Below are 71,543 nucleotides of genomic sequence, written 5' to 3' on the forward strand. Positions count from 1 at the left end.
AGCAATATCTTACATTTTGAAGTATTTGGTCATACACATAAGTATATATTAAATGCAGACCTGATGGTAGCGCTACATGAAAAGTCAGCGATCACCAAAGCAAAAGCAACACGAGGAAAAGTCAGGACATCATTAAAGTCAGTGAGAGTCATCCTCTGAGGACCATGAATGTCTGTACAAAAATCCATGACAATGCATCCAATAGTTAGATAGAGATAGATATTCCAGCCTGGACCAAACTGGTGGCCCAGCAACATGACTCACCAACATTGCTATCCCTTGAGCCATGACGCTAGCCTAGCTTAATAAAAGAAGATGGCAAAAAGCATACATTCCTACTTTATAAGCACAAGACTGCAGCCTGTTAGAAATTATTCATATTCATCTGCGCTCAACATTCCTCTGTGAAAATAATATCCTAACACTGTCACATTTTGCGAGGAATGCTCAACATTTGAAAAATGAACCCCCCTTTTGAATAAATTCAGTAACACCTTACTTGACACCAAGATCATCAGCACGATAAACTGAGCAGGAGGAATGTGAGAGGTTCAGTTAAAGTGCTTGAATCCTAATTGCTTTTGGCAACTCACTGTCATGAACCGAAGCGAAACAGTGGAAAAGTTTTGGAGGAGGTATGGAGGGAGTTTAGACTATATGACTGAGGAGGCAGAGAGCAATGATGAGTTGCCAAAGTAATGAGATGTTTATGTTATTTCACCCCTTCACTTCTCAACTTTTGCTATCTTTTCTGTTCCTCCTCCACTTCTTCCATCTCTGTCAACCCCTCTGCATACAGCGACAGATTGAGGGTGAACACGAGGGGCCTTATCCTGACCCTCGTGGTTTTCGGACCACTGCCTGCTCCATGGTTGAACCGCCTCTGTGAAACCCTGGACCATTGCCTGTTCTTCCCGCCTAATACCAAACAGACTTTCCCCCAATCTTCTTTCTGTCCAGGACGCTACAAAGATGTGCCGGCAGTGACATCACACACTTCTTTCCTGACGTGTGTCCCAAAGCTTCGATATTAGACAATACGCTGTAGTGTCACACTTTAAGTCATTCTAGCTTTTAAACTGTTATGTATTAGCCACCTTTATTTAACCTTGTGGGCTATTTAAACTGCTCCACAGAAGAGCAGTAGCTCGCAGACAGCTTGAAGAGTCAAGTACAAATTGGGGTGAATAAACTGAGTAAACTTATTGACCTGTTGGCAACCAAACTTGAGCAGTTCGCAAACTTTAGCTCATAAAGTTTTTCCCCTCTTCTATAAAACTCTTTATTTAAATAAATGATGTGCAAGCCATGAACTAAATGTTAGGGGGGAATCAATTGCACAGTACAGATGATTAGAAGAAGCTTGAGGTGGTGTTGACTTTCTAGAGCTAGCTTGTTACAGCTAATAGCACTTTAGCGCTTAGCTAGTAGTTCACTAATCTTTTTTTACAGATTCTACATAGAAATGTGAAATCTGTAGGCAGGGACGTGAATTTTAGGGACAGCAAGTGTTCTGGTGTCTGTTTGTAGTATGCTTGTAGTCCGAGTAATAATGACCAATGACGTATTGGCAGGCTGCGACGTGTGCAGGAAAAACAGTCCATGTGGAGAGCAAAAGCAGGCGGAACGTAATGCGCCGTAATGACATCCCGGCTCCCATCAGCGGGTATCTGACAGTTTACCTTCTTATTAATCTCTGTAAACGGACATCTGCAGCAAGTTCACTTATCAATCTGTTCTAGATCTAAAATTTTACTTAAGATAAATTCCCTGACATGGTGTCAAAAAAGCTGTTCAGCGTTCAGATTTCCCGACTTTCTCAAATGCATCAGATTGATCCGACCTCGATCCGACGAGTATTTTAAAAGTTGTTTTCTTCTCCTCTTGAGGACGGACCTGACAAAGATTCATTTTTACTTTTAACTAATCTGTGTCATGATGTTGAAATTTCTGCAAAGGGTAAGACCCGTTACTTAAAGTAAATCACAAGAAAAACGGTTTCTTCTTCTGTAACAATGCATTACATGGAAAAGGAAGTCTTGATCAAAAGCCATTTATCGCCAACCACCGCCCGGCATGATTACCGTTGTCCCCAGAGGCTATGTCGTGGTCAGACCAATGAGATCCCAGATGAGCCTGTGAGTGGTCCTTTTGTCATCAAAATTCAAATATTTGGCAAGGATGCATGAATTAATTTTTCTTTGCCATTCCATTATGGGCAAGGTTAGGTGTCAGTGCCTTAAACACCACGATCGCAATTTGATTTACCTACAGAGCACACAGGTGGTTGCAGATTGCTCAGAGAGCACTATCTTCAAGAATGAGCAAATAAAACAAATCTATCTGCATGGGAACTCGAGGTACGTAAGAAAATATGTTTGTTGTAATTTTTGTGATTTGATCCTTTATGCATGTTTTTTCAGAAGGATATAGCTAAATCATATACTATACTGCAAGGATCACAGTCAGTCAGTATGTGTGTTTTATGTGCCTACATATGTACATGTGATTTAATATTTATGCACGCAGAGGGAGTGGAAAATCACAGCAGGAAGGGGATCAGACTTATGATCACAAAACAAGCTCCGTGCACAGGAGCTCCCTGCTCTGGGATCCCATCTGTCCCATAAAGAAGCTTCTGCTGGCAGATGCCTTCTGTGCACTTTATGGGGGGCACCGGGGGCCACAGACACAGACATGTGTTTTCATGCACTGGAAAGAGGGTGTGGAGAGTACCTGAAGTTAAAGACATAGACTAGACTCATCTACAGGCTTGCCAAGGAAGCTTTGATGAGCAGTTTGGGAATTCCAAAGTGTCTGTACCTTGACAACCCTGATGATAATCTTCATTAAAAAAATGACAAGTAAATGTGATCCTGTCTCTCTCCTTTGTTTTCACATCAATATTGTCACTTGACGTAAGCGAAACTTCTTAGCAACATGTGTTTTCTGTTTGATATCACAGCATGTTTTTGATTTAGGAAAGAACAATGCTAATTGTCTCAGGGCGTCCTCCTAGGATATTTATTTCACAGTGTAGTGTTCAGATGAGTCATGTAAGGGTGGAGTTTTCTTGCTCTGTGGTTGTATAAAGGAAGATAAATCTTTGATTATTATACTTTCATGTCCTTTATTAGATTATCGGCTTTAATTGGAGTGCTATGGTTGCACTTGATAATGTTGAGGTTGTCTGAAGTGCAAACAACTAAAGTATTACCTTTCGTCCTTTTTCTTTGCTTTGTGATCTGCCCTCGCCAGCCTTACATTAGAGGTTTCCATGCACCTTTCATTCACACAGCCTCCCCACGGAGCAGCTCACCAACAAAGGCTCTGTGTGGCAACCTTTGGAAAATGAGTGGGTGAGGCGACTCTCTCATGAAACGCTTTTGCAAATATTAATCTAGGTTAAAGACCATAGTTAGCTTTTGTTCCTATGAAACTTGTTTATAGTGCGTCGCCTCGCTTCACCCTGGCATTGAACTTCAAGAACGAGTGCTATCTTGTTTAAATCTCCCCATCCCTCCTTCATCTCCCCCCTCACCCACACACACACACACACACACACACACCTTCCCTTCTTGTTTTATCCTTACCACCTGCAGACAGACCCTCTCCGGTTATCATCCACCTATCACTCGCTGTTTCCGCCTCCACAACAGCTTATCATGATATACTGTGTATTTACATTGAACGCCACACTAGCATGAAAAGTCTGCCTTAAAAGCCATCAGCCATATTTACACAGCGGCCATTTTCCTCTGAAGTCAAGCTATTGGTGTGAAACTAATGCTTTTAAATGTTGGGTATCTGACAGTCGTTATCATTTCACGAATTCTCAATCAATGGGCAAATGAATAGACACATGCTTACTGCAGCATTCTGAGGATCTTTTCAGGATGTGAGTATGGCCTGAACTATCAGAACGTGACTTAAAAAACATTCCTGAAATGAGAGTTGAACATTCTCACTGCAACTTTCTGAGAATGTTTTCAGAGAACGTTCTCCTACTATTAAAAGGAACATTCTGGGAACCAAATAAAAACTTTAAAACATAAAAACATTACCAGAACATCGCACGTAACGTTCTCAGAACGTTCTTAGAGCAAAAAATGTCTAGCTGGGTAGCTAACATTACATTTGTTAGGAAGGATGTCCGCTAGTAAATTTATCTGAGCCAACATTATGTTATTATGTCATTATGTTAGCTAACGTCTTACTCTAGCAAATAATATTACAGTTTAGCCCCCACCTAGCTAACAATAAAAGGTTTTTTCTCCTAGCTAACATAACGTAGGCAAGCAATTTATGCCTCTTCTTTTGTATCGTGTAACACTACCAAACTATTACCTTTCAGCCACTTCCTAGCTAGCGGTAATATTTATCCTTGCTAAAATTACTTTAGCTACTTTTATGTTAGCTGGAAATGTAGCTATGCCTCTCCCTTTGTAAAGTGTAACACTACCAAATGGAACTATTCAGCCACTTTCTAGCTAATAATATTTATCCTAGCTAACATTACAGAGGCAAGCAATTTATTATAATATAATTATTATAATTTAATCTTCTTTTGTACTGTGTAACACTACTACTATTACCTTTTGGCCTCTTTGTAATATTTATCCTAGCTAAAAGTACTTGACCTAACTTTAGCTGGAAATGAATGCCTCTGCTTTTGTAAAGTGTAACACTACCAGCTGCTTAACTAACAGTAACAATATCTAAAAAAATTAGCTGGATGCTAACGTTAGCTGTTGTCTAATGTGTTATATTTTGTTCTGGCTTTGACACTTATGGCCTGATATCCCTCTGGATTTTCGCTGTTCATCAATCTGGCAGCAGTGAAATGATAGAGATTGTATGTTACCCTGAATTTTATACAACTTGTAACCTGGAACACAGCAGTAAGACAAACATTTAACCTTCCCACCCTGAGCATGATGGCAGTGGAAAATGGCCACTGGATTATGGTCAGTAGATAAGACTGCTCTCATTTCTCTGAGCCTCATTTTCACCTCCTGTCTTCAGCTTGCATCTTATTTTTCTCTGTTACTCTCCATTTACTTACTCTTAACTTATCCACCCTCTTCAGACCTGCCCAATGCCAGAGTATAAATCAGCCCCAGGGACAGGTGGACATCTGCCAGCCATGAGGAGATCCAGGCAGGAATGTGATCACTGATGCAGCTCAGAGCAACATTAAAATCCTGGCACTCAGGGGACATAACTTTTCCCAAAACTCCTGTAACTCCTCTTCATTGATTTAGTGGACATATTGGAGAGATGCCCCCTGCTATCCTTTTTGTTTTGTTTGAATCCAGAACCTACTCTTGTAATGAGGAGTAAGGGAAAAGCAGATATCTGAGAAAGAGGCAGTGGGAGGAAGTTTGAGTTGAATTGATGAGCTTTAAAAGCCCAATGTGCGCAATATAAAAGGAATTTCCAACTGAGGTAAGTCCATCATAAGATTTTGTTGTTGCTCATATAAAGGCTGCTCAGGTTAGCGAGCTGGTTAATGAGTGAAATATGTGGGACAGAGACCAAGATGTTCTTTCAAGGCCCAGCAGGGTGTAGCACAATAACAGCTCTGCTCTCACGTTGACCCTTTGGCAGAATAAAATGAACTCTTGATTTCCCCACTCTCAGCTTTTCTTCCCCATTTTCCCATGAAAAGAAAGGGGTAACGCTGATGTAAAATGCCACTGTGCCCTCCAGAACGTATGGCTTTGATAAAATCTGGTCAACGCGGAGCCTGGTGGCCACGAAGATTTACAGCTAAGCCCATTGAGTGGGTATACATTTCTCACAGTTGAAGACATGTTGGCAGTAAAGCTGGTTGCAGAATATGACGGGCACAAGGTCAGAGTGTGTGCTGTGATCTCAAGTGACATATAAAACAGTATTATTGTCGAATTTGCCTGAGTTGTGTTGTGTCTAACAGAACAGTGTCTTTACTCCCAGATGTTAGCAATTAGCATGTCAACTCCTCCAGCATGGGAGTTGACATATTATTGTGATTACATGTTTACCATGTTCTGTGTGAGGCATCTTTCAGCAAGACTATACAGCCTTCTTATTATAGCTGCACACTGCAGTTCTGGGATGAATGTGCCTCCAGTATTAAGCAGCAAATGCTCATAAAATTTATGAATACACATGGAGATTCTTCATCATATTGTAAGCATCATGGCTGCATTAGACGGTACATTTGTGACTTCAGACACTGTGAGGAGGGATGTTCTGTCAGCAAATCTGAACTTTTATTGAACACACTGGAGACTGGATGTTGCATACACGCAAGGCTATATGAATATATCACCAAAAGTCAAATGTGTCTCTTTACTTTAAAGGACTGCGATTGTGTTCTTCAAATTAATAAAGCGTACATCTTACAGTAATGATCACAAAGATTTTCATGTAAATAAATGTCTGTTAAGTCACTGCAGTATATAGTAGAGTTACAGACTGGGAGTTTGTGGCAACATTCACGGAAAAACTCACAAGCGACGCCCAGTTAGTGACGCGTTTTCCATCACCCAGCAGTGGTTGGTCTGCCAGAGAGGGTAGGCGGAGCTAAGCGGCTGCTTTTCCGGTAAACCGTAATCTACTATGGCTGAACAAACAAAGAAAAGATCGATGACTACAGATACAACTTCAAAAATAAGTGAAAATCCAAAGAAAAAGAAACAAATTCTACGCTCAGATGAAGGCAAACAGTCTAAAAAGGGAAGCGACCGTCAGCGAGGAACAACCATGACAAAAGGAGCCAATCGTAGATGTCAGTTTAAATTGGGACGTGTCCTCCTGCAGTTACTATATATTGCCATTAGGGCGCACCCAAGAGAACAAAGCTGAAATTTTCAAGATTGTCAGTTTGAAGGACTTGTTTGACATTTTAGTTAATAAACTCATTCTCTTTTTTGCCAAGAGATAAACCAAAGGATTGACTCATGTCTTTCCAGAAAACATAGGGCTACAGCAGCCCGTTAGCCTAGCTCAGCATAAAGACTTTGCTATTTTAGCAAACTAACCAGCTACTGGCTCTAGATTCATATTCAGCATACTGACATGAGGGTGGTATCGATTTTATCATCCAACTTTAGGCAAAATAAGCTTATTTCCACAAATGGTGAGCTATCCCTTTAAGACGTACAGAGCAACATACATGGCTACACATCAGCTATACGTACCATACAGGATATAGTATATCTTTGTTGTTTTCCTATCATATTGGACTGTGCATGGAAAAAACTTTGCTAATTTTCCTGGAGTTTCTGCCTGTTGCCTGTTTCCTTAACAACAGAGGGCAACCCCCCTCCACCTAAACTATACCACACACACACACACTAGACCCACACGCACAACCACTCCTCTCCTCCCTCCCCTTATTCCCTGTGCTTGCCCTTTTTAGGCTGTTCCTCTTTTTTTCCGTCTGAAAAGGGGGATAGTATGACAGCTTTTCCTGCTCCTTGTGGACTGGAGCCGGGAGAGAGAAAACTCTGTTACTCTCTCCGTCTCCAACTTTGAGAGGAAGTTACCACCTCTTCCCCAGACTCTGTACACACACACACACACGCACACAAACGCTCAGGCAGACACACACGCTCTTCAGGACTTGACCGCAGCAGCAACAGGGAATCAACTGAAACAGTCAGGATTTCTTGTTGCTCTGTTTGTTTCAAAATTTGGAGGGAAAGAATTCGGAGATTTGCAGTTTGCTTGAAGCTTTCTGTGTGGACTCAACTGTTTCAGAGGGACGTTTGTTGTCATCACACACCGGTGAGTTTGACAGTTTATTTCAGTGTATGAACTGTATCATAGAAACCCTATTGAACCAGAACTTTTCTTGCTCAAAGTAGATAAAGGTTTTCTGTAAAAGACTACAGCTTAAATTCTCTGAGCTGAAATGTTACTCTGCCAGGCTTGTTTGGAGGTAAGTGTGTTTGGGAAAACTTCCATGTGCTACAAAGTTTGAGATCTGGTTTCCATTACAGCAGCTCTTGTCGGTTTTTACGTCACATGAAATTAGTTCCTTGTGTGATTGTTTGTACTTTATTGAGGTGCGGTTGAAAAGGACAGAAAAGTGAATGAGTATTCGTAACAACATACACATCAAACACCTTGATAAGGCTGTTGTTCACCTTCAATCGCAGTGATAGCCATATCTCATGGAATATAGGAGCGTTTTTCCATCCTGATCGAGGCTATTCATGCACATCCATCCAAGCAGAGTCGGTGCACATCCCTAAATGTGTTTGTTTTCAGCAAGTATTCTATGAAGCGCAGCCAAAGAGGAGCTGATGCAGCACTTATAGCCCGGGCTTTCCTGTGCAGCTGCGTGTTACTCTCTAACCTTGAGGTGATTAATTAGTTGTCACTTTGCTAAACAATCAAAGCAAACATCCTGTCGCTCTTTATATTTTGTGTGCGATGAGGTAGAGCAGACATCATACTAGAAAATTATCGAAGGTGAGAGAAGTCGCAGGGTCTCAAACTGAGGCATGAAAAGTGTACACATGGTGCATATGGCTCTATTTCTATTTCAGCTGTTCCCCTTTTTATGCATGAGCTCATAGAAACGGAGAACAGCAGTTAACCATATGCCTCAGCTCCAAATCGCTCCCTCTCATATGGACGTGAGAGGTCAGCACCTCTTATCAGGGGAGAAAGCGAGTGGATGCAGGAGGGAGGTGATGGGTGGAGGCTGGAAAAGGCTGGGCTGCTCTCAGGGGTCTCCTTTAATTTACACTATCAGAGTGGGCCGGCTAGCACTTTAGCCGTGCCTCCTCCGGTCAATCAGATAACCCTCTATAGGATGAGTGTGAATGCTTAGTTAAGTAACCCATTCAAGGCTGGATCAGAAGAGTTGACTTCTGTGTGACCTCTCCGAGCTATTCATGCAAGCAGACTTTCCTTTTCCCCAAACCCCACCGACTCACTTATCACTCAGGGCCTGTCTTATCAGTCCTGAGGAGGGTTGTTAACTCACTCTATTTACCCAGAGGTCAGAGGTCAGACTCTGATTTGAGCTGCCTGTCTCAACTCCCAGGGTACCAATCTGTTTTCAGGGGAGATACAGAAAGTTTCAGAGTGCACAGAGATAAGTCGATAGAAAAGAACCGCACGGTGACATCTTTACACAGTGACAAGAAGTAAACACGACCGCTTGCAAGGGAAGGGGTCAAATGTGCTGTTATTTGAGTGTTGTAATCACAGTGATAAAGACCAAACAATATCACCTTAAGCCTAGAAACCAGAGCTTTGTGATGATGCCATTCTCAAGAAAGCCTGGTGCAACATTATAGGCAACGGATAAGGCTGATTTAGCAGGCTGACAATGATTTGTATCTTATAGCAGTGTTGTCTCCCGACGGATGGTTTGCAAAGCTATCTGTGCTTCTGCAGAAAATAATAGCTCCAGTTTTACTTAAATGAAACTAATCTTTACAGACCTACGATTTTGATTGGTCTCTACTACTGACCAAGGACGGTCATATCGTCACAATAGAGACGATTTATCAAGCTGGAAGAAAGAACAAATAGCCGTCATTAAAGATTTCATGGTGCTTATTTAGTCAGTGACATTGAGCCATTACTGTCACTCACATCAGCTGATCTCCTTGAGCCCCCCTCCCCATAACAGAAAGGTCCATTGAAGCACTCTATGCTAAGCTCTAAGCTATTTTTAAACCCTCATAAATATAAAGTATTATTCCCAACTGTCCATGAGATGGAGTGTTTTGAAAAAGTATCATTAGTGCACTTTAACAGTGGTTCTCTTTGATAATAATCCTCTTCAGTATGAATGGTGGCATTAGAGATTTAAATGAAGCTATAACTGAGAAAAAAATGTTCTGCCAACCTCAAACTGTAATCTCACTTACACTAAGTAACCAAGAGGGTGTTTGAGAGTGATATACAACAGGGAGTTTGATGCATGATGTGTCTCAGATGCTCTCTTTAGCAACGCTCCCATCGACCGCTGATGGCTTACAGGGCTCAGGGATTATTCCTCTCTCTGGTGGGAGCTTCACTGGTCAAGACACTCCCTGGCTCAGGCAGATGTTTGACATGCTAAATCCAGTGGGCCTGACATACACACATAAATGCTGCTAAACACACACACGGAAACACACAAAAATGCACACAAGGGATGGCCTTCGATTTTGTTAAAACTGCACCTCAATATGTGTTCAAACAGAGCGAAACAGACCAGACATCCCATGTGTTTGGCCCAATTGTTGTTATATTAGCAAAAGAGCGTTGAGCCAACATGAATTAGTCACAGTTTGGAGACATTTAGGAACATTTAGAGGAGGGAGATCTCCTGTTTCAAAATTTCTGCCCAAATCTCTTTGGCCGTATTTATCCTCTGCTGTATATGATGCTCCTCTAATGATGGACAAAAACACTGTTGATGTTTTTGTAATTACTGCTAGTTGCTAACAGAGGTCAGCTGAAGACTTCTAGGCTTCCGAAGGGCCTTTTCAGGGGCTGAAAATGGGCCCAAGCCTTCACTTTTTCTACACAAACAACTTTTCTGAACCTCCTTGTTCATGAGCAGTACAGATGAAATTCTAGGGACGCAATCACATAAAGGGCAAACACGTGTTTTGTGTCACGGCGTAATCCGTTGGGTCCATGTAATTGATACAGTGTGTGGGGTTGGCGTGCTGCTGGATGGTGGCCCAGATCGATGAAAAAGGGTGAGATCATGGCTCTATTTTTAGAGTTTCGGACGATCTTAAGCCCGCTCCCCTTTAAACAATCATGGAAGAATGTTCATACGAATCAATCTCAACCTACGGAAACATACACAGACAACCAGTTTCTGTCAACACACAGACACATACTGTACACACAGAAATAAACACACACACAGCTGTGGTTCCAACATGGCTTCCTACTGCCATGAGCACTGCTCAGTTCGCCTGATTGGTGACTGTGATAACGTCTGAGGAAGATGGCTCATGGGATATCTCCTCTGGATTTACATAGCAAAGCATTCTGACTTTGCCGCACATCAGGGACACATCTGGGTGCTATTAACCACTTGCCCTAACCCCCAGCTCAGGGCCATATCTCCATTACCCTCCTATTACCTGCCATCGCCCACAAAATATGCTCTTCACAGGACGAGAAGTGCACAGCGGTTCCCTTTTTATGACATGAGGATGTACAGGGATTCACTGGTTCAAGGGTGGCAGTTACTCTGAGCCAAGCTGGCGTCGTATTGGCGGACTGAGTCATGCTAAAGTTACAATCCTACCCCTCATGAAAAGCACAGTGTTGTCAGTCAAATAATAACTTCTTGACGATGCCTGACTGGTTTGAATCTGTGTTTACTGTTTTTTGTCTTTGAAAGGAAAGCTGTTGTTCATTGAGTCTATGTCAAATAAAGTTCTCGCCCAAAGCCGAATACATCAACGCATAAAGAGACAAAGCTTTCCTTCAGCTCTATATAAAAAACATTAAACCATATTCAAAAACTGGGGATAACATCAAATAGTCTAATGGAAGAAAAAGTCTGAATGCTGCGCAGACAAAACAGGTTTCTGAATTTATTTCCAGTTACGACCAAGTCAAGAGGAAACTTAATAAAAGTTGGGCAAGTTCTAACATTGCATTCATGGAGCTGTTTGTCTGCTGGTAACTCTATGTAGTTCAGACTAGGGTCAGATATGATTAACATCAAATTCTTCTAGATTGGTGGGGTTTCCCCATCAGGATAACTTATTGCCATTGTTGCCTCAACTAAAGGCTGATTAATGTTGTCCAATCGCTTTTTGGGCCATCCAAAAGTGATGAAAAGCTTCTTTTAGGCACTGACGAAACAATCCTAGTAGGTCTAGTTGATTGATCCAGAGCTTTTGACTGCACCACAGAGTTTGCTCAGTTCTCACAAAACTGTAAGTTATCAAACTTTCCAGGTCTCCTTATAACAGCAACAGATGAGGATGTAAGTTCAGTGCTGGCCTTGGACAAAACGAAACCATCTTCACTCAAGAACTTCTGTCTTGCTTTTCCATGGCTTCTCTTCATTAAAAGAAGTACCTTGATCAGTGAGCAAACTCAATATATTGATGCAGACAGTGTGATGTGGTTTGAGATTGGTTTATCAGCTGCTGTTTCCGAGGTCAAGATGATTGATCCTCAACTTCTTCTGGCAAGGTTCGCGCCCACCAATTTTTGCTAGTTTTGGTGCAGACGACTCTACTACGTTGAATAAGCAGACCAGAAGTAAACATGGATGGTATGTGCAACGAAGCCATCGCCATGCCTTAAAAATATGCTGTTATTACCAATACATCAGGAACTACTTTAGTGTAGTCACTGTTTAACATGGAGGGACCATCAGACCTTAAAGTATTCAAAATACTCTGTGACCCAGGTCAACCTCACCTGGTGCTCCACGTCTCTGTCCTGATGGTAACCACATGCTTGTCCTCCTTCCAAATGCAACAGTTTCCCTCTCAGTCAGACGCTCTGAAAGGCTTTGACAAGGGGGAAGCAGCACTAGCAGTTCGCACAGCTTGAAACCAAAGTTCTTCGCGTTGAGAGGAACTGGAAGAAGAAATGCACTCTTGTTTTCTCCAGAAATGTCCTTTGCAACCTTCTTGGATACGAAGAAAGCTTTCTGTGGCTTCCATTAGAAATTACCTTCACCCCGAGGACCCCACTGAATGCTTTAGCAGACACTTTGAACGCAGATCTCAGTTTGGATGATGTTTCTGTTTACCGGTTGGAAAATAATCGCCTGCACCTCTGCTGCTTTGGGGAGAGCTATCTTTTACTTGGCAACCGTTTTCTGGCTTGATTACAGGTGTGTGATAAAAAACTTACAGAGACATCCAGCGGACACTTTTGTGATACAGTTTCAGATACTTTGGCAGTTTGAAAGTTTCTGCAGCTACTGAAAGAATGTCTCCATGAGTTAGTGTTTAACTGAGCCAAAGCGGAGCTTTGATACAGTATATTTGTTTAAGGAGAACACAGAGTTTTGAATGTGCTCTGCAGGCTGAAAATAGTGAATACATTACCCAGCTTGGTTTATTGGATGTTGTGCATCATTAAGTCCAGTGACAGCCACAGAATCAAAGCAGGGACGCTTTAATGAACATAATCAAGAGCAAAGATATTTTGTAAGATGCTGTAAATTCTAATGGCAGCTCCTCAGATGTTCGTCACTAGAAAGGCCCTCATGTGTGCCGACTTGTGTTAAAAAAACAATGAAATCTAATTTAAATCAAATCTGTCTATTTACATTCTCTGAAGCTTCGTCCCAGCAAACCTCAGAAAGACCCTCTGTTGTGCCAGGAACTGTTGCGGCTGCACAAAAATTTTAGGTATTAAAAATATTGCTTTCCCTCTGCGGTACGGCGTGTGTCACGACAATGGGGAAATAACACCAACTCGCTCCCTTGTGTAATCTGACCTTTTCATCCTCCGTGGATAAATCAAATGGGGCTTGACTCGCTGCATAAAGTCAACTGAAGTTTATGACTTAGATTTCTTCATTGTGGAAGAGGAGCACTGTGGTTGGATGGTTTATGAAAAAAGCATTACTGTTTTAGAGGCTGGGGAAAGTGCTTCTATTCTGGGACAAACGTCACCACCGAGGTCTAATAAATCACCCAGCTGACGTGTGTACACTAGGCAGCTCAGTCATTCTGTTTTCGACAAACTTCTTAGACAATGGATGCTGAAGGAAGCAACCTGGATGTTGTCCCCGCGGAAATGGACAACCCTTTTGGAAAGCGCGGGCCATTGTGGTTATCTCCAAGTGGATGTCAACAAAAATAACACTCTTCATGATAGCTGAAGTTTTTCTCCAACTCAGCCCCTGCAACAAAACCAAAGCAAACAAATTCGCAGTCAGAAATAGTGTTTGACCTCTCCTCAGGCCACTACACCACACCAAACTGTGTTTACGCTGGCTTCAGTCGGAGCACATTTTCTGCAGTGACCTTACATAAACAGCTCATTGCTGACTGACAGATTTTGGGAAGAATTAGCTGACTTTATACTTTGCTCCTCGGATTAACGTTTGTTATGATTTTATATGAGATAAAGACATGTAGAGAGAAGATTCACACACATTTGAGGCCACATCAAGATGGATTATTGATTATTATGAAGTCAGCAGCGTGCAGAGGACTCAGGAAGGGGACGTCTGAGTGTTCGACATCAGGATGTGAGGCCAGGAAAGAGCAAATGATAAGCTAGCAGGGACAAAAAATAGCACTAAACATTAACGTCACAGGAGCTCAGACGTGACACAAAGACACGTGCTACCACAGGTTTGGAGTCTTTGGAAAATTACTATTTAGATGCCCTTTTTTTGTTTCATCCTGCATTCAACTCTAAATATATGATTGCTTTTTGTAGAAGGTCAGCAGATTCCACTGGAAAGGATGTTATTTAAGCAAGTAGTTGCACCTTTAACTTGTCAAGTGGTGGGTCTGTATTATTTACACTATCACCCCTTTCTCACCAAAATTAGTGTTTGATGCAGGTTTTTCAGACCCGGGAAGAACCGCTTATAAATGCCGATTTTCTCTTTTCCCATTGCCAGTGAAGCATACTCCTTTTGGTCTCTTTTCGGCTGCATCACTGACTGACATCACAAACCAGCCAGAGACGGGGTTAGTAAACAAAAGTGCGCACAAATAACTTACATTATGGTGGTGAGGTCTTTATTGTATCTTTTAGACAGCCTGTGTATCAAACTCAGCGGCGACAAATTTGGAACGATGTTAGAGGGCTTCTTGGATGGAGACGGGTGGAATTCGTAGCTGTGCGCATCGTAGCATCGCGCCAGAAAGGGGGCGGACATTAGCGTGTCTACCCGGATTTTCTGTTCCCATCAATGCCGATCGGAGCCGAGGCGATAATTACCCAGGTCTACTGCAGAGTCATTTGACCTGAGTCTGAATGCCGATTGTAACCTTTCCCACTGAGCAAAAAAGCCGAGTGTTAGCTGGTGTTTTGCTCAGTGGGAAAGAAACAATTAAAGGTCAGTTCCATGTCTTTAGTTATCTTAACAAAAATAACTATTCTCAATTTACATGTAAAATGATCATTAACTCAACAAAGTAAGGTGAGTAATCTTTAGAGACAGAAAAATAACGCACTTTAGATGCACTTGACAAACACAGATCGGGTTGGTGGCAGAGCAAACTAAACAATGGGTTCTTCTCCTCTTTATAAGAGTCCTGATTGAGGGGAGATTGAATTCCCTCGTGTCTAATTGACTACAGCCAGCAAAGGTGTGCATCTTTCTCCTCCCAGAGCTCAGAGGGATCATGGCTGACATGAAAGATTTCAACGCATTTTGAAAAACTGAAATTTAAGAAGGTTTTCCAAACAGTGACACCATATTGTGAACCGAATCTTGAAATGTTCTTACTTACTCCAAAAGTTGCAGTTGAGAGTGTGAGAATTGCAAAGCTGTGTTTGAGTTGATTTGATTTTTGCCTAAGTGGATGGCTGTCTACACTCTATCCACATTGACAAAATACCTAAATGTAATTTGGACTTCAAATCGTTCCACTGTAATTGCTGTTTTTGAATAACGCTGTCATGGCGAGTGTAAATATTGGATTATGCCAGGAGCCACAATGTGAGGACTGTTGATAATATTTACCGGGCTGTTATAATGGAACTGTGAGTATGATTCAAACATGATGGGACAAAATGATACATCAAATAACTAAAACATGACTCCGTTGTTGTAATAAAAGTCTCCTTTACAAGGCTGTAGAGAAGGGCAACATCTGCACTAGAAAAGCAAATTGGGTCACTTGGAGAAAATGACTGAAAGTTGAGTCATGGGGTATTACCTAGCTGGGGAGGGGAAGGCCTGTTAATAATTTCCTTCTTGAGGTAAAACAAAAACACAACAAAACAACAGGGCAGGATAATTAGCGTTTACATAAGCTTTAAACAGGTCTCCAGTCGTCATTAAGCACCAGTAACAGATGCCTGAGTCCTGACGGAGCTCAGGTTTGCTGCATTCCAGTGTGAGAAGAGGCCTTTTACTGTTACTGTAGGTGTCCAATCATTAGCTTTGACCTTGGCCTGAAGAACGACAGGAGTCATTCGAGCTGTTCTCTTTATTACCCTTGAGACAAAAACAAAATATCCCAAGAAAGGCCATGTTCCTCAGCTCTGCTTGGATAATGATGGATAGATTCCATTAGCAGGGACGGATTAAGCTCAGCGGGAGGGAGGAGATGAACTTGCTCATAATTGAAAAGAAAGGAAGGAAGCGCGGCAGGAAGACAGCGCGTAGGTCCATCCCTGCGGCGCGCTGCAGGAACAAAAGGCCCATCGTCTCGCTCCCATGGGGACCGAGGGGGTGGGGCCTGGAGAGCGTGTTGCCATAGTGGCCGCTCTGTCACTTGGCCCCCCGAGCGCTGTCTCAGTCAGGCGCTCTGTAGTGTACATAGGATCTGCCAAGAGTCAGCAAGATCAGAATCTGCCCTGGAAAGCATGGAAGCTCTGCTAAACCAACTACAGCTGGCAGGGGAGCTTTTTCCTAAACACGGCCACAAGTTGGAGAACTTCACAGCATTTTTTACAGCCTCAGTTTCCCACCTGGTATGTAAAGCACTAACCCCCCGCAAGTTAAAGGCCTTTAACTGAGTCAGGGAAAGTGAGAATGGGGGAATGTTGTAGGATTGGTTTGAGCTGCTGGACACTTTTGTGTAACAGACACTTATGTAATAAAAACAGCATTTTGGATATTTTTCTGTTTTCCAAAAGAGGACAAAAGTGTTATATGACATGACAAAACAGTTAACACAATCTACGTGCTACGTAGCAATAGTCCTGTCTAATTTGAGATGTTTTGTCCCCCTCTTTCTCAAACCAATATGGGTTTGCAATTTAAGTGCTACTATATCAGCCCCTTTAAAACATTCAACACGTTGGAGAACCCATTGTGCTGTTTAATTTATATTCCACTCTGAAAATGGAAGCTTGCAAGCTAGTTAGCCTAGCTCGGACAGAAGAGAGAAGAACCTTAAGCAAAAGAGGGGCGTCAAGCTAGCGTTAGCGGTCTCTCTGTATTGGCCCAGTTGTGGTGAAAGCAAAAGACCAGGCTGTCAAAAGTAGCAATAATTTAAACTCATCGCTTTGTACATCACTCTTTGATTCGAATTACAACACTGAGTAACTCAAGTACAAAGTAAGAGAGCTAAAATCACAGATAAGGCTAAGTAAAGGCTAACAGCGTTGGTCCCACTGCTAGCTAACAGCCTTTCTGGCCATTTCAGGAGCAGACTTTAGGAGTCAGTCATAACCAAACATTAACACCGTGTGTTAATGTATAATGTAATATATAGACCTAATGTATTAAACTTTTGGTGCATAAAGCCGGGACAGTCCTGTGTTTCTGCAGTCTGTGTATTTTACCCCGTGTGGGCTTAGGACACAGTTGAACCACTGAAAAGTGAACCGCCTGCCTCTAGTCTCTAGCTAGACTGTGTATCCTGCAATAGGCCTGTCGTTGTTTGCATTGCTGACGCCTCACTGAGTTTGGATCTAATGTAGCTTGACATCTGTGTGTGTGTGTGTGTGTGTGTGTCTCTGTGTGTGTTTGCTCTTGTCTGTTTAGACTGTGGACCAAAGATCACAGCAGCGGAGAGACAGAGAGAGACGTCTGATCATTCCGGATCCAATCTGTAACTCCTGATTACACTATGAGCTGGGACTGAGGACGAGCTTCAAGTTTCATTTTGTGGTAAGTGTTCAACTTTATATGTACTTTCTGTTTACTTCTGCTTTTGCGTGGGAATGCCAATTTACATATGGTTCACATACGTGTGGCTATATGCTTGATTTCACTGAAAGCTGCATCAACAGATAAGCAAATGCTGCATTAATCATTGAGGTATTCACATCGTGATAAAAGTAAGGCACTGGGGTTATCAGTGGCTGCAATTCAGAGGTAAATTCAAACATAAACATGTGGTTTGTGCACATTGAAGGCATCCATATGATCCATGTGTAGGCACAGTAACATGTGGTTTGACTTAGGGAGCGGTGCGCACAGGTTAGAGTGGGACAGATTCAGAGTTCGTCATCATTTCACATGAATAGAGTATTTTTTTCCACAGCCGGCCTCAACACAAAGAGCATGTTAACAGGGAATGGCGCTAACATAGGTTGGAAGGGTAATTTTGACGGGTCTCACCTCTGTTTCCATTAACACTCGTTTGCATAACATGGTGCAACAAGATGATGTCATCAAGCCAGGGAGGTGGAAATTGTTCACAATGTGGCAAAGCTGAGGAGAAAAGCCAGAGTCAGCAGGAAAGGGCAGCAGGGTGGAGGGGAGCTGGGGAAGGTAACAGAGGAAATACAGAAAAAAACAACGGCACTATACAACCCTGGTTCTGTATTCCATGCAGGCAAATACAATAGATGTTTTTTTTAAGATGAGAAACAGGCTTGTTTCTCCTGAAGACAGTGAGGAGGTAGCATGAAGGTAAAACCGAGGACTGGATATGGATAATTGCTGAAAACCAAAAACAGGCAGCATGGGAGACTGAACATGAACTTTTGACAGGCTTTACTTGAGGAAAGACTTCCTTTAGGAGTCACGACTGTACGCAGGAGCGGATAAAAACACAATAGAGTTCCTGAGACTACACGGAAACCAAGAGGACAGACGGCTTAAATGTCAAGGGTAATATCTTAACAAAAAATAAGTCAACAACACGTTGAACTTTTCCCTCTGAGCTTCCCAAATTGATCTGCGGGTCCCACCAGGCAGGAAGGAGCCCTCTGTGGCTACTTGCGAAATTGACTCTTGACCTCTTTTATAGAGGGGCTGTCATGGTTCAGACAGAATAGCAGAGGCAGAGCGCCATGTGCCAAATGCGTTATGATGATCCCAGATGAAGCCAGTACTTAAGGAGGACACAGAGGAGGCTTTGTTTGACACTTGGAGGCCTCATCCCACCCACCCGAAGGCATATGAAGAAGTACTGTGGTCAGTGGGTTTGACATCCAAGCGCTGCACAGAAAGTTTCTCTGGAGGAAGGCTGCTTTGGAAATGTATAAAAGACTTTTAGCACCGGGCATGAAAAGCTCTAATCCCCAGCCATCTTTAGGCCTTTTACTGAATAGAGGAAAGTGATAATGGGGCTGTTGTTCGAGGATTTTAGAATGATCGTTGTGGTTTCAGTTGCTACTGACTTTTGTGTGTGACAAAAACATTAATAAATTGTCACATTAAAAAGTCTAGTTACATTAAATCTGATTTAATATGGTGTATTTATTATATTTTCTCAGGTGTGAAGAAAAAGTGAAGCTCATCATGGATGTGAAGAAAAAGGAAATGGACCTCCTGAGCAACAGCATAGCTGCATATGCACACATCAAAGGTAAGTTGCACCCACACATTATACCCAAATCAATCTGTGTCAGTGATTGAGTCCAAATAAATCAAGAAACATAATTGTACTCTCTCTGAAGTTGGTCTTTTTTTCTCCTTTCCATAGCAAACCCAGAGAGCTTCGGCCTTTACTTCGTGCTGGGAGTGTGTTTCGGCCTGGTGCTCACGCTCTGCCTCCTCGTCATCCGCATCTCCTGCAAGCCGCGGACCAACATCGCCCCCTCCACGCCTGAGAAAAAACAATTAAAGGACATCAGCGAGGAGGACGAGGAGAGCGAGGATGATGAGGATGACGATGGGGACGATGTAGAGGCACCTTTACCTTTGCCCAGCACAGAAATCCCTGTTGGTAATCACACCAACCACATAGATGGGTCTCTGAGTGTGAATGTGTTTACTTCAGCCGAGGAGCTGGAGCGGGCGCAACGACTGGAGGAGAGGGAACGAATCATACGTGAGATCTGGAGGAACGGCCAGCCCGATATCCTGGGGACGGGGACAGGGACTATTGGAAGAGTGCATTACTACTAAGATACACAAGGCCTCATGGGAAACTCTGTAAAGGACAGACATAGACCTTTGGGTGGGCCAGGTGGCCCTGAAGCCTTTGAGACTTATGAGCATGTGTCATAAAAACAGGACTGCAGAGATGTGACACAATGATATTCCAATATTTGGCTCTGACTGAGCTGTATGATATTGCACTTCCTATGTAGCAAATATTCAACTGACTACATGCAATTAAACCAAATGATGTCGTATAGACTGATTTTCCCCATATGGAAAAGATGCAGTATGAATGTGGGAGCTGATGGACCCTTAAATGTGTGGCGCTTAATGACAAAAATGCACAAAACAACTACGTTTATGTTGGTAAGAATTTGAAAAATAGAAGCATCTAAGGACAGTGTATTCATGTACTGTATGTTGCAATGAAGATTATTTGTCTGTATTGTGGAAAATTCTCCTTTAGACTGGTGAGTTTGTAGGAAAACTTTGAACTCTTGAAACGTATCCAAGAAAACACCCTCAGGAGCGGGAGCGCTGTTAAAGGAAATTACATTGTTTAAGCAAAAACATATCAACCAATCTGCAGAGTCAGATTACATGTAGCCTACAGTATATTGTAAAGACCATTAAAATTAGAGTCTTTAATTCATGAGTTCATTAAATCTGTGTTTGTGTTTTCAGGGATAATTCTCCCAAAGGAAATGACAGAATTAAAGTATTAAGTTGAAATAATTTACTGATGTGTCTCTTCATAACGCTCATATGTCAGACTAATAGGCCCACGACAGAGCTCATTCTCTGCGTACCTTTGGGCCATGGATTTATAACCAAGATAAAGAGAGCCAAGATAATAAGATTAACGGAAAGGTCATTCTTTGTCATTTGTTATTACAATGTCTATCCTTTAACTCTGTAAAGGTTAGAAATACAGTTTCCCGAAATAAAATGCCTGGGAACTTTCAAAAAGTCTGACACTAATTGTTTATTAGGCTCTGGTGGGGGCACAGTTGTAAAAAGACTTCTGATAAAAAAGCAGAATGGAATAACCTCTAGAAAGAAATTAAGTAACCGACCTCTTTAAAGAAGGACATACACCTTTAAACTGGAGTAAAGCTTAACAGCTACTTTAGGTAGACATTTCGGGACACGCTGTAACGTATATCAAACGCACCCTTTGCCCACAGGCGGTCCAATCAACCTGTCATCACCTGCACACTCGATTGCTGCCCCAACTGCAGCTTTTGTAGTCATTTCTAAAAAAAGTTAACTGTTCAAAGTCCAACCATGTTACTTTTTGGACGGTTTAATGTGTTACATATTCGTATATGTGTCGCTCGTTGCCACATAAACTGTCCAACACACCACAGGAAGCTGAACTCTTTCCTTCACCTACCGTTGACAGCTCGGCACCGCAGCAGCGCCTCCCCTCACGAGCTAAGTACCAGCCGTTAATGCTAGCAGGTGTTATGCTAATGATGTGTATCTGTTAAATTGATGCTGATGTTCATGGCAATGTGTTAGCCACGCTAGCTGCGAAGACAAGAAGCTAAACGTTGGCAAGGTGGATTGGTATGTGGAGTCTGAAATATGTAAACAATCAATAATTAATTGACTTATAATTTGTACAAAAATGATTCCTAAATCAGTTGTGATTGAGGTTTACTTATCTGATTCATGACATTTGGTACAGATATTCAGAGATCACGAAGCATATATTTTGATTAATTTCTTGACTTCTTCACTTTTTCATATTAGCACCAAACGCAGGTTATATTCTTCCCTTCTCCAGTAAAACTACTAGATGGACAAAGATTGGCAAAGATATTCGTACATTTCCAGAGAATGTATCCTAACTTTCGGGATCCCCTGACTTGTTATTAAGAGCAATCAACAGGTTAAAGATATGGCAGTTTGAATGAATGTTTAGCAGACATTTATGTTCCCCACAGAATGACATACAGTAACTTTAGTGATTGCCTGACTTTTCATCTGATGCTGCCATCAGGTCAACTTTTTCTGCTCGTATGCTTTCTGCTAATTTGAACACACTTTTGCTGTTTACATTGGAGTTTTCTGGAGTGGCTGAGTAATCTTTCCACTTGGTTGTTCGGCATGTGGATTACAATGCTTTGATGCTTTTTATAGGGCCTAAATAGTTCCTGCTGAATTTTTCCTTTTATGTTCAGTTTTTCGTGAGGGCTTCTGGCTTGTACAACAGCATCTGGCATGTAAACATGACTGTTTTCCTGCCCACAGCCTATTTACATAGTTATTTAACTGTAATATTGGCTTCATGGGGAACACGGCATGGCTTTTGTCTCACTAGAAACAGGGCTATTTTCACATTTTCTTCTCATTTGGCTTGGTATTTAGAAATGTTTCTGCTTTATTTATGTGACAGCTTGCTTTGCTATTCTTCTGTACTTCTGCTAGAGTCATGTCAGAATACTAGATTATATATTTGCCGATTGGAGGTGCTTTGTTCAGGATTGTCCATACAAGAACCAGCCCACACAAAGACGCTACTAACCGGATAATCCTTCTATCACATCGCATCATATTGTAGTGTTGTATTCCTTTAATTGTCTGTGGTGCCTTGCATGAGAATGATCTAAACATAGTACATTGGTTTCACATAATAGCTGCTGCCTGACACTATCTTATGTGGTTTTTGGAGGAGTGTATTAATTTCACTCCCAAACTCTGCAGCTCTAACTTTAGTGCATGCTCACAGGGAGTTTAGATGTCAGAAATTTGATGGCCAATATCAACTCTAATAAATCTGTTCCACGTGATTAACTGACATGTTTGGCTGCTAACAAAACATTGATAAATTGCACACACAGGGTCATTGTTTTTCCTGGACACTGACACGTGTCGAGCTTTTGTGGTTTAGTTTGAAAAGTGTGAATTCTTGGCATGTCAATAAAGCCATACAAAAGGGAAAATTGAGTAAATACTAATTTCTGTATGGCATATTTCAAAGTTTGCGAGCCATAAACTTTCGTCTTACATCCCTTTGCTGTGATATTGTTGTATACTTTATTGTTTTGGGATTGAGACAGGCCATGAACTTCCGCCAGAGTTCAAACTGTTGGTGGAGCAGACAGGCTTCAGGTTTGCCTTGGTTCCTGCTCTGTTTTTAGATGGAGCCCACACTGAAGTCTCCTCTGTTGAGGTCCTAGAAAAGCCTCTCATGTGGTCAGGGGCTTTCAGAAATCAGTGGCGTTGATGGTGTGGACTCTTTGAAGTAGCTGTGCAATTATGTTTGTGAATGGCGTCTACTTCAACCTTTACTAGACCAACGATTAAATATTATATATGAGTAGTTTCTTTTTCATTTTACAGGATGTAATTAAGATGCTTATGTAATTAGAAGCAACATATTTTGGCCTGTTATGATTACACAGCTATGGGACAATGCGGCGATAAAATTAAGTGAACATCAACATGAGGGAAATCCAGTTAGGAAAAGCCATAAATCTGAACCACAACACATTGTGGGAAAGATCTGTACAAAGAGGAATACACTGATCATACTGTCTATGTGGTTATGGCTGATTCCAGTACCAGCCTTTAGAGATTAGAACATCTATAGCTTCATTCATGCTGTGTTACAACTGTATTAGATTGATCATTATTGTTGTAAAGGTCAAAATAGTTGCTTTTCAGAGTCCAAAATCCACCATACGAGTCCTCTCTATCTGTATCTAAATAGAATTTTAAATATGCGGCAGATTAATAACCATACCCGATGAGGTCATGCATACTTTTTCTGCAACTACCCGCTCTCCCTTTTGACAGAGCCGAACTGTTCAGCTCCTTTTTTCTCGATTTCTAATTTTAACTCTGAGGGGATTTTTTTGTGTTTGACCTCTGAGCTCCAAACTGCTTCAGTTTTCAACACTCAGTTCTCCGCCCTGCACTGACTGCACTGCGCTGTGCCCTTTTTTTCTGAAACCTACAGTACTCCATTTCTTCCTAGAGTCAAACATTCATACATGGTGTTTGTTATCATTTGTAGGAGTGCCTTCAAGTGTAAACAGCATCCATCATCACTAACATTATCGAGTATTTTTTTTATTGAATATTTTAGGAGTGGAACAAAAGAAAGGGCTTTAATTTTTCATATCTGTCAAAAATCCAGCTAAGTCTGCAATATCATCTACTGCTTTGTTTGTTTAGTTTCATTCGTTTCACCCCTTGTCCCCTCTCCAAGAAGGAGTGTTCCCTTAATGACCATTATTCAACACGCGTTTTAAAAATAGTACGTTCCCATGGCACTTTGAGAAGCGCCCGGTCCCTGATGAGCTCCAGATGTCTTCCAGATGTTCTCCACAGCGGGCAACACTAGAAGGCTTGGACAGGAGCACACCACCCCTACTACCTCCAGCGCTGCCAAAACCAAATCTATACTTTTTGACAATGGCGTGGGCCAAAATATGGTGAAGCTCTGCCTCTGGTGGGTGCAAAGAATTTCTCATTCATTCTCTTCCCACGCTCTCTACATCCATCGCAATGACTCACTGTGTTCAGAGTTTTCAGAGTGAGTCAGTTTTTCTCTAAGTGACACAGGAGCCTTTTCCACTTAACTTCTAAAAAGCCACAACCTCTGTATAACTCCTAAAGCCTTCCAACAGCACTATTCATTAACATCCTGCATTTGCATAAATCTTAACATATGTACCTTTCTGAATGAAGTCTGTTTTTGTTCCACAATGTGAGATCACTAGTACCAGTTCCCTTCCAATGATCCAGCATCCTCTGAGGAGCTAAGCACTTCTGTGTGTAGAGTTGTGTCACAGTGCCCCCCAGTGGATCGTTGCTGCATTACGTCCTGGTGCAGAAAACCATGTGTTGCATGTTTTTGTTAGTACATTTCATTGCATAAGTATTTGCCCCTTGAACTTTTCACATGTTGTCAAGTTACTACAACAATTTTAATGGATTTAGGTTTTTAGGTTGTATGTAATGGACCAAATTGTGCTTAATTTGAAAGTGGGAGAGGGGAACATGGAACTGAAAATTATTTACAGCTTAATATATGAAAAGATTTGAATGCTTTGTTGTGAAACCCATAACAGCCTCATGTGCAACCAATTTTTCAACAGATGTCTGCTTTTTGGACTGCTCTTGTGTGTTATCTAAATGCTTATAGCTCCTGTGAGGAACTTTCGGTTTGTGCCGATTTTAGCGCCCCCCTGTGGACAAGGCCGTACCTTTATCTCTTTGCTGCGTGCAGTTAATCGCTTCGTCTGAGGCCTACCCCCCACCAGCGGTTTCAGGCATTGAAATAACTCTGTAGAAATAATCAATCTTGTTGCTGATTGGCTGGTTTGCATTTGTAGGTCTTAAAGAATCATCAGAATTAATTTCAGTCTGTTTCTAAACCAGCGAAAAAACTCCTCACAGGAGCTTCAAAAGCTAAAATTAGTCTCTTGGAAACCAGTTGTAACACTATAAAACGTAGAAAAGTCCAAGGGAGGTGTAAACTTATACAAGGCACTGCATGTCATGTATTAACATTCAGGTAACAAAGCCCCTTGGATGACTTAAAATTATATTTAAGGTCTTTGCAAAAGACATCACAATATTTCCTCCTATGCACAAGTGCATATATTACATGTTTTCTGCTGATGCATTCATTATTTTAATGTTAATGGTACAGTAACACCCATAATAAAAGTTATAAAGGTGACAGTTCAAAGAGAACAACATAAAAAAAATAAAAGTATAACCCCCTTAAGACCAGTATTTTGGATTTCCAGCATTCAAATATGTAAAAATTCAACAGTAGAAGTCTTTTGAAGGATCAGGGTTCTCCGGTTCAGTGCAGGGTTAGCTTGATCCTAAGTCGAACTTTCAAATTAAGCTCTCGCTTGTGTGTCTGCAGTGGGGAGAGCTGGCTTGTGTTTTTGCGTCCCCATTCCACGTCAGAAAAATGTTCATCTTGTTTAAGTCTGCAGTGCGAGAGCCTGCACGGCACAGTGTCAGACAGACAGGCAGCCAGGTCACAGTCTGTGTTGGATGTTAATGCCTCATCCTCAAAGCTTTCACTTCCTCCTGTAAGAAAGAGATTATTTTATTGTTATACCACAGTCATGACTTCAGCTTCTGTATGCTTTCTTGTGGCAATATAGAGCAGCCAGTATTCGCGGACTCAAGCAAAACTCAAGGCATGCCTACTGACCTGCAGTGCCACTCGTTTGTTTGTCTCCTCCTTCAGTTCTTCTTTCACTTCTTGTATGTCTCGCCTGATCAAGAGAGACGGAAACAAAACCGGGAGGTTGCAGACATGGGTTTGTCTAAGTAGGTCAAGATACACACAACTTCAAACTAAACAATAAAGTCTGTTAGTTTAGAATATTACTTTTGTAGTTGGGATTAATTAGATCAATACAAATGAGCTTAATCTTAATCACTTAAATTTAGTAGTGAAAACTACTTTTTTGACATTATCCCTTTAAGACCGGGAGGGTCTGCTACTTAACATGTCTTTGAATTGGCTATAATTGATATATTTATACTGTCATATATTGCATCACATGACAATGTGGCAATGTAGCAATATGATGCAATGAAGCAACAGACAATATCTCTCAATCTTGCACCTCCCTTTAGTTTTATGCAGCTTTACAGCAGCTCATTGTTTAGCATTTTAGCTCTAGCAACGTAGCTGCAGCAGAACTAACAGAGGATTGAGAGAGATGTCAATCAAGCCCAGTCTGTACACATCTACACAGTCCTTAGAAAAGGTCTAATAAGGCAACATAGGGTCTTTAAGCTTATGTATTTTCTTACATATTATGCTGCTGAGCAAAAATGGAAATGTGCTTTTTCTTGTCTCTTAATCTACTCTGAAATCACAGGCGGGTGCAGGATGTTCAGCGGGCAGGAAATCATGCGTCTACAACTACACACAGCAAGCCTCATGTTTACCAACCGGGCCGCTGTGATGCCTCACATTAAAAGCACATCAAAGAGACCAAAGATTAAAAAGATCTGTCTTTTTTTCAGTCCCTCTTTCTCATAGTACATAGTGTGTGCTTCTCCTTTAGTTTTTGATTAGTCACTTCCTGTGTTGGCAAGTGTCAACAAACACATGAAATTAATTTCGGATGGGTGGGTTAAGAAGAAAAGAGTTTTATAAAATACAGTAGCTTTCCTTTTTTAAACATGACTTGGATAATCTGAATCAGCTGCTCATGTTTACGTAATGTCTGTCACTCACTCATGTCGCATCTGTAGCAGCTCCAGAGCCATCCCCAGCTCTTTGATTTCAGCCTGCAGGCTTTCCAAAGTTGGTTCATCTTTATTGGTCACAGTTTTGCCATCCACAAAAACTTTGGGTGGTGCCGGGCGATTAGGAGGCGGCGTCTTGGGTCGAGGATCAGGCTTTGCAGGTGATGGCAGGAGATTTTCTGTACTCTGCAAAGAATAAGAGGCTTTGCATGACATCGTACGGACCACTGATGCTCATTGGCTTAATGCTTAATCGTAAAATGTGCAGTGCATCTGCATCAGAGCTAGTCTCACTCTGAGTTTTCATGTTTTGTACATGTGGCAAACCTTTTGTAAGCCAGGTTTTTTCTCTGTCTGGAACTTTTTGGATGTTATGTCTGGTTCTGTCTGCTCAGTCCGACTCTGGGCCTGCAAAGGAGCACAAGCCATGCGTTTAAAGCAAGCGTCGCTAATAGTCATCCCTCGCGACCTCCCTCGGGAATTCTCACTCCTAACCTATGCCAACACCTATCAGACTCTTGAGCAGCCAATTACAACCAATAAAAGGATATTTGAGGGATTTACGATACCTGCATGTTTCAGTATGATTTCTGACAACCCCTTTAGATCAGGCCTAAACTTGTTGCTGATGAAAACCTGGGATGTGTCGATCTCAGGGGCCTTTTCCTTGCTCTAACTCGTCTTGTGGCTACATTGCATTCTGATCTACTGAGAGAGCAAGTGCAGAAATTGTTTCTCTTGCAAGGAATGCTAAACCTTTGTGCAGAATGGGTCTGTGAATTGAGCCGTAGAGCCTAGAAAATCCTTTCCCCTAACATGGCAAGTTGTGCAGGGTATAATTTGACATGAAAATATGTCTCTTTATTCCAGGAGAGCATGCCACCAAAGAGCCAAATTGGCTTCAAGATGCAGCTCATTGTGTTCATTTGTGTTTTACTTATGTCTGTCTTGCTCCACTGCTGGAATTTTAAGTACCTTTTACCTAAGTATGCAAAAGATAAGGGAGGGAGTAGCCTCATTGTTGCAGTGATAATCTCGAGTTGCAAAGGTCATCTGCTAACGTTGGTTAGCATTATTGCTGTGGTTCAGCAGTTGTCACTGGTTCCTGCCTCTGCTATGTAACGCTTCACTTCCACATTGTCCACACTTCAAGCAAAAGTTGTCATAAAAAAAAAAAAGAAAAAAGAAGTGAATGAATATGAGTCTGTCACTGACTGCTGCGACCAGGCCTGATGGTGGTCTCCTCTGCGGGGGCTTGGCTCTGTTTGCTGTCGGATGACTCAGCTTTTCAGTCTGCAGATCTACGCCATCAAACTGGTCGGCCTCTTTCTCCTCCGCTTGTTTGGATGAAACGGGAGCCACATCACCGTTGGTTCTACTGAAAAGAAGATTTTGATTTATGTCAGCCTATGATAGAAGTAAATGAAAAGCGGGGGGCATATGGGGAAAAAAGACAGAATCTCTTGATCGAGATTGGTTCAAAGGCTTTAGTTCACAAAAAAAACAACTCTAAATGTGGTTTCCTGTAGCGGGTGCAGGTGCAGAGCATTACAACTGAAATCTTGACATCTCTCTGTCTCATTTTGTCCTGGCTCATGTTTCACTTTCAAATCTCAAATATAACTCGACTTCAATAACATTTTGCATTGATTGGAACTGATATCAGGTTTATTAAGACCCAGCCTGGAGGGGAAGAACCTTGACAATAAAGCACCATAAATTGCACATAATTTCCCCCTGCTATCTGCCCCGTCTCAAGGTCCGGAACACACCCATAAAGTTTCGCAGATCTGTGCAGTTTGCTCTTGTTTTGTGTCTGACTGTGCAGAGAAGCTCCACCTCCGCTCTGCTGCACGGTGCTGCGCCCTCATGCATCAGTTGAGCGCACACTGACGGATCTCAACTCCATGCACAGATTGATGATGAGCAGGGAGAGGAGGGGGCAGCTCTTTTGACAGTTTACTGTAAAGTCCGGACTCGACAGGTGTAGTTTCACTCTTTATAACAAAGCTTCATTTATTTAAACGAGCGTGCAACAGCAGCTCGTCCATATAAAAGTGTGCCCGTGTGCCGGGGTTGAGCCTCGCACAGCCCCGGGCTGATGTGTCTCCCGATTATAATAATAATGACAATATATTATCAACAGAATGTTTTTACAGACAAATACTCTTTTGATCACACAAAAGGTGGAATTGTTGTCATGATCACTGAAGCACACTTTGAAGTGCATTCAACCCTACCCAACCCTTTTGTGTCATTTCACAGATTACGTGGGCGCAGAAGTCCCGCAATCCTTTTGTTAATTCCCCCAAAGACATTAAAAAGATTCCTAAGTAAGCTGCTATGGAAGGTTTCCCGTCCAAACATAATTCCTTGGAACCACATTTTAGTAAAAGGTTGTTCTCCATTAGCAGCCCCCTCAAGACAGGGCCGTTTTTGTTTTCTCAGTCATGTGTGTGTGTGCGTGTGCGCCTGTTTGTGTGTGTTTTTCTCAGGAAACAGGAAATGGGCTGCTCTCGTCTGTTTAGGCCCGATCTGACTCATCCCAGAGTTTCCACTGAGACGCTAAAGGTCGGGCATCCTGGCATTCTTCTTTAAGGACACTATGGCAACTGGTGACGGCGACTAAAACCTTTAACATCTGAAGGCGCCGCTCCCGTTGCCAGACTAAAGACGAGAAAGTGCTCCTGACATTTCCTAAAGGCTTTTAGCTCTAAAAAAGGTTGCAGATTAATCACTATTCATGGCCTTGACTCGGAGAATTATCTCTAGCAAGACTTTGGTGGCTGTGCATGTAGATGAGCTGTTGGCATCACTTACTTGGGCAAAACCTTGTTGGGTTTGTCTTTGACTGGAGGCGGGCTCGGCTTGTTGAAGGATGGCAGCTTGACTTTGGTTGGAGGGTTGCTTCTCAGGTCCTTCACCTCTGGTTTATCATCTATAGAGCAGATTTCTGACATTATTCAACTGCATGAATTCTCTTTGAGCAGAATATATCATTAATTTTTAACAAAAGCCACCGCCATTTATACCTTTTGTCTTTGCTGGACCACCTTTGTCCATCGCTGAGGCCTCTTTTTTCACTGAAAAAGTACACAAAGTATTTTATCTGCTTTTTGTAAAATTAAAGAAGTTGAGTCTATTGGCCAGCTTAAAAATGCATCCTTAAGATACTACGTCGAAGGCACTCTGAATCTGCAGGGCTTGCAGGTGTCATTGTGTGTAGCAGCATGAATATAGAGCAGGTTGTTGCTAAAGAGAGCGTGCACGCTCAGCAAATCTGCCTTCCGTAGAAAACAGCTTTCACACCTCATGCAAGGTGTGCTTCTCATGTAAAGCACTGATGCACTCTATTCATTCAATATCGTATCATCATTGTGTTATTGTTTGACTTGAAGCAACTTTCACACTGCAAGTTAAAAGCCACAGGCTGACTTTATTACTCAAAAGAGAAGAATTTGCATTGTTTACCCCAGAAAGCATTGCGGTTTAACGTGGTGGGAAACATTGTTTTCTGGAATTTTAATTAAACTGTGATCTAGTTTATGAGCTGTTGCATGGGAAACAAAGATTGTGCACAATCACTGGAGCAGGTCGGGTCACAGCTGCATCCAATAGCAGCGCAGTTACAGTTCCCAAGAGTCTCAATGAGTTCATTAGGGACAGTCGCTCCGGCTCCGCTCGTAGAAAAAAATACAGCGCCTGAGAGGACTTTTGCCTTGTAGACTGAGAGAATAGACGCATGAATTCAGTTCCTATTCGAGCGGTTGTTATTTGCCATGCGATTAAAGTGCTTATTCCAAACAGAAAAGATTACAGCTCTAAAACATAAATAAAAGCAAACATCTAAGAAGTAGAAATGCTCCTGAACAAGATCAGAATACTTTGCACAACGCTTAAGATGTAATACAGACTGAATGAATACACAGCACGCCTACCTTGAGTGTTCAAAGCATTGTGCAACATTCCCTCTCAAGCAAACCATCCACACAGCAGTAGTAGCTCAAAGTGCTGCTTCTTGCGCTGGTTGTGAAAATCTCAGTGACAGAGCTCTCCTTCGTCCCCCCCGCCCACCCCCTTGTTTCCTCCAAGACTCCTGAACTGTGTCACATGACCAGCCTAACCATCCCCCATCTCTCTATAGTCTCAGACTTCCTGTGAAATTATTCTTCCTGTGATACTGTGTAGGGAAAAAAAAAAGCCGTAATGAGTGCAATGTGGCGGCAATACAAATGATGAGAGTGTGCTGCTGATGTTCAGGTGGATTAGCTGAGCACTTTGTACACCACTTTTTCACCTGCCTGTTAAACCACACGTTTTGGTGAGAATGCATTTGGAGTATCCAAACAAAGAAGTCTAAAGTTGACATTTTTCCCTCTTACTAAAAATGTGTTTAATTTGCATATTGCACCACATACAACACTGCTCAGCTGCAGCTTGAAGGAAGCCACATCCTGCTCTGTCGAGCTGGCAGATGTCTACATCTTCTTGTTCCAAAGTATGAAAATGTTTGTGTACTCATGTAATACTATTACAAAGACATTTAATTAATTTAAAACTACTTTTAATACAAAGAAAATCTTCCACCAGGAAATATCCTTTGATTGAAGCTGGTAATAAACCGAACACAATCTACAACGTGAATCCAGTTAAAAAAGTTTTTGCATGTCTAATGGTGCTAGATAAACATTTTCTACTTGTGATATGCAAACACATGATGTCACAGATATCTTGTGATGCTTCATTATGTATCAGTCATCTGCAAACTCATATGACTGTCGCTGAGCAGATGCTGTAGTGGTGAGCTCCTCTTTTTCTTCCATTAAAGTAGCAGTGCCTCTGTGTAGATATACTTCTTTTAGCCCTGCCTCAAAATGTTATCCACGAGTATACAGGTACATGAAAACAAACCCAAAAGACAAAAATCCCCATTTTGCATAACGACCTTTTTCAGAACCATATTTATTATTGGACTACAACTATGGATATATTAAGGATTAGTTTCATGTTGCTGCTGGTAGAAATGGAGCTTACTGTAACTGCTTTATGTACTGCTGAGTAGTGCTGTCAAAATTGGCTAAAAATGACGCATTATTCTTTCTAAAAAATTCTATTTTTGCGCAATATGTCTACAAGAGGGCACACCAATACAACGAGAGACAAACCTACTTGCAAAGATGTATTTATGTAAACATAAACCTGCCTTTTAAAAGATCAACATAGGCTTCCCACACCTTGCAAAATAAACAAAATCATTACAGTAGGACGGATTCGCGAGAGCTACGAGGCAGCCGTGGTAGGGCTGATTTTTTTAAACATCAAATATTATTTTTAATTACCGAATGTCTGTTTTTTACTACAATTTGGTTATATATTCCAATTAAAAATATTCGTTGACAGCCCTTCTGCTGAGCAGCTTAATCTACACGTTACATCAGAATGTATTAGTTCATAATGTTTTGTCATAATAATGAGATTCTGTAAAGTAACTTAAGAAGGGAGACAAATGTGTTGATGTTAAAAGTATAATAATTTACTTCAAATTGTATTGGAGTAAAAATATTTAAAGTGGAATGGAATCAATCGAGTACATGACCTTAAAGTGTATAACTTGATTGAAGTGCTCTGAAGTTTCTCTTTACGACTGAGTGCACAGATAAAAATGGAGGAAACAGAAGTATGACTATTGTCGAGTAGTATTTAGAACCATACTGAAGGGCCGTTTCAGCAGCACGGTGATATAATGACACTGAACAGGGGACCATTTTGGCTTCTTTTTCAACATGCTGAAAATCACCAAGCCAATAGTGCTGCCAATTTCTCCATCTGCTAAAACAACAGTCCGTCACAGTCCAAACCGCCAAGCTGCCCTGCCAGGCTAAACAGCACTCCAGCCAGCAGCCGTGAGTCAGAGGGAAACCTCTGAAACACGTCAAACAGCATTTGTACCTTCACTGCCGAGTTTGATAATTGCTACATAACATGCCGTTCTCTTACCTGGCAGTTTCTTGTCGCCGGTTCGCGCAGGCGGTTGGCTTGTGGTTCCAGACTAGAGGAGAAACGGAAAAGTCAACAGGTTGGCAAGAACGTCCCCGTGTGAATAAAAGGCATCTCTATTTGACACTCTTTCCACTGAGGGAATTTTCTGTGAGTAATTCCAAAACAGTGGACGCTGAAGGCAACCCTGACTCACTGTGAACTGACTTGCTACTGTGAGACAAATACCAGACAGCTGCAGATATACTAGCATAATTTTAGCTATTTCAAAATAATAAAAACAAGTATATTAGATATGATTTACTATAAAGTAGGTCCATGGATTCATAGCAGCACAATACAGTCATCAAAAGTTGAATGTCTTGTCTACAGGGAAGGTCCAGTCCAACAAGGGTCGTCTTGAGACAGTGTTGTGGTTCACTCACTTGCAGACTCTCCATTGGTGGTATCACCATGACAAAGTTATCAGGGAAGAAGCCACAGCGTCCGTTTAGCTCTCCCTCCCACCAGCCTTCATCGTCTGTTTCCTTCAGATGGAGATGAAAGAGTCGCATTAGAAGCTCAAACACAACAGCAGCGTCCTGTGGGACGTGAAATTGCTGCGCAAGAGGTTACCAAGCGGTCAAGCAAGAGTCGGCTGCATCACCATCAATTTTAGCATCAAGACGTCTCACGAATCTTTTTTTCTTTGCGATACCATATAATCTGGACTGCTGCCATATGTGTGTCACTGAAAACATGTGCGTCATTGTGCACAGGGGTACATTATATTTCCTTGAAGGTGACTCAACTGGTTCGACTGGAAAAACAACAATGATATAGCTGTGCAGCTACTTTGCAAGGAGCGCCCAGAGGTGTTTATGAGCCTGACATCATGGGAGAAATAATGCCAGTAAATAAGAATACAACACATGTGTTCAAACCTTTCTCAGGATCACCACAACCTCTCCTTTTTTCATTTCCAATTCATCCTCCGCTTTGGCCTTGTAGTCAAACATGACCTGGCAACACTCCACAACTGAGGAGACGCAATATAAGAAAAAAAAAGACAGTAAAATGACTACCTGAACATTATAGTGCTGAGAATCTGCTACGAGAATATAACAATGGTGACTAGTCTTATCATCCTTTATACAACCTTACTAGCTCAAAGAATAGAAGAAGAGCTTGTAGCATTTGGAGATAAAAGTTGTAACCCTTGATCCCTTGAAGAGTTTCCTGTCTGACGTAACCCCCATAAAGTGATTGATCAAAACACCCGACTGTAGATGTGAGTAGATTTGACCCCACCTATAAACCATGCAGGAAAATGTGCGGGAAATACACACACACGTGTGTTCCCGGGTATAAATAGACCTGTCTATCTACTCTACCTGTCTTGCTACTTTTGAAAGCCTTTGGAGAATAGACCGCTCGTGATACAACAAAAACATGTGAACTTACTTTGCTTTCCTTTGTTCCTCACACTTGCCCTTTGAGATATCTTTATGAGGACAAAAACAAAGCACATGAATACAATCGAATGGAAACAATTCATATGTGAGTAGCTTAATGTCGGCATTACTTACCTCCTTACTGAACACTGCGTCAGAGAGCTTGGGCCTTGCCTTACCCTCGTTGTGCTTTCCCTCTGTAAAGAGGTTTCGCCAATATTTACTTCAGCTTATTATCAATGTTTACTTAGATCACATGCAGAAAAATCATCAGGAAGAATACACAGAAGTTTTGGCTTCACCAACCTTTAGGAGCGACAAATATTTCCTTGACAAAATTGGACGGAAATGCGCCAACTTTTCCGTTTTTCATCCCCATCCACCATCCATCTTCAATCTGTTTGAGGGATGACGGCCGAAAGAGACAAAGCACAGAAAAAAGTACGTAAGAAAACATTGAATCAGTATTGTTTTGCTGTGTTTAAACTTTGCTAAAGCACTTAAAAATGATGATACAGTTTACATTCCAGTAAATACAGTCAGCATGTGTGAGATCTTGACTACACAAAGTCTCAAAACTAGTCTGATCAGTTCGCTTGCATTTCCGTAAAGCAGTGATTTGTCCAGGAAACATGCTTTTTCAGCCCGGCGGCCAAATACAAAGGGAGTGTGATACCCAAACAATCAGTGACTACCTAATGAAAAACCCTCTTTATTTACCCTGGGAAGATTTCTCTTACATAACACCACACCTTGATATAAATATAATGTCGAGGTTTTGGCTACCAACAGCTTCAGCTATAGCTCACATGTGATTTAATGCATGAATAAGAAGGGACTCTACCTCTCTGATGATCTCTATAGTCTCCCCAACAACCAGCGCAAGCTCATCTTCATTCATGGGGTCGTAGTCGAACGCAACTTCGCATTTCCTCGTCTGTTTCATCCTCTTCGCTGGAAACACAAAGAATCAGCAGCCACATTAACAGACGGATGCAGAGTTTAAAATCTACTGGCAATACTGACGAAGAAACTCCAGCTCTACAGTTTAATGATGTGCTTCCCTTGAAAGGAGGCAGGCTAATCCCAACAGGAAAGCGCTAAGACAAAAGCCATCATTCACGTCCCTCTCATGTCTAATCCATCAAAGACACCGATTGTTTTTAACTGCTCCTTTTTTCATGCATTATAATTAAGATTTGTGTGGTGAGGATGTGGTAGACATGTATTTACAGTCAGCTTCCTTCTGCACTGTCTTGCTGAGTGCATGCATCAGCATAACCACAGTTTTAGACACCTGTTTTTGGAACAAGTCGCAGAAGAGAAACTGCTTTAATTTTAGTCGACTGCAAGTGAAAAGTTTATATTGAAATGTATGCAGATTTTTTCAACAGTAGAATTACTTAGTGCATTAATATAATCATCTCTCTATATAATCTGCCTGAAACTGCGATGTCAAAGAAAGTTAACTCTAAACTCTCCAAAAAAAATATTTATTTCCAAATTAAGAGTTTCATTCCAAATACAGATTAGGACTATTTAAAGTGATAATCTCGTAGATTTTCATTTAAATAAATGTCTGTTAAGTCACTATTTATTGCCGAATGAAGTAACACTATCACCGATTGAGCCTATGGCTGACTGATGAAAGCCTTTGCATTTGCAGTATTACAAACTGGCTGTCTGGTGCGACTTTCACAGTAAAAATCACAAGCGGCGCCCAGTTAGTGACGCGTTTTCCATCAGCCAGCAGTGGTTGGTCTGCCAGAGAGGGTAGGCGGAGCTAAGCGGCTGCTTTTCCCGTCTCTGTAAAGTGTTGCGAGTAAACAGTAATCTACTATGGCTGAACAAATGAAGAAAAGATCGATGACTACAGATACAAGTTCAACAATAAGTGAAAATCCAAAGAAAAAGAAACAAATTCGACGCTCAGATGAAGCAAACAGTCTGAAAAGGAAAGCGACCGTCAGCGAGGAAAATCAAGAGTTACAACCGGAGCCAACCGTGGACGTCACACATGCGACACTGTCTGGATATCTGGGAAGTGTGCTCCCGCCATTACCGTTTATCGCCATAGGTGCCGCCAAAGAGAACGAAACTGAGATCTTTGAGATTATAACTTCAAAGTCATTGATGCAATCTCCGTACAAAATGGTATAAAAGTGAACTCCTTTGTGGGTAAATATTACAAGTAGGAGCAGATATTTGAATATGGAAACAAAAGAGTATTTGCCTGATAAAAATCTTGGGTCCAAAATTCTCACTTATACAAGGACATTAAAATCTAATGAGGAACTTGGCAAGTAAAATAACTAACTAGCTATGTTCTGTTTTATAAGCTGCTAACAGTGAAGAAAGGAAAGTGTGAACTTATAACTTAGCATTTTACTTTGTCTGAGGCTTCGTGGTTCCCTCTTGCTGTCACCTGTCAAATAGACTGGCACCTCCTGTAATGAAAAACCAAAAACATGCATATTTTAACCCGCATGGATAAACACGAACAAACAGTGTAGTACAGTGAAGTAAATTGGGGTTTACATCGTGGTAACAGACCTTGACAAAGTTAGCAGGGAAGATGCCTCTCTTCCCTCTCAGCTCCCCCTCCAGCCAGCCCTCCTCGCTGGCCTTGCTGACGTTTTTGACCACATCCCCCATCCTCACTGTGATCTCGTCTCCCATGGTGCCCTCGAAGTCGATCAGCACCAGCACCTCTACAGTGAGAGCCGCAAATGGGGCAGAAAATTAGATCCTTCGCACAAAGGCTGCAGTACGTGCTGCACAAGTGATGTGGCCTGACATTTCTAAACCCAGACAAACCTCTCTGGAGGCTAGCCAGGAATACGGGCTTCAAAGGAATGTAGATTCATACAGATAAACTGTGCAGTTTGTCACTCTTTACAAATGGAAAAAACATCTATGCAAGTGTTTACCTGCAATTTTAACTAAACTGATAAATCAACAAATCACAGAAAAGTCAGAAAGCTTTTGCAGGTTTTCCAGCTCACACATTGTTTGGGAGCATTACCATAGTTTCCAAATGCAGATGCCTACACACATACACAGTCTATGCATAGCTGGGCAAAGGGTTCCATATACCAATGCTTTAGTTAGGTTTGCATGCCAATCAAAATATACCTTTGTGCAGACACAAACTTATTTGTTTCATAACTTCACGCTTACTCTTTGTGTCTTACCATCAAATACTCAGAATTCTAGCAAACAGACAGCCGAGAAGATTAAAAGATCAAGATATCCAAAAAAATTCCACTAGTACATAAGAAAGCAATAAAGCTGACTCACCCATGGTATCTGTCTGTCGTCCTCCTTCCTATTGAAATATGTAATTCTTTCACGAAGCTCACAGTAAAAACTTGTAGAAGTAGAAGGAGAACTGAAAGAGTGCGGCTGTTTTGTCTAAGAGCCCGAGATATGGCAGCCGTGGCCCTTCTTCCTACTTGTCAAACATTAACATTGAGCAACTTTTCCTGGGGCTAGTCATGGCAAGTCAGCAGCAAGGAGTAGGATGGGTCACACAGTGAAGAGAGAGATAGAGAGAGAGAGAGAGAGAGAAGGAGGAGAGAGGGAGAAAATAGGAGAGAAGAACAGGTAAGACAGGTTCATAGTTAAAGAACAATACTCGTAATTTGCGTGTCGACAAAGTTCATCAAACAAAAGTCACCAGAAGCACAATGACATTTCAATCCAGGCCTGTCGATGTCGTTCATATATCCTGCGTACTGTAGAAAACTCTGTACTGTATTTATGTTCCTTTAGAGGAGTTTGTTTGAGTGTGTGTCTGTCATGACGTTGTTGTTTTCATGAGCCCCTGGAGGCAAAGTGGCCCGCTATTTATAGAAAGCAGAACCCGGCTACGCAAGACTGGATTTCACACAGCAAAGAAAAGTAACAAAACACATTTTACTGGACGACAGATATGTACTTTAATTATAGCTTGTACATAGGGGCTAATTTTGTCGCAACTTGTTCCCTGTCCCCAATAGAATATGAAAGTTTGTGTCTATTTGATTACTTCTTAGAAGAGCCGAGGGGGCCAGACATTTTCATTTCCTATAAAGCTCGGAATATAATGTTAAAAATGTGCAAGTGAATTGTCGTTTTGAAATGTTTTCATGTTCATATTTCATATTTTTGTATTATTGTTTGAAAGTTTTAAGGCAGGAGTGGGGTCCTTAAATGGCCTCATATGGCCTTACAACGCCCCATGTTAAATAGCTCTCTGTTAAGTCATCATCAGATAAGCAACTTCCTCATTTTCCTGTTGAATGTTTGTCAATAAGTCATCTCACTCTGGTCTTAGGATACTGCAGGATATTGACTTCTAAGTAAAGTTTTCCCCTTGACAACATAGTGTGAGTTGGTACAAGCTGTTCACCACTAATACAGAACTACCCACTGTCTACAATTAAAAGTCAAATTGCTTACAGTACAAATTTAATATACAATAAAAGTCTTTCTAACAGAGCCTTGGTGGACAAAGTAAGTCTTTAGACATAACTTATGATACATTTGATACCCAGAAATGCCAGTGGCACAAGCTGCCTGTACGGTTGAGGCAGAAAAGACTTACCACACAAATGTAGCTCACTAGTCTTTACACTAGGACTCTTATTATAGTCTTGTGCACATCTATAAAGTCAGTGATGAATGGGTTCACATTAATTTGCGGTAATATTTTTATTTATTTATCAGAAAACAACTCTAAGCTGAAATCTACAACCTGGCCCTTGTTTAGTTCTTATTATTCACTTCATTAACTACACTGATTGTTCTGTAGGGTTAGAGTCCCTCTGGTGTCACTGTGCAACGTAATGGGATTCTAGCTGAAGACATCCATCAAGCTACAACTGTAAAGCGGCTTTTTATATAATAAAACTGAATTGCTCGTATACCTCGTGTAAATGACGATAAAAGACACATCAAGGTTAAAGTAATCAGTGTCTCTTTAATTTACAGTCTCTAAGAAACAAACAGTACCATCACACTTAAAAAAAGCAGTATTCCATAAGCGGGTAACCTTTAGAGAGTTAAAAGTGAATCTCAATAAGTCGGCCTGTATTGTACAAATAAGACCAATGCACCCACAGCAAGGCACAACATTTGTATAATTCAGTGTTATGGGCATTTTATCATAAACACATGAGCATAATCCTAGATTTAAGAAAGAACATCGCTGGCGAAATACACTCAAAACATTTTTATTCTAGGATGAGACATACTGCAATCCCTACAAACTACCCTCTGTTTCACTTTTTTTTTTTTACAAACTACAGCTCAAACTAATGCTAATTCTGAGCATCTTAAATCACAATTTGCACACACGTTACAAATATAATTATATCACCTTTGGCTGGAGAAAAGTATACAAACAGCAAATATGAAAAACAAGTTAAAATCTATCGCAACAAGTACAAATTCTCCTTTGCAGAGAAGGTCAAAATCCTGCTTGCCAGGTACAAAAGCTACAATGCTTTTAAAGTAAAATATATATATGCACTACCAATATTTTAGGCCTACATTGACAAGTGGTATCCAAGATCAGAAAGCTGCTGTAAAGTATAGAAATCCTTGAGAGCAAAAGGTCTATACACAATGTACAGTTCGTTATCCTTATAACAGTCACCTTTGCTGCTAGCTGGTACTGTAAATCTATTGACATTTGCATAATGTTGTATACGCAAACATAACCTTTGACCCCATACAGTTTGGTCCCATTGTCAGATCAGGGTCATTTGAAGAGTGCTAAACAGTTATGTTTTTATGTCAACATTAACCACAGTGTAAATTTTGCTGTAATTTAACTCAAGACAAGACAGCTCAAAAAAGACGCCTTTAAAAAAAAATCTTTATCTGATGTAACATTTGGATAAGAGTTTTTAATGCATTTAGCTCGCAATACACATCAACATTTTCATAAGGCACAAGCTGATCCAATCTATGATATGATTTGATTGAAGTTACCTTAAAAAAATTAATCTTTTTTTTTTTTTTTAATCATTCCAAAGGGAAAAATTCAAATACTACCAAAATGCTGCACAGAAAGTTTCACTATTCCAACACATGTAACATAAATCCAAGTTCTTATAAGAAATGGCAATGAATCTAGGCACAGTGCTTCTACAAGTTATTGTACACTAACTATTATTGTTGGTATTGTATCCTGATGTGTCAAGTCAGAGTATTGTACGGTGAACGTTTTCCAAGCCATAGCTGAGCTCAGACATTTGAATCTGCATTTATGAATTCCCTGTGGTGGATAAAACCACTGAGTCAAATCTCATCATAACACAAAGGAAAATTAAGAATTTTAGCACTTTCATCTCAAGTATGATCTTCATCGATTTCTCCTCCGTTATGGTCCTGTTCTCTCGCGTCATCCTGCTCGCCACCTTTCTCCCCGTTCACCTGGAACTTGTCGTGAGCCCATTTGGGGCTACTGGTGTTGGGCCCCCTGGTGGCTTTGCGGATGATGAATCGTGCCCTTCCGCGCGGGACACTTCCCCGTCCTCGCCCTCTACCGTCTACCCACTTCCACTCTGACTCCTCTTCTCTGTCATCGTGCTGGGAGAAAGATGGAAAAGGTTGGAGTTATGTCAAGATAACATTTGCAAAAAGTACAAACTTGAGCTGGAAATGGACAAATACGAACCAGGAATGAGAACCATAGAATCCCTTTTACGTACTTTCACAGTCAATCATTACTAAAAAAAAAGGACATAAATATATGACTCTAGGGAATATCAATGGTCTTTACACAAGTTCTTTTGACACAACTGTCTTTCAGTTCTGTCCCTGGATAGCCTGTGTGCTTGTTTGCCTAGCAGAGGGCAGTATCCACACACTATACAAGCATTGTAATATGCCAGCAGTTGTACCCTTTTAAAGGTCCAGCTTGTTAGATCAGGGATGTATTGGCAAAGGTATTTATTTGACAGGCGTTTATTCATAAGTATATTGAATAAATTGCCGGTGCTTGGAAATGGAGAGTTAGGGGAGCAATCTGCGACGTCATGACTTGATACCATGTAATTTCATCAGTGTACTGACAGACATCTGATACCCAAATCAGCTTTTTGAGTTGTCGCTGATGCATTTCCAGTATTGGTATTGTTAGTGGAACAATGCTACTTAAAAAACACACAGGAGGCATAAAATAAAAATGCACCAGAGATCCACCCTACCAAGTAGTATTTTCTGCTCTTGGGAGTGAACTCTGGGTCCCAGTCTTCATTTTTTGGCTGTACTTCCATGTTTGACATGTTGTCATTATGTGAAAGGTTTCCCTGAAAATTGCCTCTGTTCCAGCTCCTTCCACGAATTCGGACTTGCTGTAGGTACAGAAAAAGGCCAGGATTGAAAAGCAGCAAAATCATGATATGCAGCACACTGTGAAAGTCACTTAAACAGTGTAACTTCACACAGCCACTGGACCAAACTATGCTCCGCCATCATTCAAATACAATTTGTCAAACTTACAAAACCTCCACGGGGCCTTCCTCTTTCAGCTGGTCCTGGTGACTCCCTCTGACCCAGTCGGGCCCTATCAAAGCCTTTATCTTTGGGATCAGGCTTGCTGTGAGGCAAATCTTCCTTGTTGGACTTGGAGGAAGAGGAAGATGAGGACGAACTTGAGCGAGAGCGTTTCTTCTTATTTTTCCTAGAAGGAGAAATGGTACACGCAAAAACCCTTCATGCCCAACTGTTTATCATTTAAGGATAAATTGTTTGAAACAATACAGAAGTAAAGGGGAGTACAACATACTTTGATTTCTCCTGGCATTTGGAGAACTTTTCCAAGGATCTGTCTCTACTAGAATCTGGGGACTCTCCCATATCTCTTCCCTGATCCTGATTGTAATCTCTTTCATGGGTGGAATATTTTTTACGGCGCTCAATATCCAAACGGAGGTCCATTGGGTCACCCTTCATTTTCTCTCCGCCGTCCTGAACAAATCAAAACAGAAGACAACGTCGTGGACAGACTTTGGATTAGAATGTAGATGCCATCAGTCTGCTCTCAGCCAAGCTGGTTTGTAAATGAAATGGTGAGGTCCATGGGAAAAGGGGGGAAACCCTGGTTAACAGCCAGTTGGCATGAATTAAACCAAGTAAACTTTCCAGTGCACTTAAAAGGGCCAAACCGGATGTTTAGGATTACCTAAATATCTGAACCATTCTCCAAAGCATTTGTTTTTAGATTGATTTGTCTGCTAACAAGTCAGCTATTTGAATTATAATGGAATCAACCTGAAAAATTCTTAAAATTTGCTTCCAACGCATCACTGTCAACATTTAGCCAGCCTTATTTTATATTAAGGCTTATTCAGTGCATGGTCAGAAGGATGTTTTTTGAGAACCACCTCACTGCTCTGTTGAAATGCACGTATGAAAGTCCAGCATCCATGTCTGTTGAACCCACACAAACTCATACCAATATCTGTCTGGAAGGCAGTTCACCAATCTAAAAACATTGATGTATGCTTTGGGAAATAGTTGATGGAAGAAAAAGTTGACACTTTTGTAGTTGTTGAGCTACTGGTTCTTTAACAGAGCAAGAAGATAGGACTGTTCATGCTGAAGAAGTTTACTCAGTTTAATGTATTTTAGTAGTATTTGCATATCATGTTTCCTACTCATTTACCATATCTGTCCATGCGCATCAATAAAGATGTTTTGTGATGGTTGACTGAAAAAAGTTAGGCATCTATGGTTGAGGCCATATTTCAAAACACATAGGCTTAAGACATCAAAAGATAATTTTTCACAACTCCACACATTCCAAGAAACCATAAATTGCTTGTTTAAAGTTAATAAGGTATCTTCTTAAGTGATATAAGAGATCATTTCAATATAGCCAACAAAGAAATTCATTTTAGTTTTCATTGTTCTAGAAAAGATTTTCTGTTGGTCAAAAATGACTGCAATATGTATACAAGATAGCAGGAGTTGATTGGAATGCACCTGTGTTTTAATGGGTAGTGTGCGTCTACATAAGGGCCTACCCTTAGAATGTTAGCCCTTTTGGCGACGATACCATTGCAAAATCCAAGCAAATTAGCCAAGACCTAAGTCAAAGAATTTTGGCCCTCCACAAGTCTGTTCTGCAATTTCCAAGCAACTAAAAGTTGCAGAACCTTCTGTGAAAACATTGTGTAGATCTTTGTACATCTGCTAACAGACACTGAATAGTTCAAGAGAAAATTATGTCCTAAAGGTTCAACTGAACCCGACGACAACAAAGGGGCTGGTGAAGGAGTTGGAAACAAGGAATCAATGGATCCTAATCCACTTTCAAGACGACAACAACAAAGGACAAACCTAAGACGACAACAACAACAAAGGGCCTGGTGAAGGACCTGGAGGTACACGGTACCATGTTTGCAGTTCCACTTTTGAACCCTACATCTTTAAGGCCTGAACAGATGTAGTGGATGGAAGAAGGCCCTAGCCAAAGGCCGAGAAGGAAGAGTGAAGAAGGTTTTAAATGATCACCAGACCTTTTCCAGGAGGCTTCTCTGTTCGGATGAGTTTAAAATATGAACTGTCTGGCCAAAATGATCTGCAAAATGTAAAAGGGTAAGGCTTTCTATCCAAACAACCCCTTCCTAACTTTGAAGCATGGAGGTGGCTACACCATGTTGTTGGGTTGTTTTGCTAAAATATTGGTGTATCCAAAAATAGAACGCATCATGAGGAAGGAGGATTCTCTGGAAACACGTCTCAAGACATCAGCTAGAAATCTGTCAAAATTGGTTCTTCCAGCAGGACAACAATCCTAAGCATACCTCCAAGGTCGTTACAAAATGTCTCAAAGACAACAAGTTTGGAGTATTAGAGTGGCCATCACAAAACCCTGAACAAATTTCTTTCTTTCCTTGTATTTTGAAATTATCTCTATGAAATGTAAATAGATTCTCTACAGACTAATCACAAGAAATGTGGTGAAACGAAATAAGTGAAGTTGTGAAAATTGAGTTTGAGTGTCTTAGTCGATGGTTATAAGAGAGTATGGCATCAACTGTAAAAATATAAGCATAGGTGCATAAAGTGCTAGCTGTTGGTTATTTCTGTTCCTTATTCTTAAAGAATACTTACGAAGACAATTGCTTAGAGTCCCATGAACAGCTTTGGCACAGTGGCTTCCATTTCTGAACTTATATGATTCATAAGCCTTGGTAAGGGTTGTGCCCACACTCTAACCAATCGCCGTGTGTGAAGGCGATATATAACAAACAACAAAGTCAAAGTGCCTTATTTTGCCTTGGTATTTCTTAGACTTTGTGCATCTCCCTTCAAGAAAAGCCACAAGCTTTAAGAGAGTGCAGTCTAAAGGCATCTTGCTCACTTGTTTGCTGTTGTTTGTTTTTCCAACATACTTCATACTTCAAAATGTTCAGTCACCTTGTAAGTGCCATCCTCTGAGCTTTTCATCGCCTCAAAAACTTGAGAGTGTTTCTTAAAAGCTCTTGGTGAAACATCAATTCTCCTGTGAGAAAAAAACATAGTTAAGAGAACAAAGTTAAAAGCACATATGCCTAATACACGGTTTGAGGAACAGGTGCCACAAACACATTAAGCTACGTACATTGAACTGCAAAGACAACACAAAACAGAAAAGACAAGTTGGTGGGAAAATAAAACTGACCTCCACCGAGCACGAGAACAAACAAGCCAAGATAGTCTGGTGATTTTCAGGTAGGAAAGGTGAGAAAAATACCTGAAAGCTGTTAAAAGAGGAGGTGAAGCCACAGCACACTGAAGGTGAGAGGGTCACTCAATAGGCGACTCTACCTGTGTATCTCTGGGCTTTTTCTTGGCTTCATCATTTCCTTCTCTGCAGCTCGTCTTTGGTACACGGTGAATCGCTCATTTAGAGTCATTCCAGAAGACGGAAAGTGCTGAGCTGTACAGGGAGACATTAAAAACAGATGTTAAAGTTCTTAGTGCTTGTAATGTTTGTGCTTTCCCCAACCAACTGTCATGTTACAATGCTGCTTTGATTTAATGTTTGTGTTCCGTGTTTTACAGTCCCCTAAAAAAATAAGAATGGCTTTGTGTTGTATAACTTTAATAAACAGCTTTGACCAGATTTTAAAAAACTATAAATAGGACTGTTCAATCTTTCCTGTTAATAATGTATGTGAGAACAGCAAGAGAAGTGAGAACTCACCTTTGACGTGGTGAACGATGGTGACAATGTGTTGAGCAAAAAGCTCTGAGGGACTCCTCTGTAACTGAGCCGTATGAACATGATGAAAGATGGAGCGAAACTCCTGGTCCTTTTTTGAGGACTGCACAAGATCCTGAGACAACTGTCGCTCCTCAGCTAAAATATCAGAGGAGCTGAAAATCACAATAACAGTTTTCTTAATCTGTTGCTCTCCTTTTTAAAAAAAAATGTCTAAAAACAGAAAACGTATACACAAATCAGATAAATAAACAGAAGTAAACAATTGAAGAAATGCATTGTTTGATTTAGGCTACAGTTTTCCAAATATAAAGCAGTACATCATCTGCGTACAGCATAAGTGCTGCTACTTTCACAGCTTGATGACTTCTGGCTCACTGAGGAAATACCCAGTATGCGACCAGATATCATCCCATAATGCTCACCTTATCAGGCTATCTCCAAGGAAATTCATTCTGACATTCAATTTTGCTTCCTGTTTTCTTGAGGACATGAAAGGGGAGTCCTCTCCCCTGATCATAAACATCTCTCTGTCAGAGTTCCTCCTGGATGGTGGTGATGGAGATGGGATGGAGGGAGATTTTGCCATCTTACTGGCATTTACACTCTTGTCTGGGGACAAGTCCTCAAATTTTCCTGCCAATTCCCTCTTGGCCAGCGCAGCAGCAATGCATGCTGCTTTGTCCTTCCTTTGACTGAAATATACGTCCTCTGCCGTGGCCTCAAGGTCACTGTTGGCTACCTGTACATATGCCACTTTCTGCCATTTGTCAAAGCATTCTTCAAACAGTTCCCGGGCTGAGTGAGTGACCTTGCTCTTTGGCTTTGAAGACTCATCCCCATTGTGCCGGTCTTTGTGAAGGGGCTTTGACTGAGGCTTGATTATTATCTCCTCTTCCTCCCCATCAGCAGAGAGAAAAGGGGAAGCTTTCAAAAAGCTGTTCAGAGACACTTCACCATCATTGTCCTCTTTGTACTTTCTTGACACTGAGTCAGTGGTAGTGGTGGATGATTTGCCATTTATTTTCCCATGTTCCATATCCACATCATTTGCTTCAGCGTTCTTGCCATTTTCTGAAGCTTTAGTTTTTTTATTTTGCTCTTCCAAAAACCTAAACAATGACAAAATGATAAAGAGCTGCATTTAAGTGGTCGTGCAACTTGAGAGATAATAGCAAAAATTACAGAAACCAATTTACTTTGAGAAGAGTTCATAGAAGAGCCTCTATGAATAAGATTTTCTAACAAAGATTATTTTAACATTTAATCTATGAAAATTGAGAAGTAAAAGGAATATCAATGAAAACAACTGTTTAGCATGGCCAATATTTTGAATCCCTCATTTTAAAACAATTCAGTCTGTTATGACGTCCATACTTGGCATCCCAAAGATAAAGAGACTATGTGGTCTAGAAAAGGCCATTTAAATACCTTTAGCTTTAATTAAGAACATTTTATATCTTTATGTCTGTAAATCAATCTATAGATCAAGTTGAGAAAAAGAGTAAAATTCCTTCTTACTTTCCAAAGGCAATGGAGATTGCTGTTTTATCTCCATCCAGGTATTCCTCGTTGGAGAAGAAGTCATAGCTGGAAAGCATTGGATTTAAACCTTCCTGTGAGGGTTTTTTTGATGGAGATGAACTACGCACCGCCTTCCAGGAGGGGGCTCCATTGCTGATGTTCTTTGTGATTTTAGGGGAGGGACTAGACTGGTTAGTAGTTTGGATGTTCTGACCAACAGTAACAACAGAGCTTGCCAGGGGACTCGTTCTCTTTGGACTGCTGTTGCAGTCTGTCAGGCTCTGCCAATTCCCTTCAGTTTTCCCAGCGCCTGCGCCTCCATTGGCGTCTCCTGCCAACACTCCAACGTGCTCCTCTGGCTCCCCATCTCCCCCTCCTTCCTTTGGGACCTCCTTGAAGGCCGAAAGCTCCTCCTGCTTACTCAGCAATGAGGCTGGCCTGCATTTGGGAGAGGAGGAGTGTGAGGAAGAGGACGAATGCTGTGAGTGTCTAGAGGAGGAGCGGTCAGAGCGATGAGAATGACCCCGAGTAGGGCTCCCTGAGCGTTTCTGGACATTGTGAGATCGTCCTCGTGAATAGTTCTGCTGCTGCTGCTGCTGCTGCTGTTGCTGTTGCTGTTGATACTGTTTTTGAGGATGCTGCTTGTAATTCTTCCAGTTGGGGCGGAAGTTGTTATTGTTATAGCCACCACCCCCACCACCACGCTGGTAGCGTCCACGTGGGAAGAAGCCCCGCCCTCGGCCCCTGAAGTTGTACGGCCTCCGGAAGCCACGGTGGTAGCCTCGGAACTCCCGATTGTTCTGGTATCCCCTCGGATATTTCTTCTCCCGGTTACTCGGCGGAGAATAAGATCTTGAACATGATCGAGACCTAGATCTGTGAACAAAACAAGGGGGGGAAAAATGAATGACAAATTTTTAGTTTTTTGGTGTTTGAAACTCATACAACACCACCTGAAACTCTATAATAAACTCTCTACCCTATGAAACTCTAGTGAGTGTAACCATTCATGAAGGATATTATTTGAATAAAAGGAAAAAGAACACTAAAGAACACTAGAGAACTAAATGCCTCTATGACGGAACAGACAAAGATAGTACAACAGGAACACAAAATCCTCTAATAAATCATTGGGACTGTAAAAACTACATCGATGAACCCTTAAAACCATATACTATTTTCAGACAGCCACTTAACAGTTTGTTTCATCACTTTATTACTTACTGTTTCTTTAAGACAGACTCAAACTAAGGTCAGCAGAGCTAGATGCAAGCCTAACATATGGAAAAGACATACATGTTACAGTACCTTGAAAACATGACATGTGCAGCAGCTCTATTTCCATCATGTGGAATTGGCAAAACATATGCTAGTGTGTCAGAGCCAGCAAAAGAGAACTCCATGCAGAAAAGCAGAGGTATCACTCTATGATCCTGAGCCAGACTGCAGGGTTGAATTAGTCCACATGGTGGCTCTGCTGCACTTGTGATTAAAGGCTTCTGTTGCTCTCTAGCCTGAACTTAAAACACGGCCGTAAGATTATAACCATTATACAGAATGTTCTTTTCTACTAATCAATGATTTGATTTGACCAACCTGCTGTTTTAAGCCTGAGTGCATGCCAATTTAACATCAACAACTTTCCACTGACGTCTATGAGATTCAGCCAAATCCAGCCCAGCCAATAAACTAGTTCTGTAAGTATTTTTCTACAACCACATCGTCAGCAACTTTTCTACAACTATCAATAAATAGAAAGTAACCGGTCAGCTATATTATATTAAAGCATATAAAGCCACATTATATATAAAAAGTATATAAATACATTCATAACTACATACAAAGCCGACAATATACTGTTGAACCACATTCCAAACAGTTGCATAGCAGTGCCACATTGCGTGCAAAAACATTCCACAGCCATATAACGCGTCTAAAAAAGCACAGGACTCACCTAGTGTGTTTTTTCATTGGAATACAGAACGATTAAAGAAGGCAGCGCACTGAGCAGCACCGCACACTCACAGTGCGAGCTACAGATACTACATCTCCTCTGGACAGCTCTGGTAAAGCACTGAGTCACATGGACCATATGAGGGGGAAAAAAAACTACTGGAATCTTTTGCCTCTGTGCATGCCAGCTACATGCGCTGTTCACAGTCAGGCTTTAGTATAAAGAACAATTGGACACATTTTACTGTTTAAGTTCCATTGAAATACTGCATGTATCAACATCTTAATGTGGACCTAATGTTATATTTCAGCAAGATGCAGCTTCTTTCATTAAATGTGTGATGTGTCACTATGGAAAGTTGCTGCTACATCTGTGTCCCATTCAGCTACTGAGTTGATAGTGCTAAAAGCCAGAGATGGTGATTATCAAAGGGAAGTCAGGAGGGAAAGCTCCATAATGGAACTGTTTCTAGTTATCAGAACTGACACCATGTTGGGGACATTATGCCCATGAGATAAAGTGGATTAAAAAATGTATTTGTGTTTGTGTGCGTAGCTTTTTTTTGGTTTGTGTGCACTTCTGGGTTTATGGAAAACGTATGCAAATGTGTGCATGCAGGCCTGTACACGTCCATTGTGACCACCAACTCATTTGGAAATGTGCGTGGTTGGTTTAGAAAGAGTAAACCATTAGGTTCCTTCCATGTCTTTTATACAAATTTTTTAGGTGCTGCCACACAGCCAGGAAATAAGCCACCCTGCCATTTTATTTCAATGCCACAGTCATTTTGCCAGAAACAGCAGAGGCATCAGAGGGAACTTTCATTTCTTTCCAAATGCAGAGCCAGCAGATAGAAAACAACCAACAAAAAATGCTACCCTCTTGGTACAAGGCTTGATCAAATATTTTCACTTACTACTAAGGTCAACTCATGGAAAGGTTTGCCGTGCAACACAATCTTCAATAACATTCACTCTAACTTAAGTAAATTCGCTCACCGGCAGCTGAACTCTTTCTCAAACATCAATTTCCTCTGGATACAGAAGCTGACTCTAGAGTCTGAAACTGACCCAAATCCATTAATACAGCACGTATAAGAACAAAGTCATAAAGTCTTGCAGGTGGAAATCACCAGATATCGGGCTAACAGGAAGCAGTGATTATAACAGGGCATAGAACTACTTGTTGACATGGCCACCATCACAAAAAACAACCTGCATTTAATGACAAGTCAAATCTTATCTGTGCATTGATTCCTCAGTCCATTAAAGCAAGTTATGATTTACTATAGAATTGAGTGGTAAAGGAGCATGGCAGGAAACATAGGATAATCAATACTGATGCAGGGCAGGGAGGCGACACTTGCCGGCTGCGTCTGCTGCTAGTTTCTCTTCCCTACATGACAGCTGACTTTGGTGCTTAACAGCTTTTCATACTTGAGCTTAGATTAGGTAAGCATTAGGTCTATCAAAGCATACTTTGTTTACACATACTTTATGATACCTTGTCCGATGAGGCTTATTATTATTGATTTCCCCCCAAAACAGCCAGATACACAGGCACCACATTGTTTAGAAAGGAAAATGGACTTTACCTGTAGTACCGCTTCCTGGAGCGGGATCTGGAGCGACTCCTGGAGCGAGAGGTTGACCGGGATCTTGACCGGGACCTCGAGCGGCTCCGAGACCTCGAGGCTGATTTTGTGGATCTTGACATCTCTGCAGCCAGCCCACCTCAAACTGAGACAGAAAAAGCATTGTACAACCAAATTAGGATTTTGTGAGAAAAGGAACGATGCACTCGTAAAACAGAATTGTTTATCCAGTCACCTTTTCGAGGGACTGGCTGCATAGAATTGACACTAATCTATTTTTAAGAGAGCCAAGAGTCAAAAACCCAACAGAGATAAGCCACCACTTCAAAAGCAGCCTGAGCTAAAAGACAGGACAGCTTTGAAAAAGGAAGAAGGCAATCTATGGCAGTGTAGTGCATCCAAACGGAACCAGTTTTATGTAGTCACCCATCATTTGCATAGAGGGCAGTCTTATGTCAATCATTTTGAGTACTTAACTGTTGAAATACCCCCAAATAAGCAGATGTCGGTAACATATTTTTCCTGCATTTACTCGGCAACAGAAGATATAGAAACAAATATAAAACTGGTGACAGAAACATTTGTTGTCTGGTCACAGACTTCACAAGAGAGAACAGAATTTGTTTAAATAACTAAAACATTGTCTCCAGTCTTCTCAGAGCCTCACCACTTTTCAACACATTTACAGCAATATCATCAGCATATACACTATATTTCCCATTTAGTTCAAATGAGCGAGGACAAAGATTAGATTTAAATTTGGCTCTTTGAAATGAAAGACAATGGAAGATAGTACGCTACATGCATATCATCTCAAACATGCCTCAGCTGCTAAATGTTGCTAAGTTTCCGTCTTTCAAGAATGTCACTCGTTTTATCTAATCTGCTTGCTTTGTTGATTTATGCTTAAAAGTTCTGGTTACTGTTAAACTCACACCTAACTTATTCAAGGATAAATGCTTAAAGTCACTGTCACCTTGTGAGATTGATGTGAAAATAGCTTGTTTCCGTTGTAGCCGCTTCACCCTATCTCATTTGCTTGTGGTTAATGATCTGCTGTGAATGCTGTGAATGCTACCAGAGAGATGCTCTATTTTAACTTCAAAGGATGTTTTTTTTTCTCGACTCCTCCTGTGCTGCACTTGTTTACTCCCCATTGTAACATTAATACAGTTCTATAGTTGGAGCGTGTAGCTCTTTCCAAGGTCCCCAAAGCTTTATCTGTGACATATGATCCTCTCAGTACAGTAAATGCCAGGGATCAAATAATTGATCTTTCATTATGAGAGTCATCTTCAGGGACTTTGGAAGGAGGATATTGCAGAGTAGGCTGCACATGACAGGGATTTTAAAAGCAGGCCACGCGGTCACATGGTGGTCCCAGTGTCCACCCTTTCTACTATTTTGGAGAGTACTGAAGTGGATCCATCTCCCCCCAGCCTCCTCCTCATGCTCTATGAACTTCCCACTCGCCTCATTTCTGGCAGCTTGTTGTTTTTGGCTTTCAGAGAATAATTTCCTGATGGGCCGTCCTTAACAGACCGCCAATTTAGCTTACTGTGCACTTTTATAGAATGGCATTCAGATGTGCCCCTTTCCAGCATATGGAAGCCAAACAGTCAAATAAATAAATCGTAACTGCCTTCTTAATGTAGCTTTATTTCCCTAATAAGTTGTAGGAAGTTCTTGTGGAGAAGTTTTATTCTCATGGATTACACTCTGTTAGAATTAATGTAGTAAAATGTGTTAAACCAGCACAGCTGAGTTTCAGAAATGTTCATATGGCTGAAAATAGTGTCCCTGAAACTCTCAAATGGGCGTCAGCAGAAACTGCATACAAAACAGCTACACAGAGCTATGGTTTACAGCCACAGTGACTATTACATTATGACTGCTTTACTTACAGGCAGGAACCTTATTTTAGCAAAGTGTGTGGGTAAGGTGCATACATATAAGAAGCAGATCAAAGCTTGCCTCTTTCATACAAAATAAAAGCTAATTAGCAGAATTGATCCGTGACAGTCAGTTTCAGCCTCACTCTGAAAGCTAGCCTGATAACCAGCTGCAGCTGTCCCTGCACTCGCTGTGTGGGCTGCAGCTTGATCACTGAGTTTTCAGCCTCTTAGTAAGCCTGGTCTTTACTCACTTACTACTAGATCTGTGCAGAGAGATACAGCACTGACAAACACATCATACGTTGAAATTGTGAGTATTTAAAGGTTTTTCCTTGATTTCTCACCTTTTTCACATTTCCCCATGTTTCCACAACACTTCCACAACTGCAACACTTCTCCATGCTTAAATGACTTCAGTACTATAACACTTGGCAACTATAACCCTATCATCATCCCTGATTTAAAGTAGAGCCCGACTAATATAGGACTTTTGAAATCGTTACCAATACTGATTTTGGAGGGGCAATGATTACAGATTTAGTGAATTTGTGAGCTGGAATGGAAATACCTTTTCTGTAGACTGTGCACCGATTTTGCAATGATGTGACTTTGCAAAGTTAAAAGGCTACTTTCATCAACAATTTACTTAATTAAAGAAAATGTAACATTATTATCCATTATCAACCCAGTCTAGTGAGTACCATACTATGTGATGACACTATTTCTAAATCACCCCAAACATTGTTTTCTGCATTATACTCTCAGTAAAAGAAGACGCATTTGCCACTTTATCTTTATGGCCTGACAATATTGGCCAATGGATATATCGGTCGGGTTCTAGTTCAAACTCTAACATCGGCTGTCCTGGTGTTCTTGCAGTTCTCTATAGTCGCTTTCCCACTGGTCAGAAAACCCTCTAACACCCGCTAACACCCAGCTTTTTTACTTAATGGGAAAGGTTACAATCGGCATTCAGACCCGGGTCAAATTACTCTGCAGCAGACCCGGGTAATTATCGCCTCGGCTCCGATTAGCATTGATGGGAACACAAAACCTGTGTCGACGCACTTTCCAGCGCAATGCTATGCTCTGTCTGTATTTTCTGCGACTCCTTGTCATCTCAGCTACAAATTCAACCCGTCTCCGTCCGAGCAGTGCTCGAACATCGTTCTAAATTTGTTGCCGCAGAGTTTGTTAAACAGACTGAATGAGTGATAGATACAATAAAGACCTAACCACCGTAACATCTTCACTATTTACTAACCCTGTTTCGGGCGCGTTTGTAACGTCAGATGGTGACGTAGCAGGAAATAGTCCGACAGTAGTGTACTCCACTGGCAATGGGAAAAGAGACAATCGGCATCAATAAGTGGGTCTTCCCAGGTCTGGAAAACCTGTGTCAACATGCTAATTTTAGGTGGGTAAAAAGTTTGCGATACAATCGTCCTAAAAAGAGATTATTCGTAATTATGACCATAAATAACAGAAGAAAAACTCACATAACAAAAGTATAAACTTGAACATTTGCCACCTTTTAAAAACCAGACGGGAACAACACACAATTGACAGGAACAACATGTTAGACTAGAAAAGCAGGTACTCAACACAGTAGGATGGGAAACAATTACTGGGAACCGAAATGAACTTCATACCAAAAAGAGTATGGTGGCAGATTTAAATAGTAGAACAGAATTAAACCGATAATGGTTCTCGCATGGATACAAGTTGAAGACCACGCACACACGCACACATGATTAAGGGTTCCCCTCGGGGTATAGAACGACAGCTGTATAATCCTCATCAGCTGTTTATTTCGTGTTATGGCAAAAGTAGCTCTGATCAACAATGGCCCTGCAACATGATACACAGCTCAAAGCGTTGGAGAAGAAACACCCCACTCAATCAACTGCCCTATCATTAAGACTGGAGTGCCACAGAGGCAGCTGGAATCACATTTGCTATCTATATGTGCCCCTGAGACACCCCGCTCGCTATTTCAGAAAAGCCACAGCAACTGTCATTGGCACAATCTTTACTTATTGAAATGTGGCAGACCCTCTGAGGATTCCTTTAAGACACTTCACATGCGGAGGCAGTTAATGGATAGGAAAGCCACTGGCAGTGCTGTTAAAGACGAGATAACCCTTCCAGCTTCCTTAATGAAAAACTACTTCTGAATAGCCTCATTCATTCAGTTCTGTCTGAATGAGTGCTAGCTGGCTTCTGTTTATCATCGGGGAGCTACTGTAACGTCTGCTAGAAAGACAAATGGATGACCTCATGCAGAGATTTTCTGCAAATTACCCTTTGCTAATCACTGACAGTGACAGACGAGAACACCATTTAGCTAGTATGTCATGATAATGACATCACAGTTGTAGATAACTTTCTGCTAACTAAAGCAGTTTAATATCACTCTATTCTCATTTGTGCTGCTTTTTTATCCTTCTATTCTTTAAGAAAACGTACAATAATCAACAGTATATAAAAGTGTCCTTTGCCACTGTATGGTTTCTACGAGGTAAATGAGACTAGTCTGGAAAAAGGCACACAGCAGAGTGTCGCTGAGGCATCCTGACAGCAACATGCTTCTCTGCTGTCTGTCATCACCAGGTCTGTGCTGCATGAAAGAGGGGACTCATCAGCTGCAGGTCCTCTCTATTTCGGTCAGTTGGAAACAGCCTGGCAAATGATGAGTTATATTTCCAAAATTATGTTATTCTCCACCTTACAGTCAGCACAAAGCCTGAGAACCAGTTGTTGTTTATATTGGCAACAATGAGTAAAATGTTGTAATGTAACCAGACTACTATTGTTTCCCCTGTAATAACAGTTGGGTACATGTGTCAGGGAGTGTAACCTCCACTTAAGAAGTGTCAAAAATGTGAGTGCTCACTATGGTAATGTTAGCAACACATTTAAAGTCACATAGGCTACAGCAAGTCGATGTAAGGATCAGTACAGAAAGAAGCACACACAGAAGTTTAAACAAAACTAATGTGTGGCAGTTCGACTTAAGTACATGACAGCCTGCTTAAATATGGGCACGCCTTGTCATTGTGTGTGTACTTTTGTTTAACTGGTATTTGTTAAGGAGGATTGACTTCAGCCAGGATCCTGAAACCCAACAGGAAATTGCATGATAACTTTTTTTTTTTAACATCACTGAGCCCCTGAAATAGATTCACATCAGACCACGAAAACCCCAGTTAGATAAGCATTTACAGGAAACTCGCATCAAAGAGACTTTCTCGTTGCTGTATACGTTCTGATAGGCTTGGTTCAAGATTGTAGCTGTTTATGGTAGGCTGAGGGACAACTTGGTGAAACCTGCAATCACAACAGTCATGCTGTCATTGTGCTAACCACTAAAAGCAGCCGTCACACAACTGGTAAAATTAAACAAGTTTTGTACTGAGGTGCCCCTTGAACCCTCTGGTGGTGGTCTGAGGATATACTTTGGAAATCACTGAAGCATTAGTGACAGTTTTCACAATCTTAACAAAAATAAGGCTATGACTGCTGTGGTTGCATTAACTTATTCAATCATTCACTTCACGGTTAATATCACTTCAAGTGTTAACCATCAGTGAAAGTAGCTTAATGCAAATTTATTTACGACATTATTAAACTTTATCGAACCAGGAAGAGTTTAAACCATTTTTGAAGCATGTCAAAGCCATTGTGGGTCATGTCTTGGATGGATGGGATACACGGTGCATCCTCCTGGCGTTTCATCATGTGCATCGTAAGCACAGAGATGCAGACGGAAAATTACAAAAATATCAGGCAAAAACACTGAGCATTACACCAGGAGATATTGTCAAATAGCTTTTAACGAATTTCGATACATTTCAAAAGCCTAAATTATAGGCTATTTAGCATACAATTACTTTTAGGCATCCGTGGTCCCGATGCTGCGCAACTACCCTTTAAACGACAGTCAGCCTCGTTTTCCATGTTGTTGCCATTCAATGTATACAATTTTAATACATGTATTCCCTCTGTGAAGCAAACTCAGAATGAAAAAGTTGATAGAAAAGGGAAATAAATAAAGTGCGTACCGGTCGGCGTTGTCCTCTGATGTTGTCGCGTCACATTCAGGCAGCGCGGTGTGATATTGAAGAAAGGAGTTAAAGACACTTTCTCCCCGGACTTCTGTGTTCCTGTCCTGTTGTGCGCAGCTTATGTCAACTGTGTGTGTGTGTGTCTTCAGTTGTGTGTGTAATGTGTGTGTTTGTCTGTCGGCTGGAGTCTGCGGTGTTCAGAGAGAGGAGGCGTGACCGCTCCGCGCGGCTGAGAAGCTCACATCTCCTTCCGCCTTCACCGCTGTCCGTCTGACCACCTTCGTTACATCGCAGTGAAGGAGAGCGTAATATAGTAAGAAAAAGGAGAGAAAAACAAGAGCCTGGTTAAAGTGACATCATTCTGTCGTGGAAGCCTCGTAATCCCCTTTGCAAAGTCGCTGTATTAACCTAAAGCGAGCAGCTACTGGAGTGAGCTACTGTGTCTGTATTGTAGTGTTACGGGATTTTTAATATTGTGAGTACTGTAAAGTTTAACTCTAATGCCAATTTTTGTCTCTTTTTAAGATACAGTCCATTGAAGCACCACTAATAACTGTGGATTTAATGCCCAAACCTTTACACTGTAAGAAGTCAGCTCATTTTTTATTAATTTAGTCCAAAATTACAACTTAGGAGCTTCTCAACAGCATCCGACTCAAATCGGGCAAGAACATTTTGATATGGCATGTGATATGATAGCCAGATTTTCTAGATTATCGTTGATATTGTAACGCAGGGTATAATTTCCTGTTCTGTTTGCTGTTGTGTTGCAGTTGTTTATTGAGGGAGGTGTCCACAGTAGTGGGTAACTGGCTGAGAAGTAGTTCCAAGGGAGGGGAAGGGCATGTTGAGTGAGCGAGAGCTAAGAGAGAACGGAGTTAGCTTACCTGTTGCTGTTTTCCGGGGACACCTCAACCTGCGGCCGTCTAACTACCCCGCAACGCTTTAATATATTAGACAGGAAAAAGGTAATGCAATTTAGGGTACTTTTGAAATGCATTAGCGGGAATCAATCAGTCTAGCGCCAGGTCATAACCAAAGTTTTCTCAAGACACTTTACAAAAGAGCAGGTCTAGACCGTACTCTTTTCTATATTACCAACATGAATCAACCATGAGCAGTACTCAGCAACATTTGGCCACAGTGGCAAGAAAAACCTTCTTTTAACAGGCAGAAACCTTGAGCTGAACCAGGCTCATTGGTGAACAGCTCTGTGCCTTGACTGAAGAATGACCGACCGATGCCAAAAACCTACCAAGTATCATGACACCTGTCTAAAAGGTCGAGTTATAAACAAAATAGTAAGACGTGTTGCTTGAGGGCTTAGCAAATATACTCTTACCAAATATTGCCATGTGAGTTTTATGGCCCTGTGGGTCATATTTGGAATATGTTTACCACAGTTACACCAAAACAGGAAAAAGTAAGACCGACTGGCAAATAAAACATAACCTTTAATAGATTGCAGTTGTTTATGACTAAGCCATGAAACAATAGATCCTTTCAGCTCTCTGAATACTTGAGTTTCAGAACATCTGTGCCATATTACTCATAGTGCTGTATATAAACTCTTTTTAAAAATCCTTTACTTGTGCATGAATTTTGCAGCTATATCTGTTTCATTTTTCATGTTTGGGGCAGGTTTACTTTGTGTGCCACTGAAGGTTTTATGACTCAATAAAGCAGACGCTTCCCTCACCATACATGGGTGTAGTTATATGTTACTGTTACGTCAAAGTTACATCCTAGCCTATTACAGATATATTCCATGTTGCTGTTAATTGGCATATAACTGATATGACCATGTTATACATATTGGATCTAAATGGCTTGAAACACAATGATTATTTATATTATATTATATTATTATTATTATTTAAGTCTAATCACTTTGAACTTTTATCTATTAATTCATTCATTTCAGCATTGACTTAATCTCTTGCGTGGTACCAATGGTTTTATTCTTTTGCATGGCTTTGCATAATTCCTAGAAAATACACGATACAGGGCATGATGCAAAAATCAATGTGCCAGGTGTCATCTACAGCAGGGGGGTTGTTTCATGTCACCTGCATAAAGGTAACTGCTATAAAACGAATAAAAAACAGGCCTGCTCTATATTGGTGCTTTTCAAAAGTGGCACTGTAATAATATTCTACTAGCGTTACTTACTTGCTACCAGTAATTTTTACATTTAAACCTTAAATAGAGTGATTTTGTAGAAGTTGTAAAGAGTTAGTCAGGAAGTCAGGATTCAAGGATCTTATATCATCTGGATTTCTTGGCTTGTTTTCAGTAACAATATGTTCTAGATATATCACAGTCTGGAGTTCATGTGGCTTCTGTGTTGGCTTTATTTTCCTTCCCCTGCAATGAACTTCATAAAAAAAAAACTATTATTGTTATCACGTCTGATGTGGACAGTAGCCAACAAAAGCAACTACTGCTGAGACTTTATCTGTTACAGTCCCACTGGGAGCAAATTGCTGCTTATCATCCTGACAACAGTCATAAAATATCATATGTTTATATACATGCATACATCGAACCTGACAAGGATGATACAGTATTTAAAGTATTGCTTTCATCTCTTATTTGTACCGAGACATAGCCTAATCCATGTCTACAAAAACAACATACTTTAGGATTTGTGGACTTCAAGTGAAGACATCCCGTTGAATTCGAACCTGTGATCTTTTAATAATCGCCGTAAATCTGAATGCAGACGAGACAACATTTACAAGGTGATAATATTCTTAAAAGCTGCAATAAGAAAGAGTTTTGTTCTGGATTTACAGAAGCTTAATTTGAGACTCATGTGACATTGCAGTCATCTGTACAACTGCTGGTCTAGATGGGGGTGGGTGGGTCTATCTGTCCTTTTTTTAAAAAGAAATACAACCGTATTCTCTCCCTTAACTTCCTCTGTAGTATGGTTGGTGTTAAGGAAATGGAGATACTGGATATAATAGAGGATTTAAGCTATATCTGACAACTGGAACTGAAGCTGACACAGTTTGGTAAGGGTTAGCTTTACTTTTTCTGGCATTATTAGAAATATCTTTCAATTTTAACATAATTCTGTTATCTTTTTCATCATTTAGATGCTGATGTCTAGGAAACATGTTTCCTCGTCATAACTTCCCCTGTCTATCCAGGTACAAAGAAACATTTCAAACTGCAGTAGTGTTTATTTGCATTGGGGAAAAAGTCTGCAGTATGTGTGTTCATGCCACTGAAACCTCCAAGAAGGGCTCATTTGATTAATTCGAAGTACCAGAAAACAGACATTATTGAACCAGGCACCTCTTGTACTCATATTAGAGATCAGAGAGGTAGGAGCATGCGAGGCAGATTAGACAGGAAGTAGTGTATTTGTGTACTCTACTCCGCAGAAAATCATTGCCAGCGAAAAACTAACTGTGCCTACATAGAAAGGCCGTGAAGCTAGAAGCCAAGAAGAAGCATTACACCAGAGCAAGTCAGACAAAGCTGCTTACATTTGTCTGGGTTATTCAACCCAACACTGTGAGTGAAGCCTCATTAAGTTATCCAGAGTCTCCAGGAAAAAAAAATACACACAGGGGCAGAAGATTAAATTTCCTTCACCAACAACCATAGATCAACATGTACACCTTTATCTAACAACAATATACTTGTTTGTTTGCCACGGTTTAAAGAGTGAACAAAACTGTCTAAGTCTTGTCTTAGGCAGTCGCCAATGTTGTTCCTCCATCTTGGTTCTGGCTTGTTGTTCTGTGGTTTTTGACTGGAGAAACCGCTCTTAAATGTCACGATGCCAGACGAATCAGTGAACTCTGTGGAGTGGACGGATTCCAAGGTCTCGATCCAGGCCAGTTAAGTATCAATACTGTAAATATATCCAAAAGCCCAACCACCACAACCATTTGGTGGATTGCCATGACATTTGGTACAGACATTCAGGGTCCCCAAAGGATGAATTCCAATGAATTTGATTATCCCCTGATTTTTTTTCTTTGGTGCCATCAAGAGCATGATATTGGATACAATCATGGAGCCTACCACTTACGATACTGTATTAACACAGGTGATCCTTTAATATTATTTTGGCTTGTCCAATATCCATTTAAAAGCACATAACAAAACTTATGACATTCCCATCGTCCTCCACTGTATCTTGTGTTTGCTGCTAATTAGTAAATGTTAGCATGATATCTGGCACTACTAAGATGGTTAGCATGGTAAACATTGTACCTGCAAACAACATCATTATCGTAGCAGTGTAATTCTGAGCATGTTGGCAGGGCGGAACCAGCATTTAGCCCAAACACCCTGTGTATAAGTATACACTTACCAACTATTAGTATGGCTGTGGTCTTTTATATCATTATAACCCAAATGTTTAGTTTTAAGAGGTTTCCTCTGTTGCTTTTTATAACAGTACACTCAAATACTGTTTTCCTTTTTTTTGGCAGTTTATTTCTGAGGCCCTCTTTCATCATTCTTAAGTTTGTCTTTTTCCTGTCTTCATTTGATTTCAATTTACTGATTTGTGTACTACGATTGTCCAATTTCAGTGATTATAATGTCAACAATTCCAAATTGGATTCAGGATAATCCCTCTAATATAAAAAGGCAAAGTTTACTTATTCTCCCTTTTTAAAATAACACATTTTCAAAATCTATTTCCTTCCAGTTTATAACCTTGACCCTGTTTTGCTACCAGTCAGATGGGCCAGGTTTAGCAACTACGGTTTCCCTGTGGCCCCTTCCCATCCATCTCTCTCGCCTCTTAGCTCTGCATCATATCGCCTCTGTCCAGACACCAGGCAGGTTATTTTGGGCGATCCCTTGACACCACTTTCTCCCTCTGTGCCGGGATAAATCCTCCCCACCTGTCCGGAGCTGTCCGTCTCCTCCCTGGCATCCCTGAACTCGCAGAGCTTCAACATTACTTCTAATTACTGCACCTAAAATCCCCCAGGGCTGATAGACTAGGTTCTTGAGCCAAATGTTACTGCTGCATAAGAAAATGTCTAAGTAACTCTTAAAGCATGCATATGGATATTTTTTAATCTTCAGGAGTAGTTTTAGGTGAACAAAGACTGCTCCAGACACAAATAATTGGTTCTTAGGTCATTCCTTGCCAGTCTTTTTGCATAACCTGGCTTTAATGTAGTCCATCTGGTTGTGGTTAGCTCTTGTAAAGAGCCAAACTCTGATTAATAAAGCTGTTGCTATTTGACTCATTGTTTAATTCATCTTTAGGGGCACTGTGGTAATCGTTTACTGAATTAATTCTCTAAAATAAAGCTTCAATTGTTATCAAGACAAATCGTTTTTTGTCCTTCACAATAGCCATATTCAAATAACCAAATTATTTCCACCCCATGCTGATAAAACATCTCTGCTTGAGCAAACACATGGTGAGATTCAGTATGACTCAACTGAATGAGTCTGTGTTAAATCCAACGTTAGCTTCAAATCAACCCAACTTTATACAACCAACAACTCGAGTGCTTCCTTCTTAGTCGGCCTCCTACAAAGCCCTGGCATTTCAGTTTTTACAGCTTCTACGGTCCACTGAAATCAAAAGTACAACTTTAAGGAGGAGGAGATGCCTGCTTGGAATTTGAGTATTTGAGGAAATAATAGGCTTACCCACTAGTGCTTCTGCCAACTGCATGAGTTTTTTAATTAAAAACACAGATGGGGGAAGTTTTTAAAATTCCTCTTAAATAAAAGTACGTAAGTATTACCAGAAATAGTTTATTACCTGTTCTTCAAATAACTGCCCCCTGTGGCCAACCTATTATTACATCACTAGATTGTTTCTAATGATGAATAAATGCAAAATTCCTATTTTAAGGTTGTGGCTGATCAAGGTGAAGGTTATAACTACTTTATATGTCATTAAGTATTTTTGTCTGTATCAATTATAAATGCATTATTTGTTGATTATATGTAGGAAGGACCATAAAATGGAAATACTTGCAATCCTTGAGTAAAAGTACTCATACAGCAGTAACATTGCACTGCTGACTCAATATACAAATGTGTCACAGGAGCATCAGTTCAACACAACATTTTTAATCCTTCTATAGTTATTTTGCTTCCAAATTATACATGCTCCAATATCTTTTTTTCCTTCCCAATACCTATTCCAATACCTAGACTTGAGCATTGGCCGATACCAAGTACCCACCAATACTGTTTGACATCTGTAAGCTATACTACTAACCATGTTTGGATGTTATTTGGTGCTATTATTGTCGTATGGCCCTGTTTGGTAAGGAATCCTCACCCACATCCAAGCTGATCACCCAAAAACAAGCTATTAAAACAAGCTAACGTTAGCCGCAGCTCAGCTCACAGCCACTGCTGTTGTCCTGTGTCCACCAAGGAGTGTCAGAGAAACCCAGATTTGAACACGAAACTGCTTTAATTTGTGTTTTGAGTGGTTTTAATTATCTTAACTTTGAATTAAAAAAATACAGCAAAATATTTTGTGTCAAAGCTGATTTCAGACATTTTAGCTAGCTTTTCCTAATGTTTTGCTAGCAGCAAGAGTTCTTCCTTGCCGCTCCAAAACAGTAGTTGCTATTGGCAGCATTTTTTTTTATAATTGCTGCATTAGACTACTGTTCAGGAGAAGCTAACCAATTATGGTATCAGACTGACGTACTGACCAATTTCCCATTACGCATTTTACGCAGCATCAGAGGCATTTAGGGTGCTGGTATCACCATTGGAACAACTCTACTTCAGCTAGTGTTTACGATCATTTCATATTTTGGGCTTGGATATCAAGTTCGTTTTGGAACATCCATCCAGATCCAGCTTTCCACCCTATAAATGATCATATCTGGCCAGAAAGTGAAGACACCCGCTATGCCACCACCTTCTCCGCTGTCCTTCACCGTCACCATATACGTCAGGTTATCTGACACCTCTCCAACACACGACGGATGCCTCTCTCGTCCTCTTTGTTGTCAACACAGCGGACCCAACCGAGTCTGAGAAGATGAACACGTAGGCGAGCAGCTGCCTGTTTCTCCAGAGGGTTCCATGACCCCCGCCCAGGGACTATTATCACCTTCTAGATGTTTCTGTGGGGCTTGAATCCCACCATTACCCAGCAGATACCATTTCAGCGATAGGAGAGAGAGGTGAGAAAAAGATGGAGCTGCTGACTTAGAGGGATTAATAGGAGCTCCGATTATGAGCAAGAGCCGAAAGTGATTAGTAGACAAATAAGGGAGCCAAAAGTCATAAAACTGGTGCACAACTTTACAAGTTTGCAGTTGTTGGAAACCATATAGCGAGGACAGTCTGTCCCTGTCTCTCCAACATGCGAGATCCCATCGTGAGTTTCCATTTGTTCACCAAGCAGAAGAGCTACAACCTTCTGTGAGGAACCTGTGTTTAAGACATGGCCAGATATAGATAAAGGATGGGTGGATGGATGGTATGTAATGACAGTTTTATCTAAGTGATATCATAGTATTTACAATTTGAAATATAGTAGAGAATAAACGCATCCAGTCTGCAACATTTAATGTTATTTAGATGGAAAATCAAGTCCAGTTAGCAATTAGGCGTCTGTTTCATATAACGAGATCCTGATAAAGCTACCAGATCTGAAGCAAACACCAGAACATGTTGTTTGGAACAAAGAGGCCAGTGTGTTTCAAAGACACCATTTGCATTGGAAGCACATGTCAGGCACAGAATCCAAAGGGGGGGAAAAAATAGCTTGAAAAAAATCCAGCTACCCTTTTGCGAACAGATCAAAGTACATCACCATTAAAGGCATGATTCTAGATTTTTAGATGTAATAAATAACTTTATCAACCAGAGATCACTTGGAATAAAGTTGGAGTTTATTCAACTTTCCTATTGTGAGTCACTCATGTTTTTTTTCCCAGTTACCCATTACAGGATATTGAAAACCACATTGTCGGAAAACTTCTGGACATATTGTGCATGTCCAAACTTTGTATCTTAAAATGCAACTTTTTTTCTTTGTTTAAAGAGATAGCTGCTTCGCTTTCCAGAACGGAACCTCTTCTGTCCTTGTCAGATCCTATCAGAACATTCTTTCGTTTTCTTCTCTTCCCCAGTCTCCCTCGACAGAATAAAAGACACCAGCGGGCTAATGGACTCTCCACACTCCTTTCACTGGTGATCAGTTTCCCCAGCAGGGCTTCTCCTTTCAACTAAGTTTGGTTCTTAAGCCCCTACTTAGCGTCCATGCCAGCAGCCTAGACCTAAATAGCCTCCCCCCATATGATTCAACACAGCAGCCTCATAAAAGAGGAACTCTCTCTGTGCATGTTGCTCATACACACGGCCCAGCAGCTGGGTCAGTTGAAGTTACAGCTTAGAGCAGTTTGCGTCAAGTGGGGGATTGTTGGTGGGGGGTCAAGGTTTCCATGTAGGAGATTTTGATGAATCAGTACCTGTGGGACTTGGAAAATGTTGTTGCTTAAAGTGTAAGCCAAATTCATGACCGGTATGAACTGCCCAGCAGTGTGACAGCAGGTGGTAGGGCCGTAGTAACAGCCAATAACGGCTAATAAATGACCAGAAAGTGAACTAAATTGGGGTCTAAGGCCACTCGACACCTCTTGTGGCATCTCCCCAAATACTTTGCAAACTCAGGAACTGGATCCTGTTTGTTGATGGCCCTCCGCTGCTTTACAGCTTCTCAAGTTTGATATTCTATAAGCCTACAGAGGGACGAGCAGTGAGCCCGGCTGTCGGGGATCGAGGTGCTTATTATGCTCGAGGTGTAGGTGACTATGGCAACACGTTGGCAACTCTGGGAGCATTTCGCCTCAGAGATACTATAAAGCAGATGTTGTGGTGTGATTCAGCCCGGGTAGCAGCTGACACATGAAATTTCTATCCAGGCTTTGCTGAAGAGGCATTCAGCAGTGCACTGAACTTTGCTATCTGGAGTTCAATATTAACTTGATTAAACACAGATAGAAAGAGTCCCCTCATAAGTGAAACAGTCATTTACCTCTGGCTAGATACAAGTCAAACATCTGTGAGGTAAAACTGATTCTTAAGCTTGCAAGGTATCAGTAAGTCCACAGCGCGTGTTCACGTATCCCTCAACACAACATATGTATTTGTTTGTGTGAAATGCACATGGGAGTCTTTGGCGCATGAGGAAAAACACTTTGGCTTCCATCACAGCTGCACTTTCTCAAACCCAAAGGAGACGTCCCCAAGGGCAGCAAGTTGCCCAGAGGAAAGAGAGCAGCTGAGGCTGCCACTCTCTGCCTCAGCCCCATGGAGGCCAGTTTGCGATTTGCTACATCAATAAAAAACATTACAAGCTCAACCTCCCCCCCAGCTGCAGCCAACATGCCTGTTAGTGCATGAGGTCATGCGATGATGCTGACCTGTTTTCGCGCTAACACACTTTTTTAAACAACGATGCTAACACAGGTGCACTCTCATGCTGCACTTCTATCTGTGTTCTTCCACGGATAAATTTAGTGCTTGTGAAAATCCACCCAACCTTGGGTGCCCCATCTTCCTAAGCTGTCACTCAGTATTACAGGCTGTCATCGGTTTCGCTTACAGTTAGCGTTCCGATGGATCAGTGGTAACCTGAGAACATAATCAGGAGACAGGCGGAGGAGAAAGAGGATAAAGATTCTATCATAAAACGTGCATATGCTGTCCTAACACCTGATAGGCTGCTCAGCCTTTTCCCTTCAAGTTATTTTAACCCCACGTTGGTGGAGTTTTACAACATGTTTAATGTACTTCCTCCTGCAAATCATTGAAGCATGGGTGATAATAAAAGTGAAAGCAGCCTATGTGCTTTCAGTGGGTTCAAATTAAGTTCAAATCAGTATATTCTACACTCATTATATCAACTCAGCGTGGTAGTTTATTTTCACCTAAGGGCGTTTCTAGTGCTTGGCATATTGTTTTTACAACTGTGAAATACATATGGGGTAGTTGACATCATATAAATTATATTTATTTGTTGATCTTTTCCCGCTGGCATTTATGAGGCTGCATTTTTTCAGAGGTCATCTCCTCAGCCGTAACTTAATCATAGCAATGAATGGTCGGGATTTTTTTATGTCCTGGAGGCAGAGGGCGTTTAGCCAGACGCCTGAGGTCACTTCTGCAACTGAGGAACAGAGTTAGCTGAGAGACCACAGTTCATATTTATGGAGCTGAATCACCTTAGAGCACAGCCCTCCACATGCCCAGTATACTGACTCACAGGAGGTGGACTGTTCATGTGAGCGTGCCATGTCCGCTCTGCTGCATCCTCTGACCTCTGAGCTAGAACCTGAAGAGTGAGATTGTGCAAAAAGGCAAGCCTTACGTCTCCTAATGTTACGTCTATATTTTGGCCTTGCCAAGTGCACCATCGCTGCATCCTGGGCTTAGAACCGCCCAAGACGATTGTGATTGGTTTAAAGAAACACAAACATACCAAAGCGTTTTTTTTTTTCTCCCTGTACTGCAAAATTAAGATTGGTTCAACAACATATTTCACCAGCGCTGGCAAAGCTTTTTGATAACCTGTCTGTCAGAGTTAAAAACAGCAAACTGCCAAACTGCAAACCTTAGAGGTAAAGGTAATGATTTAAGTCACTTGAGCTTTTGTATTATGTGTTATTTATAATACATCTACTGTTATTTCTTATACATTTGGATAGATTTTAGCTGATCATATTAAAGCATAAGTACCTTACCCCTTTGTATCAGGCACACGGTTTGAGAGCCACATCCCAGATGCCCACTGCAGGGTTTTAAATCAACATATCAGCTAAGATTCAAAAATAAGAAACAAACAGTGCAACCAAAGTCTTACACACAAAGACAAGCGCGGAATTCAGCAGAATTAAAGGAATTCAGTGACATTTTAACCAACTACAAAAAAGGCATTGAGGAAGTGGAGGGAAACTGAGGAATGCTTTTGGAAGACCACAGTGAGTCACTTTTGGGTAAAAAAGAGAAACTCCCTGCCAGAACTACATTTGCAGCGACAGAAAAATGTCTGTATGGCATACATCCTGTCTTCTGGCACATGCTTAAAGAGCATTTGTACACATGTTGAAAATATTCTAACATTTGCACGTAAAGCCGCTGGATATTTGGCATGTCGACACCAAAGCGACTCTCACACACTGGCTGATGTCCTGAGCTGCCATTGTCGAGCCGTGTGGATCCGTTTAGCTTGCGGCAGAAATGGTCATAACACTTGTGGCCAGAACACGATGACTTTTTGCAAGCCTTTCCTGACAACGCACACTGTGTTCCTGCTCTGTGTCTGGACACAAGATGCCTCTCATTGGCCCCGCTGCTATAGGAGTGGTGCACTGTGGGCCTTTTACAGCCCGCTGACAACAGCTAAATTTTTTCCCAGTCAACATGAAAAATTGTCAGACTGAAAGCCCCGGCACTCACTCATTCCTGAATGTGTCAGCTTCAGTTAAGCCTGGTCGCACTCCAAGGAGTCTTTAAATGAGTCAGATGACAGGTACTTTGTTATAGCCAAGACTAAAAAGCTAATCTGTCAACATTTGCACATGAAATTATTGAGAAGGCTCAACCAAATTACCAAAGACTAAATATCTGTACTGACTCTTGTCTATCTAAAAATGTAGATGGTATTATTTCCGTTTTTTTTTCCGATTTTTGTCGCCAGAGAAGAGATGTTGTGAGTTGTTGTGATTTGGTCCTCAAAGAATTCAAGCACACTGTTTCAATGAACTTTGTTATTTATAACCATATGTCTATGAAACAACACAGCAAGTGCAACATTTAACACGCATTATACAACAGTAAGTTCGAACCAAGTAATCTGATTGGACAAGAGCCAATCCATGAGTGCTGACATAAAGAACAACATCACTGGAACTTTTCACTGTGTGTATCACTCCGCCTCAGCCAGCTGTTCTGAATACTGTTAATAACACTACAGTAGAACGTGTGTGTCTACATTAATCAAGCTGGTAGCTCTGAATCACACAGCAGACTCTTATTTTAATGGTTGATGATGAATCAAAACGTACAGATAAATGTACATGATAAAAAAACAGCTGATCTGTGGTAACCTGGAGACACAGAGTGCAGGAGAATGTTTGGGTTGCTTGGCAACAAAAGTTCAGTTGCAGTTAAGCTGTGGAACTAGTTCAGTTGGTGGAACAAAAAAGAATCTGTTGTTGATTGTTACTGTTTACTACTACTTGACGCTTGTGTAACTGTTGTATAAAAGCAATATCACACTCGAGGTCGGATGTTGTACTGAATATCATCACTCCCTCTCATGTGATTTTGCTTAAGCATCACATCACACATCGGCTACATGGTCATGCACTGTATAAAAAATGGCGGATCCCAATATTATTTAGTCTAGACTTATATGATGGTAGACATGTTTCACCTAAGCAGGCTAATGCTAAATAGCCATCCGACAGCAGCTCGCTCCCTTACCAACTCCCACAAGATAAAGGTACCCAGCGGACAAGAACTCATCATCTATTGAATAATGCGATTTTTCCTTAATGACCGTTGGTGGCGTACATGCAGAGCTAAAGTGCTGAGCGAGCGTACCAGAATGAAGACTGCAAGCTGGCAAACATGAAAGAACCACATTAAAAGAAAGGCAGATGTTTTACTACTAAGTAAATGGTTTCATCACATTTGTAAGCCATTATGTTTTACAAACAATACAACAAAAGATTTTCTCAAATGTGGGAGAGTAAAACCAATTCGCTGCCACATTTTATTGTGCAAAACCTCGACCTTAATTGTCTTAAAGACCCTGTGAGGAGTTTTTTAATGGTTATGAAATCCACCATGACATGATATCTCAGAATCAGGGTTGCTGAGTCCATATCTGCACGACCAGAACACTTATGGTAGCTGATAAAATATACATTTTTCTTGTAATTTGGGTGAATGAACCCTGCAGTCTGTCTGGTTTTCTTCAGACATTCAGCTTTAACATTACACACAAACACAAAGTTGCCCTTTCTGCACAATGTTTGTGTTAGAGCTTGTGTTTTAACTAGACCTTTTCCACTCTCATTAATACCCTTTGGTGTTGCTGTTCCATTTACTTTGGCTACGTGAATGTTGCCCGTGGCAGCTCAGGGAGGACAAACTGTGACCTGAAGATATAACAGAGGTTTGTGTCAACGGTGTTGACCCTTTTTTTTACAACCAAAATAAAGCAGAATGAATAGAAAGGCATGAGCCAATTATGCCTGTAACTCATATTTTATAATGACATATACCATTCTACACCTTTTGGAGAAGTGCTTGACAGATTTTACATCTCTATGAGCTGTTAAAGCTTTCACATATGCTCTTTTTAAGCCGTCCCCTCCATTAAATATACTGTAACAGAGTCATATTCAGGGCTGTTGGACGAGCACAGCCTTTGACTGTTTCCTGCTGACCAGCTCAACTGGCACAGCAAAGCTCCTTTCCTAAAGACATGTCAACAGTAGTTGGTGAAGGAAGCGGAAAATTTACTTTTACTTTAACCTTTCTTCCCAGATGTTTTCAACCAGTTTAATGATTAAAACCAGTGACCGGCTGGTCACAAGCTCACTTCTCAAACTCTCAGGCTCTAATGGGATACGCAAGGATATGCCAGAGCACGACTAGCAACTGCAACCACAGAGACATCAGTTTCAGCTGACTGACTTTGTTGACTGTTTTACCCTCAGGCTACATTTAAACACACAGTGTTGTCATTTTTGCCACTAGGGGTCTCAGAGTGGGATCATGGTTGTTTCCTTCTCCAATGTTAAAAAGCTGAATTGTCACTGAAAACCTATCTGAATTGATTCAGGCAGAAATCACGTTCATGTACAAAGTAGTGTTTTAAACTGTAAAGGAACAACTTATGTAGTATGGGTGGGCCAAAATATCAATACGGCAATATATCGTCGTCCTGACGCTGGCGCCAAATAAAAGGCGCCTGGTACTCCTATCACAACAGGGCCTTAAGTCCCTAACGAGACTCTTCTCCTTTGTAGTCCCCCGGTGGTGGAATGAGTTACCAAACTCGATTCGGTCCACAGAGTCCCTTTCACCTTTAAGAAGAAGCTAAAGACCCAGCTCTTTCATGAATACCTCTGACCTTAATGACAGTAATGCTATTGATGATGATGACAGTGAGGATGTGGTTTGTTGATTAGGATTCTCATGATGATGATGACGACGAACTATATCAACCTTGTTGGTGTTGCTGATGATGATCATTATAAAAACAAAACAAACCCATAAAAAACAAAAGCGAAATTGTAACATTGTAACATTGTAAATATCAAAGATTTAATTTCTGAATTTATAGTGCACTAAACAGACTTTCCTGCGATTTTGATTCATTGCGTCACTACTTCATGACTCCTCGTGGTGGCGCTTATGACATAAATAAGGGTAACATTAACTGAAATTAATTAGCCGAAGAAGTTAGTCAGATATCGTAATGTATCATTATAGGAATGTCTTGCAATATACAGTATAAATTATTGCAGAATCACTGTATCGTGATATTATTGTTATGGTGGGCCACGTATCACATATTGTATCGTATTGTTAGTTACCCTGCGATTTCCACCCCTATAATGTAGCTAACAGAAAAGTTAGCTTACCTTCGTCATTGCTCTCTGATTTACCATCTTGTTTCCCATGACTCTCCAGAAGGAGGGGGACAGAATGAACTAAAGCAAATCAT

The 71,543-nt window shown here is 41.1% G+C and overlaps 3 protein-coding genes across 8 annotated transcripts; 1 reads left to right on the top strand and 2 right to left on the bottom strand.

Annotated features, from left to right (window-relative positions):
• Positions 1–7,474: 7,474 nt before the first annotated feature.
• On the top strand, positions 7,475–21,266 carry eva1ba (eva-1 homolog Ba (C. elegans)). The gene is made up of 4 exons (XM_069656629.1): positions 7,475–7,776; positions 17,618–17,743; positions 19,300–19,391; positions 19,509–21,266. The coding sequence occupies exons 3-4, from the start codon at positions 19,325–19,327 to the stop codon at positions 19,931–19,933; spliced, it is 492 nt and encodes a 163-aa protein (XP_069512730.1). The 5' UTR covers positions 7,475–7,776; positions 17,618–17,743; positions 19,300–19,324; the 3' UTR covers positions 19,934–21,266.
• Positions 21,267–25,455: 4,189 nt separating this feature from the next.
• sh3d21 (SH3 domain containing 21) lies at positions 25,456–38,291 on the bottom strand. 4 transcript variants are annotated; one of them, XM_069656582.1, is made up of 18 exons: positions 38,264–38,291; positions 37,885–38,075; positions 37,138–37,295; positions 36,974–37,031; positions 35,429–35,538; positions 34,891–34,981; positions 34,720–34,781; positions 34,595–34,634; positions 34,075–34,169; positions 33,577–33,678; positions 33,152–33,203; positions 30,187–30,237; positions 29,975–30,092; positions 28,370–28,529; positions 27,482–27,562; positions 27,144–27,340; positions 26,103–26,166; positions 25,456–25,975 (listed from the first exon to the last, which is right to left on the bottom strand). In XM_069656582.1, the coding sequence occupies exons 2-18, from the start codon at positions 37,886–37,888 to the stop codon at positions 25,943–25,945; spliced, it is 1,476 nt and encodes a 491-aa protein (XP_069512683.1). In that variant the 5' UTR covers positions 37,889–38,075; positions 38,264–38,291; the 3' UTR covers positions 25,456–25,942. The 4 variants fall into 4 exon arrangements, with proteins under 4 accessions (XP_069512683.1, XP_069512681.1, XP_069512684.1 ...); XM_069656580.1 differs by having other exon boundaries at positions 28,370–28,532; positions 38,264–38,290; XM_069656583.1 differs by lacking the exon at positions 27,482–27,562 and having other exon boundaries at positions 28,370–28,532.
• Positions 38,292–40,478: 2,187 nt separating this feature from the next.
• thrap3a (thyroid hormone receptor associated protein 3a) lies at positions 40,479–56,965 on the bottom strand. 3 transcript variants are annotated; one of them, XM_069656485.1, is made up of 12 exons: positions 56,822–56,965; positions 50,863–51,007; positions 47,312–48,190; positions 46,216–46,902; positions 45,773–45,945; positions 45,394–45,505; positions 45,004–45,088; positions 42,365–42,546; positions 42,079–42,259; positions 41,784–41,930; positions 41,252–41,303; positions 41,075–41,163 (listed from the first exon to the last, which is right to left on the bottom strand). In XM_069656485.1, the coding sequence occupies exons 2-11, from the start codon at positions 50,982–50,984 to the stop codon at positions 41,301–41,303; spliced, it is 2,571 nt and encodes an 856-aa protein (XP_069512586.1). In that variant the 5' UTR covers positions 50,985–51,007; positions 56,822–56,965; the 3' UTR covers positions 41,075–41,163; positions 41,252–41,300. The 3 variants fall into 3 exon arrangements, with proteins under 3 accessions (XP_069512584.1, XP_069512585.1, XP_069512586.1); XM_069656483.1 differs by lacking the exon at positions 41,252–41,303 and having other exon boundaries at positions 40,479–41,163; XM_069656484.1 differs by lacking the exons at positions 41,252–41,303; positions 50,863–51,007; positions 56,822–56,965 and adding an exon at positions 49,269–49,316 and having other exon boundaries at positions 40,479–41,163.
• Positions 56,966–71,543: the final 14,578 nt, after the last annotated feature.

The sequence above is a fragment of the Semicossyphus pulcher genome, unplaced genomic scaffold, assembly GCF_022749685.1.
Source record: "Semicossyphus pulcher isolate SPU_LCO1_2020_fin unplaced genomic scaffold, fSemPul1.0.p SCAF_9, whole genome shotgun sequence".
Taxonomy (NCBI): domain Eukaryota; kingdom Metazoa; phylum Chordata; class Actinopteri; order Labriformes; family Labridae; genus Semicossyphus; species Semicossyphus pulcher.

Coding starts and splice junctions, on each gene's coding strand:
- eva1ba (XM_069656629.1), top strand. CDS start 19,325: ATGGATGTGAAGAAAAAGGAAATGGACCTCCTGAGCAACAGCATAGCT. Junction 19,392..19,508: donor TGCATATGCACACATCAAAG/GTAAGTTGCACC, acceptor TCCTTTCCATAG/CAAACCCAGAGAGCTTCGGC.
- sh3d21 (XM_069656580.1), bottom strand. Junction 30,093..30,186: donor TGGTCCAGCAAAGACAAAAG/GTATAAATGGCG, acceptor TCTGCTCTATAG/ATGATAAACCAGAGGTGAAG. Junction 28,533..29,974: donor CCCAACAAGGTTTTGCCCAA/GTAAGTGATGCC, acceptor TCTTCTTTTCAG/TAGAACCAACGGTGATGTGG.
- thrap3a (XM_069656483.1), bottom strand. CDS start 50,984: ATGTCAAGATCCACAAAATCAGCCTCGAGGTCTCGGAGCCGCTCGAGG. Junction 48,191..50,862: donor TCCAGGAAGCGGTACTACAG/GTAAAGTCCATT, acceptor TTTTGTTCACAG/ATCTAGGTCTCGATCATGTT. Junction 41,164..41,783: donor AGAGCAGAAAATACTACTTG/GTAGGGTGGATC, acceptor TCTTTCTCCCAG/CACGATGACAGAGAAGAGGA.